This window comes from Salmo salar, chromosome 03 (genome assembly GCF_965601325.2).
Source record: "Salmo salar chromosome 03, fSalSal1, whole genome shotgun sequence".
In the NCBI taxonomy this organism is placed as follows: domain Eukaryota; kingdom Metazoa; phylum Chordata; class Actinopteri; order Salmoniformes; family Salmonidae; genus Salmo; species Salmo salar.
Window position 1 is genome coordinate 50,191,340 of NC_138293.1, and position 72,089 is coordinate 50,263,428.

The 72,089-nt window shown below is 43.0% G+C and overlaps 1 protein-coding gene across 9 annotated transcripts; it reads left to right on the forward strand.

Moving 5' to 3' along the window:
• The first annotated feature begins 932 nt into the window (after positions 1 to 932).
• On the forward strand, positions 933 to 47,545 carry LOC106600628 (zinc fingers and homeoboxes protein 3). Of its 9 annotated transcripts, none has more exons than XR_006769144.2 (9): positions 933 to 1,389; positions 36,305 to 36,339; positions 37,388 to 38,502; positions 38,679 to 38,792; positions 39,014 to 40,666; positions 40,862 to 41,731; positions 45,882 to 46,182; positions 46,350 to 46,553; positions 46,841 to 47,545. XR_006769144.2 is itself a non-coding variant. In XM_014192122.3 (8 exons), exons 3-7 carry the CDS (start codon positions 37,711 to 37,713, stop codon positions 46,131 to 46,133), a joined length of 3,681 nt encoding a protein of 1,226 aa, XP_014047597.2. In that variant the 5' UTR covers positions 933 to 1,389; positions 36,305 to 36,339; positions 37,388 to 37,710; the 3' UTR covers positions 46,134 to 46,182; positions 46,350 to 47,545. The 9 variants fall into 9 exon arrangements, 5 of the variants coding, with proteins under 5 accessions (XP_014047597.2, XP_014047598.2, XP_014047600.2 ...); XR_006769145.2 differs by having other exon boundaries at positions 46,847 to 47,545; XR_001327861.3 differs by having other exon boundaries at positions 46,444 to 46,553.
• The last annotated feature ends 24,544 nt before the right edge of the window (positions 47,546 to 72,089 follow it).

Sequence of the window (72,089 nt, forward strand, 5' to 3'; positions counted from 1 at the left end):
TATCAATGTCCAATGGAACACCAGAGATTTCACCATTTACTGGTGCCCTGCTCCGAAAATCAAAGCTGTTCACTTTATGCGTCGATACTTCCGCGAGCCACAATGCATGCTCCTTTTGCTCTTTAGATACACACGATATCAACACCATACCACTCCCAGTTACTTTGACTGCATCCACTTTTCCCCAACGCCTTCTTCACCATCCTCGTGACTTCAAAAGGGTTTCCCAAATAAACATCCTTATTAAAAAAACGTACTCCAACAAGCAACGACTCATCAGACTCATTTTCCACAACAGTTTTAGCCCTTTTTGTTCCATTCTTGGACTTCACTGTTGTCCAATCATCTTTCTGGACTTCACTGTTGTCCACTCATCTTTCTGGCTAATTGTACTCAACGTGTTTTCAGCTTCAAACAACAGTTATGCTTCCGCCATCTCCCCTTCCATGCACCTCTAGACAGAGCCTGCCATTATCATGACAATCACCCCAACATTTAAAGGAACAGTGACAGGAAATAGGGATTGCGTCTGTGTGCTCCCTCAGGGGCTACATCAGTGTGAATTCCCAAATCTGATATGGGTCACATGCAAAACTGAGTGTGGACAGTCAGAAAAAAAGATTGGGTATAGAAAGAAAACCCGATTTGGGTTCTGAGAGTGGCTGTGTAAATACAGTATCTCTGTGAGTTTACCTCAATCTGATGGTGCTTTCAAAACAACTAATAGGAACTCACAGAGACTTGGAATTCCGAGCTGGATGACTGTTCAAAACGATTTTTACCAGTCAGAGCTTGTTTTATCCCAAGTTCCAAGTCGTACTGAACGCACTGAAATCTGAAGTCGGAGTTTTCAGAATTCAGAGTTCCCAGTTGTTGTGAACGTAGCATGGGGACTTGGTGTAATGACGTTTTGTACCACGCGCCTGTCCCTATCCTGTCCAAAGATGGTGGATCAATGAAGATAATTCACTCCCACTGTTTACCATTGGAAACAAATGGTCAGTTCCTGTCTGCTTAACGGAGTTAATCTCCAATAAACACCAATGCGATAGCAGCTGGGTCTGGTCTACTTAGTTCATTGACTTCAAATGAACCAGAAAAAAACAGTGAGTGGAGTGTCTCGCTTCCTCTTCCGTCTATGCCCTGACTCCGTGTGTTGTATTTTCCTCTCCACTATCCCGGACTCCGGGACGTGAGAGACATTAGGAATAAACATGAGCGACGGGAGCCATTGTGGCCACTAGCCAGTCAAGGAAGAGAGGGGGAGAGAGAGGGGTACCACCACTACCTGAGTTGTTATCAACAAAATACCCACATCTCACAGTTTATTTTCTTATATATGGTTCGGTTTATTGAAGTTGACTTTTTCCTCCATCTGGACTAATTAAGGTGAGTGAGCTTTTTATGAATGTATTTACGTTTTAAAAGTTGTGCGAGCGTTACCTTTGCTGTGCTAGTGTTGGTCAGCTGCATGTCGCTCGCATAAAATGGCGACAGCAAGTGGGTTTCTTTTCCCCCTTTCTGAATTGGTTATAATATTGCAAAGATGTATGTAATCCGCCTGTTAATTTATCGCTCACTCTGCGGAGTAAAAAATGTGAGTAACAACACCCGCCAGTTTTGTTACAATGTATCATTTCGGAAAATTTCATGATGGTCTCATTGACGGGATGTGACTCGCAAGCTTTCCTCTTACAATCACTCTCTCTATTTTAATTAGTCACACTTTTATAGGTTGACTAATGTAGTTATAACGTAATGCAACAGCAAGTAGTTAACGCACTGTAGGCGTTATGGTTTATGTGGAATCTGATTTAATTTGAATCAGTCCATATCGCATCCTCATTGTTTCATGGTTTTGAGGAAGATTGGCTATATTCTATTAAAGTTTAAGATATTCTAAATATCATAAAATCGTTTGTCCATGGACATTTTCCAAATGATCACAATCAGAAATTATTGGAAAATAAGACTAAATAGCCTATTTGTTTCACCCCAGCTGTGACAGAAATGTATTTATCAAACAGTTTATGCGAATGATTGAATGTAATCAGAATATCATAATTTGCACTTTTTTGTCTCTTCATATTTAAATTCATATCTCAATATACACACTGTGTGACTGATAGCCTATATGAATGTATGCAAGCAGCAGTAGTTGTTTTAGGTTACTCCCACAACATGTCAACATTGCCATGCTTTCTGTGTGTGATTTTAGAGATTAGTTCAAAGCTGTACCCCAAAGGCTAATTTGTCTGATGTCCATGTGATAAACAAGCCATAGTGCCCCAGCTCCAATCAAGCTATCTATTCATCAGCCATGTCACAGTTATCACCCCTGACATAAACCAAATGCTATACCTTTGTTGGAAAGAAAAGAGTAGACTAGTCCTTTATAAGTAAATGGAGGAGGAGGTGGGAGTACTACAGTCTGGGGTCTGGTTTAGGAGATCTTATACATTTTGTTCACCAGTGTTGGGTTCTGACCTTTTAAACTTGAAAATATGAAATATCCTTATTCATGTCACCCGAGAGAGGGGAATGTAAAGTGTTTACATTCTACCAGGATATGTTATTGTCAGACATCAAGTGTCCTATGGGAGGAGAAGAGACACAGTCTGGTACAAGTCAACATGGCAGCTGTGAGTTGGGGAGGAGTGAGGAATTAGGGCAGAGGTCAGGTTAGATGAAGTGAGGAAGAACATATATCACTAATCTTCTGGTTAGCAACAGAGGTGTATTGGCTGTTCTTTGTCTGTGCAGCTGTATGACCCAATGGGTGAATAAACTTGGTTTGAGCTTTACTAATTATCTGTGAAATGTTATAATGTTAATTTAGAACCTAACACCAACTAATGTCACTTTTGAAGAATTTATGGAAGAAAAAAATACACACAAAGGCTTCATAATTCATAATGGTCATGTTAACTGATCTCATAGAACAAAACATACATCTCCTAAACCTGTGTCAACCTCAGACCTTATTTTCATAATTTGTTCCAAAACCCTATTCTTTCCCCATTCTTTTTTTTCCCATAGGGATGGCTGAACGAGGTATCTAATTTCCGTGTTTTAGGACTACAAGCTGGCGAGCTCTATTAGGCCTATGAATTCTAGATACTTTTGAAGCACATGTTGTGCTCTGGAAACTCCTATTCAATCCTGTAAAGACGTTTATTACAAAAAGCTAAAACGTTGATACAAAAACCTGTCAAAAAAACATTTTGGACATTGAAATTACAAAGTAATTTGTGGACTATTAGGTTTCTACATTGTGTATAAGCACTACTCATTGAGATGTATTACATAAAAAATGTGACACTTTGTCTTTAGGAGCGTCAAGTTTGTGAGTGAAGATTACTAAAGTTTCTCTTGAAAACGCTCAATATTTAAAGACTGCCTCAAAAATATGATTCAATGGAAATTGAAATGACAATATTGAAAATCGAAGTGACAATATTGAAAATCGAGATGACTATATTGGAAATATAAATACAGTGGGCTATAGGCTACAAAGACCTATATATTTCAATTAGAGGTCGACCGATTATGATTTTTCAATACCGATACCGATTATTGGAGGACCGAAAAAGCCGATACCAATTAATCGGCCGATTTTATAATAAAAAAAATATATAAATAAATAAATAAAAATGTATTATAATAATAATAAATAAATACATATGTATTTATTTGTAATAATGACAATTACAACAATACTGAATGAACACTTATTTTAACTTAATATAATACATCAATAAAATCAATTTAGCCTCAAATAAATAATGAAACATGTTCAATTTGGTTTAAATAATGCAAAAACAAAGTGTTGGAGAAGAAAGTAAAAGTGCATTATGTGCCATGTAAGAAAGCTAACGTTTAAGTTCCTTGCTCAGAACATGAGAACATATGAAAGCTGGTGGTTCCTTTTAACATGAGTCTTCAATATTCCCAGGTAAGAAGTTTTAGGTTGTAGTTATTATAGGAATTATAGGACTATTTCTCTCTCTACGATTTGTATTTCATATACCTTTGACTATTGGATGTTCTTATAGGCACTTTAGTATTGCCAGTGTAACAGGATAGCTTCCGTCCCTCTCCTCACTCCTACCTGGGCTCGAACCAGGAACACATCGACAACAGCCACCCTCGAAGCAGTGTTACCCATGCAGAGCAAGGGGAAAAACTACTCCAAGTCTCAGAGCGAGTGACGTTTGTAACGCTATTAGCGCGCACCCGGCTAACTAGCTAGCCATTTCACATTGGTTACACCAGCCTAATCTTGGGAGTTGACAGGCTTGAAGTCATAAACAGCGCAATGCATTGCAAAGGGCTGCTGGCAAACGCACGAAAGTGCTGTTTGAATGAATGCTTATGAGCCTGCTGCTCCCTACCATCGCTCAGTCAGACTGCTCTATCAAATCATAGACTTAATTATAACATAATAACACACAGAAATACGAGCCTTAGGTCATTAATATGGTCGAATCCGGAAACTATCATCTCAAAAACAAAACGTTTTTCCTGTCGGTGAAATACGGAACCGTTCCGTATTTTATCTAACGGGTGGCATCCCTAAGTCTAAATATCCCTGTTACATTGCACAACCTTCAATGTTATGTCATAATTATGTAAAATTCTGGCAAATTAGTTCACAACGAGCCAGGCGGCCAAAACTGTTGCATATACCCTGACTCTGCGTGCAATGAACGCAAAATGACACAATTTCACCTGGTTAATATTGCCTGCTAACCTGGATTTCTTTTAGCTAAATATGCGGGTTTAAAAATATATACTTCTGTGTATTGATTTTACGAAAGGCATTGATGGTTAGGTACAGTCATGCAACGATTGTGCTTTTTTCGCAAATGCGCTTTTGTTAAATCATCCCCCGTTTGGTGAAGTCGGCTGTCTTTGTTAGGAAGAAATAGTCTTCACACAGTTCGCAACGAGCCAGGCGGCCCAAACTGCTGCATATACCCTGACTCTTGTTTGCAAGAGAAGTGACACATTTTCCCTAGTTAAAAGAAATTCATGTTAGCAGGCCATATTAACTAAATATGCAGGTTTAAAAAATATACTTGTGTATTGATTTTAAGAAAGGCATTGATGTTTATGGTTGGAGCAATGTGTACCTAAGCGATTATATGCAACGCAGGACAGGCTAGATAAACTAGTAATATCATCAACCATGTGTAGTTAACTAGTGATTTATGATTGATTGATTCTTTTTTTATAAGATAAGTTTAATGCTAGCTAGCAACTTACCTTGGCTTCTTACTGCATTCGCGTAACAGGCAGGCTCCTCGTGGAGTGCAATGTAAAGCAGGTGGTTAGAGCGTTGGACTAGTTAACCGTAAGATTGAATCCCCGAGCTGACAAGGAAAAAATCTGTCGTTCTGCCCCTGAACAAGGCAGTTAACCCACCGTTCCTAGGCCGTCATTGAAAATAAGAATGTGTTCTTAACTGACTTGCCTAGTTAAATAAAGGTAAAAAAATAAAAATAAAAATCGGCCAAATCGGCGTCCAAAAATACCGATTTCCGATTGTTATGAAAACTTGAAATCGGCCCTAATTAATCGGCCATTCCGATTAACCGGTCGACCTCTAATGTATATATGCGTCAGCCTACTAAATATATTTCAAAATTAAAATCAAATTCACTAGCCTATACTTGTAACTTTGTAGGTAGCAGGTGCTGCACCAGAATCACATGTTCTGTTCTGCTTTATGGTTTGAATGTTGTGCGTAATTCCAGTCTATTTAATACAGTGTAGTACAGTAATACAGTTATCACACACCTTGGAGACATGAACACTGCATGTGTGAGGCACTGAAATAGGAGCAGGCCAGCGACTCTCCTGTCACCACTCACAGGAGTGCGTGGAAAAAAACAAGCCCACGAGAGCCAGGAATTGTGTGTGTGTGTGTGTGTGTGTGTGTGTGTGTGTGTGTGTGTGTGTGTGTGTGTGTGTGTGAAAAATTAAATTAGGAGGGTGGGAGGGAACGGGATGGGGGGGCGGTTGCCATGGGAGGGAGTGTGTGTGTGTGGAAAAAATGAAATTAGGAGGGTGGGAGGGAATGGATTGGGGGGGCGGTTGCCATGGGGAGAGTAACACACCAGTGGCATTGCCGACCTTTCTCTCTGGGCCAAACTTATTCAAGGGAGAGGGAGGGACGTAAATACATCCATCCATGCATACATGCAGGGGGGCACAGTTGCCCAAATGGAGGGCACTTACTCTCTCGAGGAGGGGTGGAATTTCATTCCCCCCACAGTAACAAAGGCCTGCTCAGCCTCTTAAAACTTCTTTGGGATAGGGGGCGGTATTTTGACGTCCGGATGAAAAGTGTGCCCAAAGTAAACTGCCTGCTACTCAGGCCCAGAAGCTAGGATATGCATATGATTGGTAGATTCGGATAGAAAACACTCTAAAGTTTCTAAAACTGTTACAATAATGCCTGTGAGTATAACAGAACTGAAATGGCAGGCGAAACCCAGAGGACAAACCATTAAAAAAAACACTGATTTCAATGGCTGGCACTTTTATAATAGGACGAAATCGTCCCTGATTGCAGTTCCTAGGGCTTCCACTAGATGTCAACAGTCTTTAGAAAGAGTTTCAGGCTGGTTTTTGGAAAAATGATTTGTAGTTTTTCTAAGTGGCTCCTATTTTGGCTGTAGTGTTTCCAAGCGCGTGGAAGAGAGGGCGTTCTTTGGTATTTTGCTCCGGTAAAGACAATAACGATTCTCCGTCTTAAATTTGATTGTTTATTTGCGTATTAGGGTACCTATTGTTTGATTAGAAATGTTGATTGACTTGTTTGGATAAGTTTATTGGTAACGTTTGGGATTCATTTTGGATGCATTTTGAAGGAAGGAAATTGAGTGAATTATTGATTGAAGCGCGCCAGCTAAACTGAGTTTTTATGAATATAAAGAAGGACTTTATCCAACAAAAGGACCATTTGTAATGTAACTGGGACCTTTTTGGAGTGCCAACAGAAGATCTTCAAAGGTAAGGCATATATTATATCACTATTTCTGACTTTCGTGTCGCAACTCCCTGGTTGAAAATGATTTGTTATGCAATTGTGTGCTGGACGCTGTCCTCAGATAATCGCATGGTTTGCTTTCGCCGTAAAGCCTTTTTGAAATCTGACACGGCGGCTGTATTGACAACAACGGAAGCTTTATTTTGATGTATTGCACTTGTGATTTCATGAAAGTTAAATATTTAGAGTAATTTAATATGAATTTCGCGCACTGCAATTTCACCGGATGTTGGCCAGATGGGACCCTAGCGTCCCAATGATCTGCAAGAAGTTAACCACTCATACACCAGACAAGCGTAGAGGAAGATTATGTTTGGGAGAAATCCGGAGAGTATTTTCAATCAAATCAGCAAGTGTGAGTCTACACTTGCTGATCTGATTGAAAATACTCTCCGGATTACACTTCTATCTCTCCCGCTAATTGGGATACTTTTGCACATTTGTTGTCTGAGTAAGGTGAATGCTGTAAATCGAGAGGAGTTGATGTATTCTGAAAGACGAGATATTAAGGATTATAATAAATACTGCTTTGATGCCATACAATCAAACCACACACCCATGAGTCGAAATGTGCTTCGCATTTCCATATTTAATTTACAGTATCAAAGTTTATGATTGCAATGTTTGATCCACAGTTAATAGGATGACATGCGTTTTACCCAGGGTTGTTCTGAACAGAATGAACCTACAGTACCAGTCAGAAGTTTACACACCTACTCATTCAAGGATTTTTCTTTATTTTGACTATTTTCTACATTGTAGAATAATAGTGAAGACATCAAAACTATGAAATAACACATGGAATCATGTAGTAACCAAAAAAGTTTTAAACGGATCAAAATATATTTCTTATTACAGATTCTCCAAAGTAGCCACCCTTTGCCTTGATGACAGCTTTGTACACTCTTGGCATTCTCTCAACCAGCTTCATGAGAAATGCTTTTCCATCAGTCTTGAAGGAGTTCCCACATGCTGAGCACATGTTGGCTGCTTTTCCTTCACTCTGCGGTCCAACTCATCCCAAACTATTTCAATTGGATTGAGGTTGGGTGATTGTGGAGGCTAGGTCATCTGATGCAGCACTCCATCACTCTCCTTGGTCAAATAGCCCTTGCACAGCCTGGATAGTCACACTAAGCGCAAACCAGATGGGATGGCGTATCACTGCGGAATGGTGTGGGAGCCATGCTTGTTAAGTGTGCCTTGAATTCTAAATAAATCACAGACAGTGTCACCAGCAAAGCACCCCCACACCATCACAGCTCCTCCTCCATACTTCACGGTGGGAACCACACATGCAGAGATCATCCGTTCACCTACTCTGCATCTCACAAAGACACAGTGGATACAATCAAAAATCTCAAATTTGGACTCATCAGACCAAAGGACAGATTTCCACCTGTCTAATGTCCATTGCTCGTGTTTCTTGGCCCAAGCATGTCTCTTCTTATTATTGGTGTCCTTTGGTAGTGGTTTCTTTGCAGCAATACGACCATGAAGGCCTAATTCACGCAGTTTCCTCTGAACAGTTGATGTTGAGATGTGTCTGTTACTTGAACTCTGAAGCATTTATTTGGCCTGCAATTTCTGAGGCTGGTAACTCTAATGAACTTATCCTCTGCAGCAGAGGTAACTCTGGGTCTTCCTTTCCTGTGGCGGTCCTCATGAGAGCCAGTTTCTTCATAGCGCTTGATGGTTTTTGCGACTGCACTTGAAGAAACGTTCAGACTTCTTGACATTTACTGAATTGACTGACCTTCGTGTCTTAAAGTAATGATGGACTGTTGTTTCTCTCTGCTTATTTTAGTTGTTTTTGCCATAATATATGGACATAGTCTTTTACCAAACAGGGCAAGCTTCTGTATACCACCCCTACCTTGTCACAACACAACTGTCATGACTCTCCTGTGACGATCTGAAGGATCAGGTTACAGCTCTACAGCGTGCTCTCTCTCGTAGAGGGGAGAGCGGGAAGTCGGCTGTTTCATGAAGTCATAAATACCGAAACTCCTTTCCCCACTCTGCCAAGATGAACGTTGAGAATACCTTTGTTACCACAGAGAAAGACTTTGCAGTACGGTAACCTCAAGAGATTTTCTAATGTAACAATATTTCTGTTTTCCAACCAGTTGGAAAAGAAGAGTCAAAAGCGCAGGGACGAGGTCCCCACGTTGAAATGGCTAAGAAATCTACAAACTAAAGAACAATTATTCATGCTGCAGCTGTGTAAATACTTTAGTCTGGTAAACGCATCCGATCTAAGAACGTTTCTGAATGGTACTCTGAAGTACCTATAAAACAACTACAACCATGAAAGACCGAGGGACTTCTGGGGATTTCAACCAGAGACTGATGAACTATTATCCAGCAGACGGACTGGCAATACCAGAGAGGGACAACAAAGGCATACACTCGTAAATATGTAAATTACAATTTATTTTTGAATGAGCGGCTGTTAATGTTAAAAGTATTAGCATTTCATGAGTGTAGTTATCAACTGTATTACAGTGAATCCTCTCTGTGTTTCCTGCTCTTGAGCTGTCCCCACCCCCTTTCCTTTGTCTACCAAGTCATATCGGCTTAGCCCACTACGGACTTTTCTATCATGTCAATAACCAATGTATGACCTATTGTGCATGTGTGTGTTTATGTAATTCTGTGAATAAGTTAGCTAGTAAATAAATAATTACGGCAATTTGTATATTGCTGATTCATGATCTATGTTAGGGTTCATGCAGATATTCAAGGGTTTGCAACATTCAGAATATGACTGATGAGGTAGTAATACATTAATAAGTGAATGTAATCGATAAGTTATTGAAAATATTCGAAGAGTTATATTCGGGAAATAAACATTTTCCCGTGGTGCCCCGACTTCCTAGTTCATTAAAGTTACACGATTAGTTTAATTGCATAATTAAATTACAGATTGTTAATTTATAAAATAAATTCTCTGTCTTCACATTTAATGATAGTCAACGCTACAACACAACTGATTGGCTCAAAGGCATTAAGAAGGAAAGAAATTCCACAAATGCACACCATTGAAATTCATTCCAGGTGACTACCTCATGAAGCTGGTTGAGAGAATGCCAAGAGTGTGCAAAGCTGTCCATCAAGGCTAATTTGAAGAATCTCGTAAAATATATTTAACACTTTTTTTCGTAACTACATGATTCCATATGTGTTATTTCATAGTTTTGATGTCTTCATTAATATTCTACAATGTAGAAAATAGTAAAAATAAAGAAACACCCTTGAATGAGTAGGTGTGTCCAAACTTTGGATTGGTACTGTATGTACACAGTACTTTGTTGAAGCACCTTTGGCAGAAATTACGGTATTGAGTCTTCTTCGGTCTGCACACCTGTATTTGGGGAGTTTCTCCCATTCGTCTCTGCAGGTCCTCTCAAACTTTATCAGGTTGCATGGGGAGCATTGCTGCACAGCTATTTTCAAGTCTCTCAAGATATGTTCAAGTCTGGGCTCTGGCTGGGCCACTCAAGGACATTCAGAGACTTGTCCCGAAGCCACTCCTGTTTTGTCTTGGCTGTGTGCTCAGGATCGTTGTCCTGTTGGAAGGTGAGCCTTCACCCCATTCGAAGGTCCTGAGGGCTCTGGAGCAGGTTTTCATCAAAGATCTTTCCCTCGATCCTGACTAGTCTCCCGGTCCCTGCTGCTGAAAAACATCCTCACAGCATGATGCTGCCAGAACCATGATTCACTATAGGGATGGTGCCAGGTTTCCTCCAGACGTGACCCTTGGCATTCAGGCCAAAGAGTTCAATCTTGGTTTCATCAGACCAGAGAATCTTATTTCTCATGGTCTGAGAGTCTTTAGGTGCTTTTTGGCAAACTCTAAACGGGCTGTCATGTACCTTTTTTACTGAGGAGTGGCTTCAGTCTGGCCACTCTACCATAAAGGCCTGATTGGTGGAGTGCTGCAGAGATGGTTGATGTTCTGGAAGGTTCTCCCATCTCCACAGACTAGCTCTAGAGCTCTGTCAGAGTGACCTTCGGGTTCTTAGTCACCTCCCTGACCAAGGCTCTTCTTCCCCGATTGCTCAGTGCAGCCAGCTCTAGGAAGAGTCTTGGTGGTTCCAAACTTCTTCCATTTAAGAATGATGGAAGCCACTGTGTTCTTGGGGACCTTCAATGCTGTAGAAATGTTTTGGTACTCTTCCCCAGATCTGTGCCTCGACACAATCCTGTCTTTAGACCTCATGGATTGGTTTTTGCTCTGACATGCACTGTCAACCGTGAGACCTTTTATATAGACAGGTGTGCGCTTTTCCAATCAATTTGTAGAAAAATCTCAAGGATGATCAATGGAAACAGGACGCACCTGAGCTCAATTTGAGTCTCATAGCAAAGTGTCTGAATACTTATGTAAATAAGGTATTTCTGCTTTAATTTGTAAACCATTTGCACTGTATGTCGTATTGTGAAGAAAATTATCAGCAGAACACACACTTAGAATGGAGTCATGACTGCATTTATGTGCACCAACAAAATCTGTCTGAAGTGCCTTTTGTATGTAAAATCATGTTCGAACTTAACCTCTATGGGCTAGGTGGGACGCTAGCGTGCCACCCGTGGTGCACTCCATCAACAGCAGGTGCATTTCAAGAGCGGCAAATTTGAATCCAAATAAATGTCAAAATTCAAATTTTTCAAACATACAACTATTTTACACCCTTTGAAAGATAAACATCTCCTTAATCTAACCACGTTTTACGATTTCAAAAAGGTTTTACGGCGAAAGCATAAATTTAGAGTATGTTAGGACAGTACATTTACAAGAGTTGTGTGTAATGTTTTGTCAATTCAAAGACAGGGTCACCAAAACCATAAAACCAGCTAAAATGATGCACTAACCTTTTACAATCTCCATCAGATGACACTCCTAGGACATTATGTTAGACAATGCATGCATTTTTAGTTCTATCAAGTTCATATTTATATCCAAAAACAGCGTTTTACTATGGCATTGATGTTGAGGAAATCGTTTCCCTCCAATAACCGGCAGTCAAGTCAGCGTCACAAATTAAATAATTAATATTAGAAAACATTGGTAAAATATTATATTGTCATTTAAAGAATTATAGATTTACATCTCTTGAACGCAATCAACTTGCCAGATTTAAAAATAACCTTACTGGGAAATCACACTTTGCAATAATCTGAGCACTGCTCCCAGAAAAATACGCGTTGCGATACAGACTAGACGTCATGTTGGGGAGATCTAAAATCGAAATTACTATGTAAATAATCCATTACCTTTGATTCTCTTCATCAGATGTCACTTCCAGGTATCACAGGTCCATAACGAATGTAGTTTTGTTCAAAAAAGCTCATCATTTATGTCCAAAAATCTCCGTCTTGTTAGCACATGATCTAAGCCAGCCGGACTTCTCGTCATGAACGAGGGGAAAAAATATATGTACGTTCGTTCAAACATGTCAAACGTTGTATAGCATAAATCATTAGGGCCTTTTTTAACCAGAACATGAATAATATTCAAGGTGGACGAATGCATACTCTTTTATAACGTATTGGAACGAGGGTACCCAACATGAACTCGCGTGCCAGGTGTCTAATGGGCCATCATCGTTCCATGGCTCTTGTTCGGTCAGATCTCCCTCCAGAAGACTCAAAACACTTTGTAAAGGCTGGTGACATCTAGTGGAAGCAATAGGAAGTGCCAAAATATTCCTCAGCCCCTGTGTTTTTCAATGGGATAGGTTTAAAGGTAATACAACACATCAGGTATCCACTTCCTGTCAGAAAATGTCTCAGGGTTTTGCCTGCCAAATGAGTTCTGTTATACTCACAGACACCATTCAAACAGTTTTAGAAAATGTAGGGTGTTTTCTATCCATATGTAATAAGTATATGCATATTCTAGTTACTGGGTAGGAGTGGTAACCAGATTAAATCGGGTATGTTTTTTTATCCAGCCGTGTCAATACTGCCCCCTAGCCCTAACAGGTTAACTAGCCATGTGGCAATATAATAAGCTTTCAAATGATGCCCACCTGATCCATATTTATAATGGAATTCTTTGGGATTGTGTAAACAACAGTAATTGTGTGATGGTGGGGATGCAAAGCTGTGTTCCAAACAGAAAACGGTGTGCTTGCTTCAGTTCCTCAATAGCAAAGTTAAGAGGGCTCAAAAAAGTGCCTTATAGTTGAAGGCTCTTTCCTTGAGTCATAAAAGTTCATTGAAATTACTTAGGAACTTAGGCACAGTTTGGAGAGGTGTGTGTGGCCACTTGAGTGAGACTGAAAGTAGCCATGCTGACTCGCACTAGTTTAGAGAAACTTGTAACGTTAGCTGCTGATAGTGATAGTTCCCATCTTGACTGCATCAGATTGATCTAAAAAGATGGCTAAGCTAGCTAGCTAAGCCAGCCGGTCCGCTAACTGATTGAGACGACAATATGCTGCAGTCCCCGTCCTTGTAAACAGATAACAACACTATGATTCAGATTAAACAACAACCTACCTGTTGGTTGTTTGTTGTAGCTCACTCCTTCTCATTTGCGTACCAAGGTGTTGTTATAGATCAGTATATAATCAAATCCATTTTATGTTCTTCAATCTTAAGCTAACAAGGAGGCCAGCATCCTGGAGTCGCCTCTTCACTGTTGACGTTGAGACTGGTGTTTTGCGGTTACTATTTAATGAAGCTGCCAGTTGAGGACTTGTGAGGTGTCTGTTTCTCAAACTAGACACTCTAATCTACTTGTCCTCTTGCTCAGTTGTGCACCGGGGCCTCCAACTGCTCTTTCTATTCTGGTAAGAGCCAGTTTGCGCTGTAGTACACAGCGTTGTACGAGATCTTCAGTTTCTTGGCAATTTTTCGCATGGGATAGCCTTTATTTCTCAGAACAAGAATAGACTGATGAGTTTCAGAAGACCCTAACCCTAGCCTTTTAAAATGATAAACTTGGATTAGCTAACACAATGTTCCATTGGAACACAGGAGTTGTGGTTGCTGATAATGGGCCGCTGTACGCCTATGTAGATATTCCATAAAAAATCTGCCGTTTCCAGCTACAATAGTCATTTACAACATTAACAATGTCTACACTGTATTTCTGATCAATTTGATGTCATTTTAATGGACAAAAAATTGTCTTTTCTTTCAAAAACAAGGACATTTCTAAGTGACCCCAAACTTTTGAATGGTGGTGTACATCATGGGCAAGAAACATAGTAGTAGCACTCTATCAAAGTTGACCTGGTCCAACCATTTCATCTTCGCTCTCTCCTTCTCAAACTGAACAGAACATAGGCTATTTCGCCCTCAAGATTTTTTGGACTGGGCCTAATCAAAAATTATTTTCGGAAGAAACCTTTGACTCCTCCTGAGCTGCTGCCCAACACAGCACAGCCATTGGTTAAGCAGCACACAATGTTTTTGATCAGCAGAGCAGGCTGGGGCTCAGGGTTGGAATATCCATATTATTATTATAATTTTTTTTGTACCTTTATTTAGCTAGGCAAGTTAGTTAACCTGTTGGGTCTAGGGGGCAGCATTTGCACGTCTGGATAAAAAAAATGTACCCGATTTAATCTGGTTACTAATCCTACCCAGTAACTAGAATATGCATATACTTATTATATATGGATAGAAAACACTCTAAAGTTTCCAAAACTGTTTGAATGGTGTCTGTGAGTATAACAGAACTCATTTGGCAGGCAAAACCCTGAGACATTTTCTGACAGGAAGTGGATACCTGATGTGTTGTATTGACTTTAAACCTATCCCATTGAAAAACACAGGGGTTTAGGAATATTTTGGCACTTCCTATTGCTTCCACTAGATGTCACCAGCCTTTACAAAGTGTTTTGAGTCTTCTGGAGGGAGATCTGACCGAACAAGAGCCATGGAACGGTGATGTCCCATTAGACACCTGGCGCGCTACTTCATGTTGGGTACCCTCGTTCCAATACGTTATAAAAGAGTATGCATTCGTCCACCTTGAATATTATTCATGTTCTGGTTAAAAAAGGCCCTAATGATTTATGCTATACAACGTTTGACATGTTTGAACGAACGGAAATATATTTTTTCCCCTCGTTCATGACGAGAAGTCCGGCTGGCTTACATCATGTGCTAACGAGACGGAGATTTTTGGACATAAATGATGAGCTTTTTTGAACAAAACTACATTCGTTATGGACCTGTGATACCTGGAAGTGACATCTGATGAAGAGAATCAAAGGTAATGGATTATTTACATAGTATTTTCGATTTTAGATCTCCCCAACATGACGTCTAGTCTGTATCGCAACGCGTATTTTTCTGGGCGCAGTGCTCAGATTATTGCAAAGTGTGATTTCCCAGTAAGGTTATTTTTAAATCTGGCAAGTTGATTGCGTTCAAGAGATGTAAATCTATAATTCTTTAAATGACAATATAATATTTTACCAATGTTTTCTAATTTTAATTATTTAATTTGTGACGCTGACTTGACTGCCGGTTATTGGAGGGAAACGATTTCCTCAACATCAATGCCATAGTAAAACGCTGTTTTTGTATATAAATATGAACTTGATAGAACTAAAAATGCATGCATTGTCTAACATAATGTCCTAGGAGTGTCATCTGATGGAGATTGTAAAAGGTTAGTGCATCATTTTAGCTGGTTTTATGGTTTTGGTGACCCTGTCTTTGACTTGACAAAACATTACACACAACTCTTGTAAATGTACTGTCCTAACATACTCTAAATTTATGCTTTCGCCGTAAAACCTTTTTGAAATCGTAAAACGTGGTTAGATTAAGGAGATGTTTATCTTTCAAATGGTGTAACATAGTTGTATTTTTGAAAAATTTGAATTTTGACATTTATTTGGATTCAAATTTGCCGCTCTTGAAATGCACCTGCTGTTGATGGAGTGCACCACGGGTGGCACGCTAGCGTCCCACCTAGCCCCAAGAGGTTAAGAACAAATTCTTATTTTCAATGACGGCCTAGGAACAGTGTGCGGCATCCAGCGAAAAATCATATCGCCATTAGCATAACAAAATTTAATAATTAAAAAATATATATCTTTAATTATATCGTTTTATAGATACACCTCTCCTGAATCGAACCACGTTGTCCGATTTCAAAAAGGCTTTACAGCAAAAGCAAAACATTAGATTATGTTAGAGGAGTATATCGTAAAAGTAGCCACATAGCCATTTTCCGACCAACCACATGCATCACAAATAACCAAAAAACAGCTAAATGCAGCACTAACCTTTGACAATCTTCATCAGATGACACACCTAGGACATCATGTTACACAATACATGCATTCTTTTGTTCGATAAAGTTAATTTTTATATATAAAAACAGCATTTTACATCGGTGCGTAACGTTGACTAACTATTTTCCCTCAAATGCATCCGATGAAACAGAGCTAAAATTTACTAAATTACTATTGTAAAACATTTTTAAAATGTAATATTGTCATTCTAAGATTTATAGATGAATATCTCTTGAAAGCACCTGTAATGCCAGATTTAAAATTAACTTTACTGGGTAATCACACTTTGCGATAAAAGGGGATGCGATACTCAGAACAATAGGCTAGCAATAGCAATAGGCTAGCCATCTTGGAACAATCACATATCACATCTAGTCTTGTATACTATCGTCATTAATCCCTTACCTTACCTGGTTGTCTTCATCAGAAAGCACTTCCAGGAATCCCAGGTCCACAACAAATGTATTTTCGTTCGAAAAAAATACTCCTTTATGTTCCAAGAGCTTGTTCTTGTTAGCGCGTCTGAAGGCTGCTCCAAAACTTCCGTCGGCCACGGGACAGCCATTTCGAGAAAATGCATTTTTTCCCCATTTAGGTTCGTTCAAACATGTCAAACGTTGTATAACATAAATCTTCAGGGCGTTTTTCAACAAGAGAGCCAATAAGATTCGAGGGGACGATTGCATTGTGTTTCAATACGTTTCGAAAGGGGAGGGTAACCAGGGGCGTCGGCGTCATAATGGTGATGGCCCTCTCCGTTTGACCACGTTCCACTGCGTCTCATTCATTCAGTTTTCACAGTAGGAGTCTCAAATCACTTTGTAAAGACTGGGGACATCTAGTGGAAGCAATAGGAAGTGCTCAATGAACCATAGCTCACGGTGTGATTAATAGGCAACGTGATGAAGTTGAGTTCGCAATTCAGAATTCCACTTCCTGTTTCGATCTGTCTCGGGGTTTTGACTGCCATATGAGTTCTGTTATACTCACAGACACCATTCAAACAGTTTTAGAAACTTTAGGGTGTTTTCTATCCACAATTATTAATTATATGCATATCCTAGCTTCTGAGTTTGAGTAGGAGGCCGTTTAAAATGGGCACGTATTTTTTTCAAAAATCGCTTTAGCGTTCCTAGGGGAACGCCAAGAGGTTTACCTGTTAGGGCTAGGGGGCAGTATTGACACAGCCGGATAAAAAACGTACCCGATTTAATCTGGTTACTACTCCTGCCCAGTAACTAGAATATGCATATAATTATTGGCTTTGGATAGAAAACACCCTAAAGTTTCTAAAACTGTTTGAATGGTGTCTGTGAGTATAACAGAACTCATATGGCAGGCCAAAACCTGAGAAGATTCCATGCAGGAAGTGGCCTGTCTGACAAATTGTGTTTCATCTTGGCTCTTTTTATTGAAGACTGAGGATCTTTGCAATAACGTCACACTTCCTACGGCTCCCATAGGCTCTCAGAGCCCGGGAAAAAGCTGAACGATATCGAGGCAGGCTCTGGCTGAAACACATTATCGCTTTTGGCAAGTGGCCGATCAGAGTACTATGGGCTTAGGCGCGTGCCCGAGTCGACCGAATGCTTTATTTTCTTTTGTCTGTTTACCTAAACGCAGATTCCCGGTCGGAATATTATCGCTTTTTTTATGAGAAAAATTGCATAAAAATTGATTTTAAACAGCGGTTGACATGCTTCGATGTACGGTAATGGAATATTTAGAATTTTTTTGTCACGAATTGCGCCATGCTCGTCACCCTTATTTACCCTTTCGGATAGTGTCTTGAACGCACAAACAAAACGCCGCTGTTTGGATATCACTATGGATTATTTTGAACCAAACCAACATTTGTTATTGAAGTAGAAGTCCTGGGAGTGCATTCTGACGAAGACAGCAAAGGTAATAACATTTTTCTTATAGTAAATCTGACTTTGGTGAGTGCTAAACTTGCTGGGTGTCTAAATAGCTAGCCCTGTGATGCCGGGCTATCTACTGAGAATATTGCAAAATGTGCTTTCACCGAAAAGCTATTTTAAAATCGGACATAGCGAGTGCATAGAGGAGTTCTGTATCTATAATTCTTAAAATAATTATGTTTTTTGTGAACGTTTATCGTGAGTAATTTAGTAAATTCACCGGCAGTGTTCGGTGGGAATGCTAGTCACATGCTAATGTAAAAAGCTGGTTTTTGATATAAATATGAACTTGATTCAACAAAACATGCATGTATTGTATAACATAATGTCCTAGGGGTGTCATCTGATGAAGATCATCAAAGGTTAGTGCTGCATTTAGCTGTGGTTTGGGTTTATGTGACATTATATGCTAGCTTGAAAAATGGGTGTCTGATTATTTCTGGCTGGGTACTCTGCTGACATAATCTAATGTTTTGCTTTCGTTGTAAAGCCTTTTTGAAATCGGACAGTGTGGTTAGATTAACGAGAGTCTTGTCTTTAAAATGGTGTAAAATAGTCATATGTTTGAGAAATTGAAGTAATAGCATTTCTAAGGTATTTGAATATCGCGCCACGGGATTATCGGAAACTATCACGTTTATTCTTTCAGTGAAATATGGAACTGTTCCGTATTTTATCTAACGGGTGGCATCCATAAGTCTAAATATTCCTGTTACATTGCACAACCTTCAATGTTATGTCATAATTACGTAAAATTCTGGCAAATTAGTTCGCAACGAGCCAGGCGGCCCAAACTGTTGCATATACCCTGACTCTGCGTGCAATGAACGGAAGAGAAGTGACACAATTTCACCTGGTTAATATTGCCTGCTAACCTGGATTTATTTTAGTTAAATATGTAGGTTTAAAAATATATACTTCTGTGTATTGATTTTAAGAAAGGCATTGATGTTTATGGTTAGGAACAGTCGTGCAATGATTGTGCTTTTTTCGCAAATGAACTTTTGTTAAATCATCCCCCGTTCGGCGAAGTTGGCTGTCTTTGTTAGGAAAAATTGGTCTTCACACAGTTCGCAACGAGCCAGGCGGCCCAAACTGCTGCATATACCCTGACTCTGTTTGCAAGATAAGTGACACATTTTCCCTAGTTAAAAGAAATTAATGTTAGCAGGCAATATTAACTAAATATGCAGGTTTAAAAATATATACTTCTGTGTATTGATTTTAAGAAAGACATTGATGTTTATGGTTAGGTACAAGTTGGAGCAACCTTTTTCGCGAATGCGCACCGCATCGATTATATGCAACGCAGGACAGGCTAGATAAACTAGTAATATCATCAACCATGTGTAGTTAACTAGTGATTATGATTGATTGATTGTTTTTTATAAGATAAGTTTAATGCTAGTTAGCAACTTACCTTGGCTTCTTAATGCATTCGCATAACAGGCAGGCTCCTCGTGGAGTGTAAAGCAGGTGGTTAGAGCATTGGACTAGTTAACCGTAAGGTTGCAGATTGAATCCCCAAGCTGACAAGGTACAAAACTGTCGTTCTGCCCCTGAACAAGGCAGTTAACCCACCGTTCCTAGGCCGTCATTGAAAATAAAAATGTGTTGTTAACTGACTTTCCTAGTTAAAAAATATTGATAAAAAATAAAAATAACTTTTAAAAAATCGGCTAATCGGTGGCCAAAAATACTGATTGTTATGAAAACTTGAAATCGGCCCTAATTAATCGGCCATTCCGATTAATCGGTCGACCTCTAATCAAAAGGATCATGCTGTTTGAATGTGGATGCTATGAAAGTGAACTATGTTTGCATGCGATCAGGGGGGTTTTCATTCTGCCGATTCTATTGAAAAATGTTTCTTAAACGGAAAATCCAAGATGGCGTAGCAGTCAGACGTCTTTGTCCTGTCGTGTCCCTTGTATATATATTTTTTAAATATTTTTGTAAACCTCAACTTCTAAATACTCTCCTGCAACCCGCCTCACTCAATGTGGCGTGGATCTGTTTTTTTCTAAAGTATTTCTATTTACTTCGGATCTGGAATCCCTCAACTGAAGCTAGCCAGCTAACTACCTACCAGCTATCAGTCAGCAAACCACTGCTAGCGGTCATCAGCTAACCTTTAGCTCGGAAAGCTCTCGCCAGTTCGTACAACGTGACTCAAACCAGAGCATAACGGACCTATTTATTCCTACTGCAAACTCTGAACATTTTCATCTGGATCTTCGCAAATAGCTAACTGCAATCCCGTGTGACTACTCCTGGCTAGCGTTTCCATCCCGGAGCAAGCACCAATTAGCCTGAAGCTAGCCCGGCTAGGGCTCCTGGGCTACCACCGAAGCCCACTCCTGGGCAACAATATCCGGACCCCTTCGACTGCCGGTACGGGGCACGGAACCCCGCCGATCTTCTATGACTGGAATACCGACATAATCTGCCTGAGGATTCCAACAGGCCCCTCAGGCGTGACGTCCTTTGAAGGCCCATTCTGCTAACCGCGGCCTGCTAGCTACCTAGAGCTACTTGGAACCCTACTAATCCACGACTGGTCTATCGACGTCACCACACAAAGAGGCAAAAACAGACTTACCTCCATCGCGACGTCCCCCAAAGGCCCTTCTGCTAGCTTGCTAGCCCCGGTCTGCTAGCTTGCTAGCCCCGGTCTGCTAGCTTGCTAGCCCCGGTCTGCTAGCTTGCTTGCCCCGGTCTGCTAGCTTGCTTGCCCCGGTCTGCTAGCTTGCTTGCCCCGGTCTGCTAGCTTGCTTGCCCCGGTCTGCAAACTGCTAGCTTGCTTGCCCCGGTCTGCTAACTGCTAGCTTGTTAGCCCCGTTCTGCTAACTGCTAGCTTGTTAGCCCCGGTCTGCTAACTGCTAGCTTGTTAGCCCCGGTCTGCTAACTGTCTGAATTGCCGTGTCCCCAGCCATCCCAACCACTCACTGGACCCATATGTTCACTTGGCTACGCATGCCTCTCTCTCATATCAATATGCCTCGTCCATTACTGTCCTGGTTAGTGATTACTGTCTTATTTCACTGTAGAGCTTCTAGCCCTGCTCAATATGCCTTAACCAACCATGTGGTTCCACCTCCTACATATGCAATGACATCACCTGGTTTAAATGTCTCTAGAGACAATATCTCTCTCATCATCACTCAATGCCTAGGTTTACCTCCACTGTATTCACATCCTACCATACCTTTGTCTGTACATTAAACCTTGAAGCTATTTTATCGCCCCCAGAAACCTGCTCCTTTTACTCTCTATTCTGGACGTCATAGACGACCAATTCTCATAGCTTTTAGCCGTACCCTTATCCTACTCCTCCTCTGTTCCTCTGGTGATGTAGAGGTGAATCCAGGCCCTGCAGTGCCTAGCTCCACTCCTATTCCCCAGGCGCTCTCTTTTGATGACTTCTGTAACCGTAAAAGCCTTGGTTTCATGCATGTTAACATTAGAAGCCTACTCCCTAAGTATGTTTTACTCACTGCTTTAGCACACTCTGCCGACCCAGATGTCTTAGCCGTGTCTGAATCCTGGCTTAGGAAAACCACCAAAAACCCTGAAATCTCCATCCCTAACTATAACACTTTCCGCCAAGATAGAACTGCCAAAGGGGGCGGTGTTGCAATCTACTGCAGAGAGAGCCTGCAGAGTTCTGTATTACTATCCAAGTCTGTACCCAAACAATTCGAGCTTCTACTTCTAAAAATTCACCTTTCCAGAAACAAGTCTCTCACTGTTGCCACTTGCTATAGACCACCCTCTGCCCCCAGCGGTGCCCTCGACACCATATGTGAATTGATTGCACCCCATCTATCTTCAGAGCTCGTGCTGCTAGGTGACCTAAACTGGGACATGCTTAACACCCCGGCCATCCTACAATCTAAGCTTGATGCCCTCAATCTCACACAAATTATCAATGAACCTACCAGGTACAACCCCTAATCCGGAAACACGGGCACCCTCATAGATATCATCCTAACTAACTCGCCCTCCAAATACACCTCTGCTGTTTTCAATCAAGATCTCAGCGATCACTGCCTCATTGCCTGCATCCGTAATGGGTCGGTGACCAAACGACCACCCCTCATCACTGTCAAATGCTGCCTAAAACACTTCTGCGAGCAGGCCTTTCTAATCGACCTGACCGGGGTATCCTGGAATGACATTGACCTAATTTCATCAGTAGGGGATGCCTGGTTATTCTTTAAAAGTGCCTTCCTCACCATCTTAAATAAGCATGCCCCATTCAAAAAATGTAGAACTAGGAATAGATATAGTCCTTGGTTCACTCCAGACCTGTCTGCCCTTGACCAGCACAAAAACATCCTGTGGCGTTCTGCATTAGCATCGAATAGCCCCCGTGATATGCAACTTTTCAGGGAAGTTAGGAACAAATATGCTAAGGCTAGCTTTTTAAAACAGAAATTTGCATCCTGTAGTACAAATTCAAAGTTCTGGGAGAGTGAAGTCCATGGAGAATAAGAGCACCTCCTCCCAGCTGCCCACTGCTCTGAGGCTAGGAAACACTGTTACCACAGATAAATCCACTATAATTGAGAATTTCAAAAAGCATTTCTCTATGGCTGGCCATGCTTTCCACCTGGCTACCCCTACCCCGATCAACTGCCCGGCACCCTCTACAGCAACCTGCCAAATCCCCCACCATTTCTCCTTCACCCAAATCCAGATAGCTGGTGTTCTGAAAGAGCTGCAAAATCTGGACCTCTACAAATCAGCCGGGCTAGACAATCTGGACCCTCTCTTTCTAAAATTATCTGCCGAAATTGTTGCAACGCCTGTTCAACCTCTCTTTCGTATTGTCTGAGATTCCCAAAGATTGGAAAGCTGCCGCAGTCATCCCCCTCTTCAAAGGGGGTGACACTCTAGACCCTAACTGCTACAGACCTATATCTATCCTACCCTGTCTTTCTAAGGTCTTCAAAAGCCAAGTTAACAAACAGATTACCGACCATTTCGAATCCCACCGTACCTTCTCCGCTATGCAATCTAGTTTCAGAGCTGGTCATGGGTGCACCTCAGCCACGCTCAAGGTCCTAAACAACATCAGAACCGCCATCGATAAGAGACATTACTGTGCAGCCGTATTCATCGACCTGGCCAAGGCTTTCGCCTCTGTCAATCACCACATTCTTATTGGCAGCCTCGACAGCCTTTGGTTTCTCAAATGATTGCCTCGCCTGGTTTACCATCTACTTCTCTGATAGAGTTCAATGTGTCAAATTGGAGGGCCTGTTGTCCGGACCTCTGGCAGTCTCTATGGGTGTGCCACAGGGTTCAATTCTCGGGCCGATTCTCTTCTTTGTATACATCAATGATGTCGCTCTTGCTGCTGGTGATTCTCTACGCAGATGACACCATTCTGTATACTTCTGGCCCCTCTTTGGACACTGTGTTAACTAACCTCCCTCTGAGCTTCAATGACATACAACTCTCCTTCCGTGGCCTCCAACTGCTCTTAAACGCAAGTAAAACTAAATGCATGCTCTTCAATCGATCACTGCCCACACCTGCCCGCCCGTCCAGCATCACTACTCTGGATGGCTCTGACTTAGAATACGTGGAAAACTACAAAGACCTGGGTGTCTGGTTAGACTGTAAACTCTCCTTCCAGACTCACGTTAAGCATCTCCAATCCAAAATTAAATCTAGAATTGGCTTCCTATACTGCAACAAAGCCTCCTTTCATGCTGCCAAACATACCCTTGTAAAACTGACGATCCTACCGATCCTCGACTTTGGCGATGTCATCTATAAAATAGCCTCCAACACTCTACTCAACAAATTGGACGCAGTCTATCACAGTGCCATCCGTTTTGTCACCAAAGCCCCATTCACTGCCCACCACTGCGACCTGTACGCTCTCATTGGTTGGCCCTCGCTTCATACTCGTCGCCAAACCCACTGGCTACAGGTTATCTACAAGTCTCTGCTAGGTAAAGCCCCGCCTTATCTCAGCTCACTGGTCACCATAGCAACACCCACTCGTAGCACGCGCTCCAGCAGGTTTACCTCACTGGTCACCCCCAAAGCCAATTCCTCCTTTGATCGCCTTTCCTTCCAGTTCTCTGCTGCCAATGACTGGAACAAACTGCAAAAATCACTGAAGCTGGAGACTCATATCTCCCTCACTAGCTTTAAGCACCAGCTGTCAGAGCAGCTCACAGATCACTGCACCTGTACATAGCTCATCTGTAAACAGCCCATCTATCTACGTCATCCCCATACTGTATTTATGTATTTATCTTGCTCCCCAGTATCTCTACTTGCACATCTACCATTCCAATGTTTAATTGCTATATTGTAATTACTTCGCCACCATGGCCTATTTATTGCCTTAACTCCCTTATCTTACCTCATTTGCACTTACTGTATATAGACTTTTTGTTTTCTTTTTTTCTACTGTATTATTGACTGTATGTTTTGTTTATTCCATGTTTAACTCTGTGTAGTTGTATGTGTCGAATTGCTATGCTTTATCTTGGCCAGGTCGTGTTAGCAAATGGAACTAAATACCTGAATTTGTCCAATAGAAACTCTCTGTTGCAACTGTTGGACTAATGATTACACCCCAGGTCAGCTACAGTTGAAGTCGGAAGTTTACATACACTTAGGTTGGAGTCATTAAAACTCGTTTTTTTACCACTCCACAAATTTCTTGTTAAAACCTGTCTGGGCCAGTGGGATGCTTGCGTCCCACCCTAATCAACAGCCAGTGGAATCGCGTCGCGCTAAATGCAAAACCTCATAAATGCTATAACTTCAATTTCTCAAACATATGACTATTTTACACCGTTTTATAGATACACCTCTCCTGAATCGAACCACGTTGTCCGATTTCAAAAAGGCTTTACAGCAAAAGCAAAACATTAGATTATGTCAGCAGAGTACCCAGCCAGAAATAATCACACAGCCATTTTCAAAGCAACTAGCATGCATCACAAATACCCAAAACACAGCTAAATGCAGCACTAACCTTTGACAACCTTCATCAGATGACACTCCTAGGACATCATGTTACACAACACATGCATTTTTTGTTCGATAAAGTTCATATTTATATATAAAAACAGCATTTTACATCGGCGCATGACGTTCAGAAAAAACTTTTCCCTCAAATGCTTCCGATGATCAGCGCTACAATTTACAAAATTACTATTCGAAAACATTGTTAAAATGTAATATTGTCATTCAAAGACTTATAGATTAACATGTCTTGAATGCCATCTCTTTGCCAGATTTAAAAATAACTTTACTGGGAAATCACACTTTGCAATAAACGACGTGGTATGCCCAGAAAAAAAGTCTAGGCTGTAAATGTTGGAGCCATCTTGGAACGATCAACCATCAAAAATACTATTGTAAATAATCCCTTACCTTTGATTATCTTTATCAGAAGGCACTTCTAGGAATTCCAGGTCCATAACAAATGTAGTTTTGTTCAAAAAAGTTAATAATTTATGTCCCAATAGTGTTAGCGCGCTCCGAAGGCTAGTGAAAATGTACCGTGTGCGTCTGACTTGTCGTCAGGAATGAGCAAAAAATATATATTTAAGTTCGTTCAAACATGTCAAATGTTGTATAACATAAATCTTTAGGGGCTTTTTCAACCAGGGCTTCAATAATATTCCATTGGGACGGTTGCATTGTCTTTCAAAACGTTTCGAAAAGGGAGAGTATCCATGGGCGCCGACATCACATTGGTAATGGCCCATCCCCTGTGACAAAGGTAAACATCCTCTCTTTCAGTCAATTTTGATGGTAGGAGGCTCAAACCACTTTGTAAAGACTGGGGACATCTAGTGGAAGCTTTAGGAAGTGCGAAATGTATCCCAAGCCCCTGTGTGTTTCAATGACAAATGTTTGAAGTGATATCCACACATCAGATTTCAGTTTCCTGTCAGGATTTGTCTCAGGGTTTTGACTGCCATATGAGTTCTGTTATACTCACAGATACCATTCAAACAGTTTTAGAAACTTTAGGGTGTTTTCTATCCAAATCAAACAATTATATGCATATTCTAGTTACTGGGCAGGAGTAGTAACCAGATTAAATCAGGTACGTTTTTTTATCCGGACGTGCAAATACTGCTCCCTAGCCCTAACAGGTTAATAAACTATAGTTTTGGAAAGTTGGTTAGGATGCATGACACAAGTAATTTTTCCAACAATTGTTTACAGACAGATTATTTCACTTATAATTCACTGTATCACAATTCCAGTGGGTCAGAAGTTTACATACTTGACTGTGCCTTTAAACAGCTTGGAAAATTCCCGAAAATGATGCATTGGCTTTAGAAGCTTCTGATAGGCTAATTGACATAATTTGAGTCAATTGGAGGTGTACCTGTGGATGTATTTCAAGGCAAACTCAGTGCCTCTTTGCATTGACATCATGGGAAAATCAAAAGAAATCAGCCAAGAAAAAGTGTAGACCTCCACAAGTCAGGTTCATCCTTGGGAGCAATTTCCAGATGCCTGAAGGTACCATGTTCATCTGTACAAACAAACAGACAGTACGCAAGTATAAACACCATGAGACCACGCAGCCGTCATACCGCTCAGGAAGGAGACACATTCTGTCTCCTAGAGATGAACGTACTTTGGTGCAAAAAGTGCAAATCAATCCCAGAACAACAGCAAAGGACCTTGTGAAGATGCTGGATTAAACAGGTACAAAGTATCTATATCCACAGTAAAACGAGTCCTATATCAACATAACCTGAAAGGCCGCTCAGCAAGGAAGAAGCCACTGCTCTAAAACTGCCATAAAAAAAAACAGACTATGGTTTGCAACTGCACATGGGGACAAAGGTCGTACTTTTTGTAGAAATGTCCTCTGGTCTGATGACACAAAAATAGAACTGTTTGGTCATAATGACCATCATTATGTTTGGAGGAAAAAGGGGAAGGCTTGCAAGCTGTAGAACACCATCCCAACTGTGAAGCATGGGGGTGGCAGCATCATGTTGTGGGGGTGCTTTGCCGCAGGAGGGACTGGTGCACTTCACAAAATAGATGGCATCATGTGGAAGGAAAATTACGTGGATATATTGAAGCAACATATGGTCACAAATGGGTCTTCCAAATGGACAATGACCCCAAGCATACTTCCAAAGTTGTGGCAAAATGGCTTAAGTACAACAAAGTCAAGGTATTGAAGTGGCCATCACAAAGCTCTGACCTCAATCCTATAGAAAATGTGTGGGCAGGACTGAAGAAGTGTGTGTGAGCAAGGAGGCCTACAAAACTGACCCAGTTACACCAGCTCTGTCAGGAGAAATGGGCCAAAATTCACCCAACTTATTGTGTGAAGCTTGTGGAAGGCTACCTGAAACGTTTTACCCAAGTTAAACAATGTAAAGGCAATGCTACCAAATACTAATTTAGTGTATGCAAACTTCTGACCCACTGGGAATGTGATGAAAGAAATAAAAGCTGAAATAAATCATTCTCTCTACTATTATTCTGACATTTCACATTCTTAAAATAAAGTGGTGATCCTAACTGACCTAAGACAGGGAATCTTTACTTAGATTAAATGTCAGGAATAGTGAAGAACTGAGTTTAAATGTAGTTGGCTAAGGTGTATGTAAACTTCCGACTTCAACTGTATATGCTGAAAAATGTGTGCAAAGCGGTTTTGAATGTGTCAATGTCCGTCACCTTGATGATTAAAATTTCTCTCGACCTGTGCACCTACGTTGTAAACATTTATTCATAGGCTTAGCTGTAGCAACCTCATGATGGGCGTAGGGAAAATGTGATTATTATGCGCTGACCTATAGTGCACAGTGGACACGTCTGCACAGGGTTGGGGGATTCATTGTGCTGATGGAAGTTACTCTGGCATTGGGCTGAAGGACTGCGTGTGTGTGGGTGCTGTCAGGTTTGTGCTGTTGGGAGTAATTTCCCTAGAGCTGTCCTCCAGTACTGCACCAATGCCTCTTGGGGAGAGGGGAAGGAAAGGAGTGGGGGGGGTGTAGTTGTTACGTAGAGGTTTGGATATTATAGAGAGGAGATTGAGTCTGTCTGTGAATGTGTGCGCCATCCGCATGCCTAATGCGAATATCACCTTTCCAAAATGAAGGCTCCCAAAATCCTGTAGAGTGAAGGTCCTGCTACAGATCTGAAAATGTTCACAAAGCTTTTGTGCTGTGAATTGTTTGGCGAGCCTATAAGTGTGGAACTGTGTCATGCAGTGTTTTAAAATTGTCCAGAGTGCAGTGTGTATGAAGGAGGGGAAGTGAAAGGAGGACAGTGAGCGGTGGGGGAAGGGAGAGGAGAGGGGATGGCATGGGATAGGAGCTCTCTTTACAGAAGATTGAGAGACTGGAAGGGGAGCGAGGAAAGACTGGGGTTCACTATATTGTAGGGCTGTCCCCGTCAAAAAAATCTTAGTCGACCAATCTTAGTCTGTTCTTTCGTCGTGTTTTTTTTCATATATTGATACATCCTATGTGTTTTAATCATCAAATCAACTATATTCACTGAGCTTGTCTGATGCTTTAAGCACAATGTTTGATTAAATATTTAAGACACACACATGACTAGAGGAGAACCGTCCAGCAATTAATTTGATAAAAAAAAGACAGCGAGTGACTATCCCCCGTTGTCTCTCTCTCCTCCCTGCTGCAGCGACCACCACAGAACATCAAACTGTTTATCGCACCTTCTGTGTTGCTAAAGCTGCAGCAAAATTACAGCCATTTCTGACTGAAAAATTCTGTTATTGAAATCCGTCATTTGTTTAGAAAAAACATTCCCTTTACCATTGCTCTCTTTACGTGACACATGTATGCTTTGCATGCACGTGACCAAAGACCTATTTGCACGGGACCAGTATTACTGGAGAACGTTGGTTATGTAATTATTACTCCAGAATGTCCGTTATTCCAGAGGACTATTCGGAGGGGTTCGTTTTTTTTCCAAACTGCCCCCTGTAATAAAAATAAAAATGTCTTAATAAATTGACTGTTATGACGGAAGCCTGGAGGTTTCTATTCTATGCGTGAAGATGCAGTATTTCAACATGTCCAGGTGATAGGGCCACATTGATAACTCCAGCTTGGTTCCCAAGTTTCTAAACCATACCAAACCATCTTTCGTATAGTGTCTCCATAATAATTGAATTGTGGAAGTGTGATCATAATCATTAGGATATTTTAGCAATCCGCAGTATGTCCTAAATGCCCCCCAGCCTTCAGATTTGCGCTAAACAGTGCAATTGCAGTTTAGATGCAGGGGCGAAAATCTGATATCCACTTTGGAGGGGACATTTTCTCAAGAGCAATTCCTGAGGGGGACACCAAAAGTAGTGCTGTAACACATAGCCTACATTGTAATATGGTAAATGTATATTGAGGAACCAAAGAAATAAGGTGTTTGCCGTACTCCTAACTACCGGTACCCAAAACTACACAACTAATCACAACAGCAATACATTTACATTTACATTTAAGTCATTTAGCAGACGCTCTTATCCAGAGCGACTTACAAATTGGTGCATTCACCTTATAATATCCAGTGGAACAACCACTTTACAATAGTGCATCTAAATCTTTTAAGGGGGGGGTTAGAAGGATTACTTTATCCTATCCCAGGTATTCCTTGAAGAGGTGGGGTTTCAGGTGTCTCCGGAAGGTGGTGATTGACTCCGCTGTCCTGGCGTCGTGAGGGAGCTTGTTCCACCATTGGGGTGCCAGAGCAGCGAACAGTTTTGACTGGGCTGAGCGGGAACTGTGCTTCCTCAGAGGTAGGGAGGCGAGCAGGCCAGAGGTGGATGAACGGAGTGCCCTTGTTTGGGTGTAGGGCCTGATCAGAGCCTGAAGGTACGGAGGTGCCGTTCCCCTCACAGCTCCGTAGGCAAGCACCATGGTCTTGTAGCGGATGCGAGCTTCGACTGGAAGCCAGTGGAGAGAGCGGAGGAGCGGGGTGACGTGAGAGAACTTGGGAAGGTTGAACACCAGACGGGCTGCGGCGTTCTGGATGAGTTGTAGGGGTTTAATGGCACAGGCAGGGAGCCCAGCCAACAGCGAGTTGCAATAATCCAGACGGGAGATGACAAGTGCCTGGATTAGGACCTGCGCCGCTTCCTGTGTGAGGCAGGGTCGTACTCTGCGAATGTTGTAGAGCATGAACCTACAGGATCGGGTCACCGCCTTGATGTTGGTGGAGAACGACAGGGTGTTGTCCAGGGTCACGCAAAGGCTCTTAGCACTCTGGGAGGAGGACACAAGGGAGTTGTCAACCGTGATGGCGAGATCATGGAACGGCAGTCCTTCCCCGGGAGGAAGAGCAGCTCCGTCTTGCCGAGGTTCAGCTTGAGGTGGTGATCCGTCATCCACACTGATATGTCTGCCAGACATGCAGAGATGCGATTCGCCACCTGGTTGTCAGAAGGGGGAAAGGAGAAGATTAATTGTGTGTCATCTGCATAGCAATGATATGAGAGACCATGTGAGGATATGACAGAGCCAAGTGACTTGGTGTATAGCGAGAATAGGAGTGGGCCAAGAACAGAGCCCTGGGGGACACCAGTGGTGAGAGCACGTGGTGCGGAGACAGATTCTCGCCACGCCACCTGGTAGGAGCGACCTGTCAGGTAGGACGCAATCCAATCTAAAAGGTAGCTAGCAAATGTGAAACGGATTAAAATGACAAGAGTTGACAGCTGTATGAGTTCACCATTTACACAACATATGCTGCAACCTTTTGTAATTTTAATAGTTTGTTTCATATTGGCTGGCTTCCAACAATAGCTGAATTTGCAAAGCTAGCGAGCACCAATTCAGTTTCAGTGGTGTTTGCTATAATCTTTGCTACCCGGGTTAAATAAAGGTGAAATTAAATAAATAAAAGTTCCCTTGCGACAATTTAGCTTTTGCAACGAGACCATTAAATATATTTAAGACAATGGTAGATGAGAGTGTAGTTCTGTTCAGTTTGGACTTCAGTTTATCGCTAACCTTATCACAGGGACTTTGAAGCACTAACTTACATCATCTGCATGCTGATTCCATCTTTGACGACGCCACATAAATGGAATAGGTACTAGCTAGCTTAATAGTTAATATTTGCGCGCTAGCTCTGCATATTCAGCTAGTGTGTGTGTGCGCGATTGACTGGATGAAACTCACGGCAGTTACGTAGCAAGCTAAGGAACTGGCAGTGGATCAAACCATTGTGAGGCAAAGGGTGGGGGGGTCGTAATCTTTTGAAACTTAAAAACGCGCTATTAAGTGTCTATAATCAGCACAATTGCTTTCATTGCCTATTATTAATATTTAAATTACATAGTTATGTTTCAGTGATATATTGGGGGGGTCGTATTTTTCCCAGGATGGGGGGGTCGTGTCCCCCCCCCGGGATTTCCGCCCCTGTTTAGATGCATTTTAAGGCTATTGATGAGAAAGTTAATTTATCATTTTCAAACGTTTAGGTCATTTGTATGCTGCGTTGTGATCTATTAACAGCAAGGGTTGTATTAAATATGCTCAATACTGATGCATTTTGCAATATTCAATTCATATGCACAAAACCTGTATGAACAAAAGCATTCACTATGAAACTTGATAGGCTACATTTAGGTCATGCATATAGCTTATGTGCAGCACTTAGTTCAATTTATCGAATAAGTTATTGTTTTCATGCTAAAACCGCGAGCAACACCTGTCAAACTCGGATCTTCTCTCAAAACACAGGGATGTCGATTAGCACGGGACTTAGTATTATCAGAGGACATTGGAGTTCGCCAAAAAAACGTAGGTTATTCTAGCTAGAATGTAGGGCTGGGCGGTGTACCGTATTTTACTATATACCGGTAGTGATGCACGGACCGGTTTGGGTTTTTCCTTTACCTTCTATAACGGTATTTGAATGTTTGGTTTGATAAATATGATACGCCGTGTGTAACGTCCATCTTTATAGTTTACTCCGCTACTCGAGTCTCTCCTGTCTCTCTCTCCACGCCGCTTTCCACACAGACCTAGTCGCACCCCCTGTCAATCAAGAGTGCATTTGTTGCTTGACCACGAGATACTTTTGTTCAGTCTGCATGGTCAATGCAGCACATGCAACAATGTTGTTTCCAATTTGATCTTAATATAAATCCACAAGTGTTCAATAATTACAATATTAATTTGTGTTTCTTACATTTGCAAACTGCCAGTTTGTAATTTCTTAGCAAGTAAAGCTACATCGTGTTAGCCACTAATGCTAGTTAGCTGGCTAGAAAACGAACTAATAAAAGTACTGAGTCAGAGCAAACGTAGCGAGCTAATACAGCCTGATACCAGTGCTGGTGGAGGCCTAAATCAGCATGTTGTTTGTGCAACAGTATCTTCTATATCAAGGAGGAATAGGCAAAGCTTGAATTTGTTGGCTATATGAATAAAGATTTAATGTAGCCAAAGGTTATAGGGTCCCCTAGGAAACACTGAACATCACTTTGGTTCCTACCCTGTCACAATAACTTGTCCATGGCATTTTCATTCATTGTCATATCAAACAACACTGTATTCAAAGTGCCCACTATTATCTATATTCTAACTATAATAAACGTTATATTTCCATGATTCCAAAAGTTCACCCATGTGTTTTGATCTATATCGCAATTGCAACATTTAGTTAAAATAAGGCCTAGTATTTTTGCTCACATCGTGGAAATGATCTCAAATGAGTGCAGGAAATGCAGAAATTGATAAAAATGCAGGAAATTATTTTAGGTTGAATTGAACAGTATAAAACAATCAGAATGGAGAAAGACCCATTTGAAATAATTTACAATATATGTGTTGCCACCCAATGGTCACACACAACTCATAAAGCAAATTTAGAACTTTTATTAATCAAAAACATAAAATAGCGTCATACCGTCCAAAATTTGAAAAATACCATATGATATGATATTTTGGCCATATCGCCCAGCCCTACTGTAATTGTTACTCTCCTGCCATGTAAAAATGACTGACATGGCAGATTCGGACGGGACAAAAATGACAGATGTGGTGTTTAGTGCTTGTGCACAGAATTACATTTCCTGACCTCTCCCAGTAAAACTAATCCTGTCCAAATAGGGCACAATGGGACCTGACCTATAGCATATCATAATCACATCAATGACTTGTTTATAACAAATTCTAAACACCGTAACACGTGACAGCAAAATGGATGCAGAGGACGTGACAAATAAGGTTTACTGGTTGCTCAGGAGGTAAAGGGAAAATCAGATGTGTGGAATAAATTTGACTAGTTGTGGAAAATACTGGAAATCAAGAAAATGTTAAGGAGCAAGCGCTGTGTGCCAAACAGGTGCTGTATAGATTACAATATATTTTTTCTGACCTTTTGGAACAAAGTAAACAATATTTGAATTAATTATAAGCATACCAGGGAGTCTGTAAAGTTTTCTTGCTAAGCCTTTGTTGCAGCAAAGACTAAAAAAATCTAACTAATTCAGTCGTGAATGCAATTTCCGAAATGGAGAAGTTTATTGTTTAAGCTAATTATTCAAGGCTCACTTTATTTTAAAACTGAAATGTTTAATAGCATTTAAAATCATGAATGACTCGTGATGACATGAACGAATGATTGATTGATTGATACAGTAGCCTATACAGTGCCTTCAGAAAGTATTCAGGCCCCTTGACTTTTTCCACATTTTGTTATGTTACACTCTTATTCTAAAATGTATTAAATAAATACAAATCCTCAGAAATCTATACACAATACCCCATAATGACAAAGTGAAAACAGGTTTTTAGAAATTTTAGCAAAGGTATTACAACTTTAAAACAGAAATACCTTATTTACAAAAGTATTCAGACCCTTTGCTTGAGCTCAGGTGCATCCTGTTTCCATTGATCATTTTTTAGATGTCTCTTGATTGGAGTCTACCTGTGGTAAATTCAGTTGATTGGACATGATTTGGAAAAGCGCAAACCTGTCTATATAAAAGGTCTCACAGTTGACCGTGCATGTCAGAGCAAAAACCAAGGTCAAAATAATTGTCCGTAGAGCTCCGAAACAGGATTGTGTCAAGGCACAGATCTGGGGAAGGGTACCAAAAATGTCTGCAGCATTGAGGGTCCCCAAGAATACAGTGGCTTCCATCATTCTTAAATGGAAGAAGTTTGGAACCACCAAGACTCTTCCCAGAGCTGGCCGCCCATCCAAACTGAGCAATCTAGGGAGAAGGGCCTGGGTCAGGGAGGTTAATAAGAACCCGGTGGTCACTCTGACAGAGCTCGGGAGTTTATTTTGAGGAGATGGGAGAACCTTCCAGAAGGACAACCATCTCTGCAGCACTCCACCAATCAGGCCTCTATGGTAGAGTGGCTAGACAGAAGCCACTCCTCAGTAAAAGGCACATGACAGTCCGCTTGGAGTTTGCCAAAAGGCACCTAAAGGACTTTCAGACCATGAGAAACAAGATTCTCTGGTCTGATGAAACCAAGATTGAACTCTTCGGCCTGAATGCCAAGGGTCACGTCTGGAGGAAACCTGGCACAATCCCTATGGTGAATTATGGTGGTGGCAGCGCATTTGTTATAAAATATAATTTTTATTAGTGTTGCACCATTGTTCTTATGTAATATAACCATATTTAATTTTCAGTAGCAAATGTCTTAGACTGATGGACTGTGCAATCCCCACTGCCTCCACAATGGCAAAGCATTGTATTTGGAACAAATCATTCACTAAACCTCAACTAAATCTTGTAATAAATATTGTGGAAATTGAGCAAGTTGAGGAGACTAAACTGCTTGGAGTAAACCTAGATTGTAAACTGTCATGGTCATAACATATTGATGCAACAGTAGCTAAGATTGGGAGAAGTCTGTCCATAATAAAGCGCTACTCTACCATGATATGATCTGGTAGAGCAGCACTAACAACAAGGCAGGTCCTATAGGCCCTACTTTTGTCGCACCTTGACTACTGTTCAGTCGTGTGGTCAGGTGCCACAAAAAAAGGACTTAGGAAAATTGCAATTGACTCAGAACAGGGCAGCATGGCTGGCCCTTGGATGTACACAGAGAGCTAACATGTCAAAGTGGAGGAGAGATTGACTTTATCACTACTTATATTTATGAGAGGTATTGACATGTTGAATACACCGAGCTGTCTGTTTGAACTACTGGTGCACAGCTCGTACACCCATGCATACCCCATAAGACATGCCACAAGAGGTCTCTTCACAGTCCCCAAGTGAAAAACAGACTGTGGGAGGCGCACAGTACTACATAGAGCCATAACTTCATGGAACTATTCCACATCAAGTAACTGATGCAAGCAGTAACATTTGATTTTAAAATACACTTTATGGAACAGCGGGGACTGTGAAGCAACACAAACATAGGCACAGACACATGCATGCACACACGATAACATAAGCACTATACACACACGTACACGTGGACTTTGTATTGTAGATATGTGGTAGTGGTGGAGTTGGGGCCTGAGGGCACACTGTGTTGTGAAATCTGTGAATGTATTGTAATGTTTTTAAAATTGTGTAACTGCCTTAATTTTGCTGGACCCCAGGAAGAGTAGCTGCTGCCTTGGCAGCCACTAATGGGGATCCATAATAAATACAAATACAAATGGATCATCCACTCAGACAGATGTCTTGTACACCATGCTACTTTTTTTTTGCTACTAAAGAAATCACTGTTGACCAACAGCTTGTCGACTAAATGGAGTCAGCCCTAATACTGTACATTGGCCTATAGCCCTATAAAAACATTGTTACTTGGCTTGTGAGTTGAATTTTAAAAGCAGCACACTATATTGACAAACAAGAATACCAAAACATGAAGGCATCAAATATGTTTGTTTATATTATACAGTAGATAATGGTACCACCATTTAAGACATCTCCAAACCAGATAATATTAAATGACTTGGAGGAATTTCATTGTGTAGTGTAAAATGTGTTTCTGGGCACATTTTTATGAATGCATTTCCTCACTGATTTCTCTGTGTACTCTTTCTCTCTCTCTCCACATTGTCTTATACAGTATCAATCAAAAGTTTGGACACATACTCATTCAAGGTAATTTTTAAAAATTGTTTTACTACTTTCTACATTGTAGAATAATAGTGAACTATGAAATAACACATATGGGATCATGTAGTAACCAAAAAAGTGTTAAACAAATTAAAATATATTTTAGCTTCTTCAAAGTACCCACCCTTTGCCTTGATGACAGCTTTGCACACTCTTGGCACTCTCTCAACCAGCTTCACCTGTAATGCTTTTCCAGCAGTCTTGAAGGAGTTCCCACATATGCTGAGCACTTGTTGGCTGCTTTTCCTTCACTCTGAGGTCCAACTCATCCCAAACCGTCTCACTTGGATTCAGGTCGGGTGATTGTGGAGGACAGGTCATCTGATGCAGCACTCCTTCACCCTAAAATAGCCCTTACACAGCCTGGAGGTGTATTGGGTCATTGTCCTGTTGAAAAACAAATGATAGTCCTACTAAGCACAAACCAGATGGGATGGCGTATCGCTGCAGAATGCTCTGGTCGCCATGTTGGTTAAGTGTGCCTTGAATTCTAAATAAATCACAGACAGTATCACTAGCAAAGCACCCCCACACCATCACACCTCCTCTATGCTTCATGGTGGGAACCACACATGCGGAGTTCATTCGCTCACCTACTCTGTGTCTCACAGAGACACGGCGGTTGGAAACAAAAATCTAATTTGGACAGAATTCCACCGGTCTAATGTCCATAGCTCGTGTTTCTTGGCCCAAGCAAGTCTCTTCTTATTATTGGTGTCGTTTAGTTGTGGTTTCTTTGGTTAGAGTGTTGGGCCAGTAACCGGAAGGTTGCTGGATCGAATCCCAGAGCTGACAAGGTAAAAATCTGCCGTTCTGCCCCTTGTTTAATACTTTTTGGGTTACTACATGATTCCATATGTGTTAATTCATAGTGTTGATGTCTTCACTATTATTCTACAATATAGAAAAAAATTAAGAAAATCCCTTTGAGTAGGTCTCCAAACTTTTGACTTAGCACATAGTTTAATTAATCATACATGATGTATGATTAATTAAACTTGTAATTTTTTTTTTCTCTTCATCTTATTTGCAGGTTCTTCTCTGGCTCCCTGAAAGGAACACACATACATGCATGCATACATACATACATACATGCATACATGCATGCATGCATGCATACATACATACATACATACATACATACACGCATACACACACACACACACACACACACACACACACACACACACACACACGCACACTGTGACGTGAGAAAACAACTCATGGTCATGTTCTCCCACGCTCCCCTCCCAATGGCTTGTCTATAATCAGGACCCCAACCCCAACTGAACCACAACCCGACCCCCGTACTCCTCGGTCGGCTACCACAACCAACTCCCACCCTCTTCTCCAACCATGGCCAGCAAGAGGAAGTCCACCACCCCCTGTATCATCCCCAATAAGACCATTCACCTCCGTGAGGAGCTGGAGCAGGACTCGTGGCTGTCAGACCCTCCTTTCCTCCTCAGACAAGCCCAGGCCTGGGACCAAGGCTACCCCGTGGGCGGTAACAGGCAGATCCCGATGGAGCGATCCCCAGTTGAGTCCTCCAGGCTTGAGGGGGGCGACATTGTCAAAGACTGGGGCGGCACCTACACATGCAGGCATTGTAACTTTGAGAGCCAGGACCTCAACCTGTTCCTGGACCACGTCTACAGTGGCCACCCGGACTTCAGAGCTGACCCCAGCTTCCAGTGCATGGACTGTGGGGTGTCGGCAGCCAAGTTCGAGGGCCTGGCCCTGCACAACGCTCGGGTCCATCTCAGCACTGTGAGCACCACCCTACAGCTGAGGAAGAGGGACATGAGGTTGGTGGTGGAGCAGAGTCTGGTCACAGGGACAGAGACAATGAGGGACACAGAGATCTCCATCACCAAGACCCCCATCATGAGGATGCTGAAGGGCAAGTCAGAGTCCAAGAGGATTGTGGTGTCCCATTCTTCCCCTGATGAACCCTCCTCAGACCCCCCACCCCTCTCCATCTCTGCCTCCAAAGAGACCGAGAGAAAAGAGACCCCCAAAGTGACGGTTACTCACGTCCCTACCATAGTGCACAATGGGACGGTCACCAAGGTCACGCTGCCCTCAGCTATTCAGATAGTGAACGACTCGGGGGCTCTGCCCATGCTCAAGACCGCCATCACACAGGTACTTAGTACATACATTTTTGCTGCGTTTCGGGTACTGGTAAGTTCATTACTGCAAATGAGAATTATTGAACTTATTTGGTTCAATGTTTTATTTAATTACTTTGCCAGAATGTGTACATCTTCCCTCAGGGAGTTGAATGCAATTCAAAGTTTTTTTTCTATTCTCTGAACCAGGTTGTGTCCGTGATCCAGAACAGGAACTTTCACCATCAGACAGCTCCCATCACTGTCTCCTCAGCTTTCTCCTCCACCTCCTCTTACTCCACCTCCTCCAAGAACATGCCCAAGGTACAATTCCCCCTTTGATTAAATTGTGTTGGTCCCACTTTATATGAAGACTTTATAGGCAGTGTAGGTACACATTATTACAAATACATGTTTTTTAGTGTCTTTTGAGCTGAGTGTAAATCTTCTCCTGTTTCATATGAAATAGTTCCATGAAGTAGTGTAAATTCTGTAATTACGATTTTGGTACTACATAAAATATGTTTCTACCTTCTGTGGTCCAGGTGATGATCCCTCTGAGCAGTATCCCAACCTACAATGCCTCCATGGACTCGTCCTCCTTCCTCAAGACATCCTTCAGTAAGTTCCCCTACCCCACCAAGGCAGAGCTCTGCTACCTCACCGTGGTTACCAAGTTCCCAGAGGAGCAGATCAAAATCTGGTTCACCGCCCAGAGACTCAAGCAGGGCATTAGCTGGTCTCCAGAAGAGATTGAGGAGGCCAGGAGGAAGATGTTCAACACCATCATACAGACTGCGCCACCTAGCACCCAGCACCAGACACTACACCGTGGCCAGACCCAGGCCCAGCATACCATCACGGTCCTGCCTGCCTCTCTGGGTCCTACGGGGATCCCTCACATCCTCCAGAGCTCTCTGGTGGGCCAGGGAGGGGTGATTGTCACCCAGCCCATGATGGCCAATAGCATCCAGGTCAGCAGTGCCCCCATGGCCCTGGCGGTCACACCCAAGCATCAAGCTGCGGCCCGGCCTATGGTGCAGGCCCGGCCTGCCGCCGCCCTGGTGGCGGATAAGGGGATCAGCATGGCAGGGGGGACAGTGGGGAGCAGTAGCAGTGGAAGCAACATCAGTAGTAGTAGTAGTAATGGTGGAGGGAGTACTAGTAGTATCAGCAGTGGTAGTAGTAGTTTCAGTAGCCATGCTAGTGTTATTAACTTTAGCCTTGGCAACAACCGAGGGAACAACATTCATAGCAATCCCAATGGCAAAGCCATCAACACCAATGGTAAAATCAATCTTGCTATTGCTATTCTCAATGGTAAAAGCAACAGCAATGCTATCAGTATGGTTAAAAGCATCAGCACTGACAGTAGGCGCAATGTCGGCAGCAAAAGCCACAACAGTACTATTGATAAAATGATCAGTGAGAGTAGAGTCATCGCTGATATCAAAAGCACCATTGACAACAAACCCAATAGCAGCAAAGATACTAACAGCAGCAGCTTGAGCAACAACAAATCAACCACCACCCTGACCTGTGGTCCCACAGTCACAGCTACTCCTCCCCCTACAACCTCCACAAACACCACCAGTAACCCCACCACCACCAAAACAGAGGTGGCTTCTTCCCCCTCCACCAAACATTCTTCCCTGGCACCAAGTGGGAGCACGGTTGCCAGTGGAACCCCAAGTTCCCGAACGCTCCCCAACACCTTCCTGGACCCTAGCTTCTACAAGAACAAGAAGTCAGTGGAGCAACTGTGGGCACTCAAAAAGAGCTTCACTAACAACCAGTTCCCCAACCAGGAGGAGGTGGACCGTCTCATCTCCTTCACCGGCCTGACCATGCGCGAGGTCCGCAAGTGGTTCAGCGACCGCCGCTATCACTTCCGCAACCTCAAGGGGGGGCGTTCAAGTACGGGCGTTCAGGGTGGTGGTAGCACTCCAACCACACCCGGGTCGGCTAGTGCAACCACCCGATCTGGGACCCCCAGTGGTAACAGTGGTACCCCCATGGACCTGTTGGACACTGCCACTCCCAATGAACCCCCCCCAAAAAAACAGCAGGGGTTGGCAGCCCTCAGCTCCCCTCCCTCACAGATGCCCACTTCCCCAACCACCCCGTCCAGACGGCCCCCCAGACCCCCCTCCCCAGACTTCACAGCCATCCGCTACAAAGAGAGGGACCCTCAGCAGGTGAGTGGTGGTGTGACTGTGATGATTATGACTTAGTTTATCTACACATAGCTTAGTGTTCCATAAGATTTTTTAAAATCTCATATCGGTTAAGTATCCCTTTAATGTGTATTTACTGCCAATCAAATTTGCTCACTGTGACATGAGAAACTTACGCTCATCTACCCTACAGTAATCTCCTCTCTACCCCACCAGGTGAGGGCGCTGGAGGCCAGTTTCAGCCAGGACCCTGACCCCTCCGGAGAGGAGGTGGACCACCTCCGGTCTGAAACCAAGATGACCCGCAGAGAGATCCACAGCTGGTTTGCTGAACGCAGGAAGAGAGTCGCTGCTGAGAAGAAGAAAGAGGAGTTAGAGAGGGAGGAAGAGGAGGAGGAGGAGATGGATGTAGGGGAGGTGGGAGGTAAGAGTAATGATGATGCCGGGGTGAAGAATGAGGAGGATGCGGAGGAGAGGCAGAAGGAGGATGGTTCAGGCTCAGAGCTGAAGGTGAACCCCATTAAGATCAACCTGAAGATGCTCAAAGTGACTGAGTCCAATGGCAAAATGGAGACTGAGGCAGGGCAGGCAGACAGCCCTACGATGCCTACCCTATTTCCCCGAACCCTTACCCCAGAACCCTCCCCAGCCCCAACCCTCACCCCTGTTCCAGCCACAATTCCATCTCTAACCCCAAATCCAACCACATCACCCAAACCCTCTGCCTCTACAACCCCAAAACCAGCAGCACAATCTTCCACCCCTGCCCTCAAGCCCTCCACATCCCCCAAACACTCCCCTATCCGGGGCAAGAAGACGTTAGGGCAGCTCCACCTCCTGAAGCAGGTGTTTTCCCGGACCCAGTGGCCCAGTGCGGTCCAATATGACGAGCTGATTTCTTCCACGGGGCTGCCCAGGCCCGAGGTGGTGCGCTGGTTTGGTGACTGTCGCTACGTGCAGAAGAACGGCCAGCTGAAGTGGCTAGAGGCCTACCAGACCATGGTCCTGGAAGAGGACTTCCAGAGGGGAGACACTCAGATTCTAAAGGCCCATCTGGAGGCTCATGGGAGTCTGGAGGAGGAACAGGTACGACTCTCCCATTATCTCGGATCAAGATTTTTTATATTACAGAGTGGCTGCTGTTCTGGATTTTCTAGAACCCGACTTGCCGTGGCTAATGATACGGATATTTCTGCACATGCGCAGGATTTTCTTTTTACATAGTTATTTATTCCGCTGCCAACGTAGCTTCTGCTCAGTGCTCCGCTGCCGCTTCCCCCTACTACAATAAATACAAAATTAAATCAATGCTAAAGACATGGTCAACATGTCTATCTGCATGTAGCCTTACACCCCTTTTTTTCCAGGAGGGGTGTAAGGCTACATGCAGATATCATGTTGTACACAATCGACATGCAAGGAATAATAGTGAGCCTAAAACGTTCGGCTGCCCAGAGCTGTTCCACCAGCTAGGTAGCCTACTCGTGCGGTATTTGCATGATTATTGAGAAGTGAAATAGCAGTTAGTAGGGCAGCGTTTTCCAAACTCGGTCCTCGAGACCCCAAGGGTATGTTTTAGTTTTTGCCCTAACACTACACAGTTGATCAAATTATCAAAGCTTGATGATGAGTTTTTTATTTAAATCAGCTGTATAGTGCTAGGGCAAAAAACTAAATGTGCACCTCTTGGGGTTCAGAGTACCGAGATTGGGAAACCCTGTAGTAAATCCTGTGTGTGGTTAAAACTCACATAGTTTTTTGCCCAAATGCAAAACTCAAGTGGGGAGTTACAGTTGAAGTCGGAAGTTTACATACACTTAGGTTGGAGTCATTAAAACTTGTTTTTCAACCACTCCACAAATTTCTTGTTAACAAACTATAGTTTTGGCAAGTCAGTTAGTACATCTACTTTGTGCATGACACAAGTCATTTTTCCAACAATTGTTTAGAGGCAGATTATTTTGCTTGTAATACACTGTATCCCAATTCCAGGGGGTCAGAAGTTTACATCCACTAAGTTGACTGTGCCTTAAAACAGCTTGGAAAATTCCAAAAAATTATGGCTTTAGAAGCTTCTGATAGGTTAATTGACCTAATTTGAGTCAATTGGAGGTGGACCTGTGGATGTATTTCAAGGACTACCTTCAAACTCAATGCCTCTTTGCTTGACATCATGGGAAAATCTAAATAAATCAGCCAAGACCTCAGAAAAGAAATTGTAGACCTCAACAAGTCTGGTTGTCCTTGGGAGCAATTTCCAAATGCCTGAAGGTACCATGTTCATCTGTACTAACAATAGTACCCAAGTATAAACACCATGGGACCACGCAGCCATCATACCACTCAGAAAGGAGACGCGTTCTGTCTCCTAGAGATGAACGTACTTTGGTGCGAAAGTGCAAATCAATCCCAGAACAACAGCAAAGGACCTTGTGAAGATGCTGGAGGAAACAGTTACAAAAGTATCTATATCCACAGTAAAACGAGTCCAATATCGACATAGCCTGAAAGGCCGCTCAGCAAGGAAGAAGCCACTGCTTCAAATCTGCCATAAAAAAGCCAGACTACAGTTTGCAACTGCACATGGGGGCAAAGATCGTACTTTTGGGAGAAATGTCCTCTGGTCTGATGAAACAAAATTGGAACTGTTTGGCCATAATGACCATTGTTATGTTTGGAGGAAAAAGGTGGAGGCTTGCAAGCTGAAAAACACCATCCCAACCGTGAAGCACGGGGGTGGCAGCATCATGTTGTGGGGGTGCTTTGCTGCAGGAGGGACTGGTGCACTTCACAAAATAGATTGCATCATGAGGTAGGAAAATGATGTGGATATATTTAAGCAACATCTCAAGACATCAGTCAGGAAGTTAAAGCTTGGTTGCAAATGGGTCTTCCAAATGGAAAATGACCCCAAGCATACTTCCAAAATTGTGGCAAAATGGCTTAAGTACAATGAAGTCAAGGTATTGGAGTGGCCATCACAAAGCCCCGACCTCATTCCCATAGAAAATTTGTGGGCAGATCTGAAAAAGTGTGTGCGAGCAAGGAGGCCTACAAACCTGACTCAGTTACACCAGCTCTGTCAGGAGGAATGGGCCAAAATTCACCCAACTTATTGTGGGAAGCTCATGGAAGGCTTCCCGAAATGTTTGACCCAAGTTAAACAATTTAAAGGCAATGCTACCAAATACTAATTGAGTGTATGTAAACTTCTAACTCTCTGGGAATGTGATGAAAGAAATAAAAGCTGAAATAAATCATTTTCTCTACTATTATTCTGACATTTCACATTTTTTAAATAAAGTGGTGATCCTAACTGACCTACGACAGGAAATTTTTACTAGGATTAAATATCAGGAATTGTTTAAATGTATTTGGCTAAGGTGTATGTAAACTTCCGACTTCAACTGTACATACAGCTATGTAGGCAGCATATCAAACACAAGACTTTGACACACAGTCTAATTAGCTATTTACACTGCGTTACTATGTAGTTTTATTTATTTTATTTCACCTTTATTTCACCAGGTGGCCAGTTGAGAACAAGTTCTCATTTACAACTGCGACCTGGCCAAGATAAAGCAAAGCAGTTCGACACATACAACAACAAATGTAATAACCTGGTATTTGTGCACCTGAATGTAAAGTGTGACTAGAGCTGTTGCGGTGACCATATTACCGCTACACCAGCGATCAAGAGTTAAAGACAGTCAAATTCCATATGACTGTTTAGTCACAGTAATTAGGCTTCTCCAAGCTCTGATGCTGCTGATGGTCATTAGTAACCTACCAAACTAGCTAACTGCCTGGTACTCAGCACACTATTGTCCCTCTAATCACTCTGACGTCAATGCAAATGTGTCAAGAATAGTCTGATGGGTGACAATATTAGCCTATCACTTGTGAATTATATATTATCACCTGAATGATGTAACAAACTGACTTTTTGTTGTTGACTTTTCCTAATCATTGTAGCACAGCTCTTGTAGCCTGCCCATTGGCCTATATGTTATGATAAGGTTTGTATGACGAATAAAGTGGCCAATAACTTCTTAAAATTGAGTCTATTATTCCGCTTTACAAATCAAATCAAATTTATTTATATAGCCCTTCTTACATCAGCTGATATCTCAAAGTGCTGTACAGAAACCCAGCCTAAAACCCCAAACAGCAAGCAATGCAGGTGTAGAAGCACGGTGGCTAGGAAAAACTCCCTAGAAAAGCCAAAACCTAGGAAGAAACCTGGAGAGGAACCAGGCTATGAGGGGTGGCCAGTCCTCTTCTGGCTGTGCCGGGTGGAGATTAACAGAACATGGCCAAGATGTTCAAATGTTCATAAATGACCAGCATGGTCAAATAATAATAATCACAGTAGTTGTCGAGGGTGCAACAAGTCAGCACCTCCAGAGTAAATGTCATTTGGCTTTTCATAGCCGATCATTGAGAGTATCTCTACCGCTCCTGCTGTCTCTAGAGAGTTGAAAACAGCAGGTCTGGGACAGGTAGCATGTCCGGTTAACAGGTCAGGGTTCCATAGCCGCAGGCAGAACAGTTGAAACTGGAGCAGCAGCACGGCCAGGGGGACTGGGGACAGCAAGGATTCATCATGCCAGGTAGTCCTGAGGCATGGTCCTAGGGCTCAGGTCCTCCGAGAGAGAGAAAGAAAGAAAGAGAGCATTAGAGAGAGCATACTTAAATTCACACAGGACACCGGATAAGACAGGAGAAATACTCCAGATATAACAGACTGACCCTAGCCCCCCCGACACATAAAGTGCAGAGCCTAACTGGTATACATAAGCAGCACATGAGTTTCAAGTTTGGGGAAGATCATTTTCACAATATGCTGTTCTTTGCTTCTGAACTAGACTAAATTTTCTTCATATCATGCTTCTTTCGACCTGTCTAATAATAATAATGGATGTGTTGTGAAGGTGTAGGGTATATTACATGGATGTATTATACTTTTTTAAATGTAGATGTTCCAAAGGTCTGCATCAGTAGTTTGTGTGGAAGCCAGGAGATGCTAAATGTGTTTATGTTAATTAACGGTCAATTACCATGAGACCTACAGTTATTTGCGTGACAATCACCTGCTGACGAAATTTCCTGACCACCTCAGCCCTACGTGTGACTAGCAATTGTCAATACTCACATGTTGCCTGTGTGTCTATATTTTGAGTAGCATAATTCATGTCACTGGTAATATGTAACAGACTGTGTCTGTCCTCTACAGGTGTTGGAGCTGGCACAGGCTAGTGGGCTAACAGAGGAGCTGGTACGACGCTGGTTTACTACCCAGGTTCCTCTACTTCTGCAGGGGAAGGATAGGGGGGAAGCAGGGGAGACACCCGGGGTGGGGGGAGTAACTGTAACAGCCAGCCCAGCAACCACGGCACCCATGGAGGGAGGAGTGGCGGAGCCGGTCCAAGGAGAGGGGGTGGTGAAAGAGGAGAAGATGGAGCAGTCGGTGTGTGGAGGAACGTAAGGGGGATGAGGAGAGGAGTGCGGGAAAACAAGACTGAATCCTGTAAAAGGTAGTTGGTTTCCCACCAATTTTTATTTGATATGTAGTCTGCATTATTTTCTTGGTATATGTATGTTTTGAATATTGACATATTACACTTATCATTGACATTCACTGAGTTTACAAAACATTAGGAACACCTTTCTAATATTGAGTTGCACCCCCTTTTGCCCTCAGAACAGCCTCAATTCATCGGGGTATGGACTCTACAAGGTGTCAAAAGCGTTCCACAGGAATGCTGGCCAATGTTGACTCCCAATGTTTCCCACAGTTGTCAAGTTGGCTGGATGTCCTTTGGGTGGTGGACCATTCTTGATACACACGGAAAACTGTTGAGTGTGGAACAACCCAGCAGCATTGCAGATCTTCACACTAAAACCGGTGTGTCGTTCAAAGGCATTTAAATATTTTGTATTGCCCATTCACCCTCTGAATGGCACACATGTCTCAAGGCTTAAAAATCCTTCTTTAACCTGTCACCTCCCCTTCATCTACACTGATTTGGAAGTGGATTTAACAGGTGACATCAATAAGGGATCATAGCTTTCACCTGGTCAGTCTGTCATGGAAAGAGCAGATGTTCTTTATGTTTTGTACAGTCAGGGTATAAAGTGGCACCACACTAATTACCCATGTAAGGTTTATTTTAATTTGATTTTTTGTCGCAGGGACAGACTGAGGATCTTAGTCTGAGCAGGGAAGAGGAGTGAGTGAGTGATGGAGGGATGGAGAGAGGTGCCCCCCAACTCCCATATTTCTCTCCAACACTCCGCTATGCTGAAGATGGCACTTGAAACCACCACATCCTCCAATCCACCATTTTCTCCTTCAAACGACAAGTTCCAGTTGAGACTCTAAATGCAGGATTCACAGAGGAAGGGGTGGGAGTAGAGGATATGTTTCTCTCTCTCCGTCCTCCTCTCTGCTGCCGGCCCTGCTGCAGTTGGAGGGAGAAGTGGATGGATTTGGAGCAGAAAAGTAGGGGAGAGATGTGGTTGGGATTTGGACTCCAGCAGACATAGGGAGGGCGTGGGGTTAAAATCCTGACTGGACAGATATCGACCCAGCCGATCCTCTAGTGTGAGGATCCCTGGTGTGTGAAGAGCGAGAGAGACTGACTGTAGGCCTATCCAATAGGTTTTTGGTACTGGGGTACAAGATGAGAACTGCACAGAATGGTTTTTAATGAAACTTGAGTTTAGAGGTATCCTTGTTTTAGCATCAAGTGCTTCTGTTCTGGACATCTATTTCTGTTTTCGTGTATCTTTCTTAAACTGTAACAAACCTTGACTGACTAAAAGAAGTTCCAACATACTTAGGCCTGTTGTATAATTTTTTGATATTATTTGCAGAATAAACAAAATTTAACATTGGTTATTTATTACTTATTTTCAAAGTAACAATAGTCACCATAGGCAATTTTTTTTTTTTTAAATACCGCACAAAAAACTGGTGTTAATAATCTGTGAGATAAGAATTAAGACATTACACATTTATTACATCTTCACCATTTCATCAGGCGACAACCTTTATGCTCATCATGATCCTAGCAAACTAGGTGGGATTTCTATAATTTTGCTTATACTTCTTATCAACCTATCAATTCCTCTACACAAGTGGCTAGTGGGTAGAGGTTTCAATGTGGATCAGATAAACAAGTTCATCATCAATTAAAGAAATTGTGTACTTCATTGATCCATGATTAATCATCACTTCCAAGTGTTTACCTTCTCAGTTAACTGTGTAGTTTCACATTGAAATGGATGTTTATTCATGGAGAATGTTCATATTAAATAGTCAAACAAGCACATAAGATGAGGCCAATAGTTGAATAAGTACTTTATTTAATTCTCAAGCTTGAATATGTTTCACATGAAAGGCTAAATTAAAATGAATACTTTTCTCCATAGCTCAGGCACATTACAAAAAGGATTAGTTTATAAATGATACCATCGGTAACAAAATGATGATGCGTCAAGATCAAAATAAAAACAATGACAAACCAACCAAGGGATTTCTGAATGTGCAATGTAGCTATGTACTCTTACCCTACGTATTTGTTTGGACAAGTCAAATGTTTTATGAGGCGACAGTACAGAATGTCAACTCATTTGAGGGTATTTTCATGCATATCGGTTTTACTGTTTAATGCTTTAATTTCTATGTATCTAGTCCCCCCCCCCCCCATTTGAAGGTGTCAAATTACATTTACATTTACATTTAAGTCATTTAGCAGACGCTCTTATCCAGAGCGACTTACAAATTGGTGCATTCACCTTATAATATCCAGTGGAACAACCACTTTACAATAGTGCATCTAAATCTTTTAAGGGGGGGGTTAGGCCAGAGGTGGATGAACGGAGTGCCCTTGTTTGGGTGTAGGGCCTGATCAGAGCCTGAAGGTACGGAGGTGCCGTTCCCCTCACAGCTCCGTAGGCAAGCACCATGGTCTTGTAGCGGATGCGAGCTTCGACTGGAAGCCAGTGGAGAGAGCGGAGGAGCGGGGTGACGTGAGAGAACTTGGGAAGGTTGAACACCAGACGGGCTGCGGCGTTCTGGATGAGTTGTAGGGGTTTAATGGCACAGGCAGGGAGCCCAGCCAACAGCGAGTTGCAATAATCCAGACGGGAGATGACAAGTGCCTGGATTAGGACCTGCGCCGCTTCCTGTGTGAGGCAGGGTCGTACTCTGCGAATGTTGTAGAGCATGAACCTACAGGATCGGGTCACCGCCTTGATGTTGGTGGAGAACGACAGGGTGTTGTCCAGGGTCACGCCAAGGCTCTTAGCACTCTGGGAGGAGGACACAAGGGAGTTGTCAACCGTGATGGCGAGATCATGGAACGGGCAGTCCTTCCCCGGGAGGAAGAGCAGCTCCGTCTTGCCGAGGTTCAGCTTGAGGTGGTGATCCGTCATCCACACTGATATGTCTGCCAGACATGCAGAGATGCGATTCGCCACCTGGTTGTCAGAAGGGGGAAAGGAGAAGATTAATTGTGTGTCATCTGCATAGCAATGATATGAGAGACCATGTGAGGATATGACAGAGCCAAGTGACTTGGTGTATAGCGAGAATAGGAGTGGGCCAAGAACAGAGCCCTGGGGGACACCAGTGGTGAGAGCACGTGGTGCGGAGACAGATTCTCGCCACGCCACCTGGTAGGAGCGACCTGTCAGGTAGGACGCAATCCAAGCGTGGGCGGCGCCGGAGATGCCCAGCTCGGAGAGGGTGGAGAGGAGGATCTGATGGTTCACGGTATCAAAGGCAGCAGATAGGTCTAGAAGGATGAGAGCAGAGGAGAGAGAGTTAGCTTTAGCAGTGCGGAGAGCCTCCGTGACACAGAGAAGAGCAGTCTCAGTTGAATGCCCAGTCTTGAAACCTGACTGATTAGGATCAAGAAGGTCATTCTGAGAGAGATAGCAAGAGAGCTGGCCAAGGACGGCGCGTTCAAGAGTTTTGGAGAGAAAGGAAAGAAGGGATACTGGTCTGTAGTTGTTGACATCGGAGGGATCGAGTGTAGGTTTTTTCAGAAGGGGTGCAACTCTCGCTCTCTTGAAGACGGAAGGGACGTAGCCATCGGTCAAGGATGAGTTGATGAGCGAGGTGAGGTAGGGGAGAAGGTCTCCGGAAATGGTCTGGAGAAGAGAGGAGGGGATAGGGTCAAGTGGGCAGGTTGTTGGGTGGCCGGCCGTCACAAGACGCGAGATTTCATCTGGAGAGAGAGGGGAGAAAGAGGTCAAAGCACAGGGTAGGGCAGTGTGAGCAGGACCAGCAGTGTCGTTTGACTTAGCAAACGAGGATCGGATGTCGTCAACCTTCTTTTCAAAATGGTTGACGAAGTCATCCGCAGAGAGGGAGGAGAGGGGGGGAGGGGGAGGAGGATTCAGGAGGGAGGAGAAGGTAGCAAAGAGCTTCCTACGGTTAGAGGCAGATGCTTGGAGTTTAGAGTGGTAGAAAGTGGCTTTAGCAGCAGAGACAGAAGAGGAAAATGTAGAGAGGAGGGAGTGAAAGGATGCCAGGTCCGCAGGGAGGCGAGTTTTCCTCCATTTCCGCTCGGCTGCCCGGAGCCCTGTTCTGTGAGCTCGCAGTGAGTCGTCGAGCCACGGAGCAGGAGGGGATGACCGAGCCGGCCTGGAGGATAGGGGACAGAGGAAATCAAAGGATGCAGAGAGGGAGGAGAGGAGGGTTGAGGAGGCAGAATCAGGAGATAGGTTGGAGAAGGTTTGAGCAGAGGGAAGAGATGATAGGATGGAAGAGGAGAGAGTAGCGGGAGAGAGAGAGCGAAGGTTGGGACGGCGCAATACCATCCGAGTAGGGGCAGAGTGAGAAGTGTTGGATGAGAGCGAGAGGGAAAAGGATACAAGGTAGTGGTCGGAGACTTGGAGGGGAGTTGCAATGAGATTAGTGGAAGAACAGCATCTAGTAAAGATGAGGTCAAGCATATTGCCTGCCTTGTGAGTAGGGGGGGAAGGTGAGAGGGTGAGGTCGAAAGAGGAGAGGAGTGGAAAGAAGGAGGCAGAGAGGAATGAGTCGAAGGTAGACGTGGGGAGGTTAAAGTCACCCAGAACTGTGAGAGGTGAGCCATCCTCAGGAAAGGAACTTATCAAGGCGTCAAGCTCATTGATGAACTCTCCAAGGGAACCTGGAGGGCGATAAATGATAAGGATGTTAAGCTTGAAAGGGCTGGTAACTGTGACAGCATGGAATTCAAATGAGGAGATAGACAGATGGGTCAGGGGAGAAAGAGAGAATGTCCACTTGGGAGAGATGAGGATTCCAGTGCCACCACCCCGCTGGCTCGATGCTCTAGGGGTATGCGAGAACACGTAGTCAGACGAGGAGAGAGCAGTAGGAGTAGCAGTGTTATCTGTGGTAATCCATGTTTCCGTCAGCGCCACGAAGTCTAGGGACTGGAGGGTAGCATAGGCTGAGATGAACTCAGCCTTGTTGGCCGCAGACCGGCAGTTCCAGAGGCTGCCGGAGACCTGGAACTCCACGTGGGTCGTGCGCGCTGGGACCACCAGGTTAGAGTGGCAGCGGCCACGCGGTGTGGAGCGTTTGTATGGCCTGTGCAGAGGAGAGAGAACAGGGATAGACAGACACATAGTAGACAAGCTACAGAAGAGGCTACGCTAATGCAAAGGAGATTGGAATGACAAGTGGACTACACGTCTCGAATGTTCAGGAAGTTAAGCTTATGTTGCAAAAATCTTATTGACTAAAATGATACAGTACTGCTGGCTGGTGGAGTAGGCTAGCTAGCAGTGGCTGCGTTGTTGACTTTGAACGTGTAGCCTGCTAGGTAACCTCGGTAGTTTCAGTACTACACCTTGTCATGATACAAAGCAACTTTGTAGCTAGCTAGCTAACATAACACTAATCAAGACGTTCCTTGTAGTGTATTTAGTTTCAACAATGCTGCTCGTCGGTAATAGTTGGCTGGGTTAGGAAAAATGGCGTCGCGGGGGACGGAAATAGCTGGCTAGCTAACCTCGATGGCTGGCTAGCTAACAATTATCAAGCTATGACAAAGACAACTAAGTAGCTAGCTAGGTAACACTGCACTAGTCAAATCGTTCCGTTGTAAAGTATTAGTATCTACAGCGCTGCTAGTCGGTAACGGTTGGCTAGCTGGCAGTGGGTTAATGATGAAATTAATTTAAAGTATGTGTATTAAAGTTGTCAAATTTAGTATTTTGGACACATATTCCTAGGATGCAAAGACTACATCAAGGTTGTGACTCTACAAACTTGTTGGATGCATTTGCTGTTTGTTTTGGTTGTGTTTCGGATTATGTTGTGCCCAATAGAAAGAATAGTAAATAATGAATTCTCATTGTTGTCACTTTTATTGTAAATAATAGAATATGATTCTTAACACTTCTACATTAACGCTACCATGATTGTGGATAATCATGTATGAATCGTGATTGGTAATGGTGAGAGGTTAGCATGTTTTGGGGTATGATCTTTGTTCCTCTAACTTTCACTCATTATTCATGATTATCCGTAATCATGGTAGAATCCAAATCAATGTAGAAGTGTTCAGAAACATTATATTCTTAGCTCCCGAGTGGCGCTGTGGTTTAAGACACTACATCCCAGTGCAAGAGGCGTCACGGCAGTACCTGGTTCGAATCCAGGCTGCATCACATCCGGCCGTGATTGGGAGTCCCATAGGACGGCGCGCAATTGGCCCAGCGTTGTCCGGGTTTGGCCGGGGTAGGCCGTCATTGTAAATAAGAATTTGTTCTTAAAACCTCACTAGGATACGTGGGAAGCTACCGTCACACCTGACCAACATCCAGTGAAAGTGCAGGGCACCAAATTCAAACATCAAATCTCATAATTAAAATTCCTCAAATATACAAGTATTATACACCATTTTAAAGATAAACTTCTTGTTAATCCAACCACAGTGTCCGATTTCAAAAAGGCGAAAGCACACCATGCGATTATGTTAGGTCAGCACCTAGTCACAAAAAACATACAGCCATTTTCCAGCCAAAGCGAGGAGTCACAAAAAGCAGAAAGAGAAAATTCATCACTAACCTTTGATGATCTTCATCAGATGGCACTCATAGGACTTCATGTTACACAATACATGTATGTTTTGTTCGATAAAGTTCATATTTATATCCAAAAATCTCAGTTTACATTGGCGCGTTATGTTCAGTAATGTTTTGCCTCCAAAACTTCCGGTGATTTTGCAGGGAGCCACATCAATTTACAGAAATACTCATCATAAACGTTGATGAAAGATACAAGTGTTATACATAGGATTAAAGATAAACTTCTCCTTAATGCAACCGCTGTGTCAGATTTCAAAAAAGCTTTACGGCGAATGCATACCATGCGATAATCTGAGTACAGCAGTCAGCCACCAAAACAAGCCATACAGATACCTGCCATGTTGTGGAGTCAACAAAAGTCAGAAATAGCATTATAAATATTCACTTACCTTTGATCTTCATCGGAATGCACTCCCAGGAATCCCAGTTCCACAATAAATGTTCGATAAAGTCCATCTTTATGTCCAAATACCTCCTTTTTGTTTGCGCGTTTAGTTCACTAATCCAAATGCACAAAGCGCGGGCACTAAGTCCAGACGAAAGTCAAAAAAGTTCCATTACAGTTCGTAGAAACATGTCAAACGATGTATATAATCAATCTTTAGGATGTTTTTATCATAAATCTTCAATAACATTCCAACCGGACAATTCCGTTGTCATTAGAAAGGAAAGGGAACGGAGTTCGCACTCACGGCCGCGCGCGATAAACAACTAAAGGCTTTCAGCTGAGCCACTTACTGTGAGTGGTCTTATTCTCTCCCATTTTACAATAGAAGCCTGAAACAACTTTCTAAAGACTGTTGACATCTAGTGGAATCCTTAGGAAGTGCAATCTGACCCCATTTACACTGGATATTGGATAGGCAATCACTTGAAAAACTACAAACCTAGGATATGCATATTATTAGTAGATTTGGATATAAAACACTCTGAAGTTTCTAAAACTGTTTGAATGATGTCTGTGAGTATAACAGAACTCATATGGCAAGCAAAAACCTGAGAGAAATCCTACCAGGAAGTGGAAATCTGGATGCATGGGCTCTCTTCAAGTCGTTTCCTATTGAACACACAGTGACGTAGTAATAATTGTGCACTTCCTAAGGCTTCCACTAGATGTCAACAGTCTTTGCAAAGTTGTTTGAGGCGTCTACAATGAACAGAGACCGAATGAGAAGGAGGGGAAGTTGGTGAGGCAGGGAATGACATCACTTCTTGGGGTGCGTTCACGAGGGTGGATCCTCCGTTCCAAAACGTTTTTCAAGACACAGGAACCGTCCGGTTGAAATATTACAACGTTTGACATGTTTGAACGAACGTAAATACAACTTTTTTTACTTTTCGTCGTGACATTGTCCGCGCATTTGGAGTAGCTGAGCTGAACGCGCGAACAACAAGGAGTTATTTCGACATAAATTATGGACTTTATCGAACAAAACAACATTTATTGTGGACCTGGGATTCCTGGAAGTGCCTTCTGATGAAGATCATCAAAGGTAAGGGAATATTTCTAATGCAATTTATGATTTTAGATGACTCAAAGATGGCGGCTATCTGTATAGCCTAGTGTATTTTTCTGAGCTCAGTACTCAGATTATTGCAAAGAGTGCTTTCCTCGTGAAGCTTTTTTGAAATCTTTCACAGCGTTAGCATAAAGGAGATGTTCATCTATAATTCTTTGAATGACAGTTTAATATTTTATCAACGTTTTTGACAAGTATTTTTGTAAATTGTGGCGCTGTTTCACCGGCAGTATTTGAGGGAAAATATTTTCTGAACGTCACGCACCAATGTAAAATGCTGTTTTTATATATAAATATGAACTTTATCGAACAAAAAAATGCATGTATTATGTAACATGATGTCCTAGGAGTGTCATCTGATGAAGATCGTCAAAGGTTAGTGCCGCATTTAGCTGTGTTTTGGGTATTTGTGATGCATGCTAGTTGCTTGGAAAATTGCTGTGTCGTTATTTGTGTCGATGTACTCTCCTAACATAATCTAATGTTTTGCTTTGCTGTAAAGCCTTTTTGAAATCGGACAACGTGGTTCGATTCAGGAGAAGTGTATCTATAAAATGGTGTAAAATAGTCCTATGTTTGAGAAATAGAAATGATTAGATTTGTGGTTTTGAATATGGCGCTCTGATTTTTCACTGGCTATTGTCAAACTCAATCCCGCTAACGGGATTGGCGTCGTAAGAGGTTTTTAAGTTGGGGGTACAGAGAGAGCGAGAGAAAGGGTGTGTGTGTGTGTGTGTGTGTGTGTGTGTGTGTGTGTGTGTGTGTGTGTGTGTGTGTGTGTGTGTGTGTGTGTGTGTGTGTGTGTAATGGAGTCTTTCTATGAAAGGTTGACAATGGAGACAAAACATTTTACTAAAGTTGCAATGACCAAAAAGTGGCAAGATTCCAACCTTAGGCATTCAGTTCCAAACCCCATTTTCCACTTAATGTCCTCCAGTGATTTTTTTTTTTACTTTGTTGAAAAGCGATATCCCAAGTACTATACTAGTAATATAAAAATATACATTTTGAGCTGTGTTTTTTAGACAACTGCAATCTTCAAGGAGTAGGGAATCGGTGATGTCATCTGCCTCTCCCTTTGCTTAAGAAGCACCTCCCTACTTTAAATCAGCTGTTAAAGTAGGTGAAAAGAAGACTGGAGTGCCACTTTAACTTAATCCATATGGCTTCAAAAAGAGTTTCCCTTCATGGCGCAACAAACTATTTTCCAGGGAGAAAATCTGCTCAAGGGGGGCATTGCAGAGACTGACACACACACACACACACACACACACACACACACACACACACACACACACACACACACACACACATACTCACACACACACACTTTAAAACAGCTCTCTTCCCCCAGTCCCTGATCTCAGTGAGGGAATCATGTGATCAGACAGGGTAGTCACCTCCGGGTCCCTGTTTCCTTAGCAATCAGTAAAAACACTTTCCAGTGCAAGCTATGAAACAACATCAACAACATCTCTGCCTGGACTGAAATGTTGGCTTGCATGTGCTTTCATCAAAACAACAACAAAATTTGCATATTCACTGTTCATAGCGTCCGCTACTCCCGGCCTAAACCATTATGGGGGTAAAAGTTAAAGGGAGTGACCTTAGATTGGTTTCAGAGGGCAACTTCCATTAAAACACAGACTGAGTGAATATGCCAGACTAGCGTGTCAGTCAGGAATAATCAATAAGATTGATTAAATTTGCTTTCAGGAACAACACATATACATTCAGTTTAAGATCTGCTTTGTAGATGTATGAATAAATTCAAATATTTCTCGCTCCTCTCAATTGATTCACATTCAAATGTGATGTTATGACCTCTGCAGGCCGAGTCATGTCACTACCGACCACAGTGATTTAACCCCTATATGTCTCTGCAGGGTAATATAGAAGTGATGATATGACCTCTGCAGGCCGAGTTATGTCACTACAAACCACAGTGATTTAACCCCTATATGTCTCTGCAGGGTAATATAGAAGTTTGGGACATGCCAATCATCTTCAGCTCCACAGCAAACTGCGCATAAATTATCTTCAGACATTTTTGGGAGCATCTGGAATGCAGCAATGAAATGCAAAACAAAGAAAAACATCCCCTCAGCTGAATAATACACAAAAGTACCACTAACCTACAAGCAAACATTTAGGAACAGCCTTTCAATCCATACAGTCTATAGGATTTCAGTTCTTCAGTTCTTCTTGGCCAGCAATCTCACAACCAGTTAAGACGGTAATGAAAGCGGAATGACAGTCTACAATTAAGACAACTTTAACACATAGCTGAACATAAAGACCAAACTGTTATGTTTGACCTCCATGACCTCCATTACATTTCCATTTGGATTTAAATGCAAGTCCAGAGACTGTAGACACAGGAAAACATTTTTAAAAGGCCACTATGCATCCAGTGGCACCCTGCCTTTCCTCCCTCCTTATCCTCCTCCATAGATCTACATTGAAACAATTAAGGATGTGACTTCATCACTGGCATTCGAACTTACAGCATTGCTTACTGACACGGATAGCCTAGCCCTGGTCCGGCACTTTCAAAAGCAATATGGCATCCTAAAGGGTAAATCAATGAGACCCTAATCTCCAAATAGGGTAGTACTTTGACAAGGTTACAGTGCATTCAGAAAGTATTCAGACCCGTTCCCATTTTCCACATTTTGTTACGTTACAACCTTATTCTGAAATTGATTCAATTAAAAAAAATTCCTGAGTGGCACAGCGGCCTAAGAGACTACATCTCAGTGCAAGAGGCGTCACTACAGTCCCTGGTTTGAATCCAGGCTGTATCACATCTGGCCGTGATTGGGAGTCCCATATGGCGTCGCCCAATTGGCCCAGCGTCGTCCAGGTTTGGCCAGGGTAGGTCGTCATTGTAAATAAGAATTTGTTCTTAACTGACTTGCCTAGTTAAATAAAGGTTAAATAAAATAAAAAATCAATCTACACACAATACCTCAATTTCTGCAAATGTATTAAAAATTAACTGAACTGTCTTATTTATGTAAGTATTCAGACCCTTTGTATGAGACTCGAAACTAAGCTCAGGTGCATCCTGTTTCCATTGATCATCCTTTAGATGGTTCTACAACTTCATTGGAGTCCACCTGTGGTAAATTCAGTTGATTGGACATGATTTGGAAAGGCACACACCTGTCTATATAAAGTCCCACAGTTGACAGTGCATGTCAGAGCAAAAACCAAGCCATGAGGTCAAAGCAATTGTCCGTAGAGCTCCGAGACAGGATTGTGTCGAGGCACAAATCTGGGGAAGGGTACCAAAACATTTCTGCAGCATTGAAGGTCCCCAAGAACTTAGTGACCTCCATCATTCTTAAACTGAAAAAGTTTAGAACCACCAAGACTATTCCTAGAGCAGGACGTCTAGCCAAGCTGAGAAATCGGGGAAGAAGGGCCTTGGTCAGGGAGGTGACCAAGAACCCGATGGTCACTGACAGAGCTCCAGTGATCCTCTGTGGAGATGAGAGAACCTTCCATTAGGACAACCATCTCTGCAGCACTCCATCAACCAGGCCTTTATGGTAGAGTGGCCATAAAGGCCTGGTTGCCACTCCTCAGTAAAAGGCACATTACATTCTTCTCTGCAGATCCTCTCAAGCTCTGTCTGGTGGATGGGGAGCATCGCCGCACATTTTCAGGTCTCTCCAGAGATGTTCCATCGGGTTCAAGTCCGGGCTCTGGCTGGGCCACTCAAGCAGAGGCGGTTCTGGGGGGGGGCAGTGCCCCTGTGACAACAATTTTGGACCCCCTTGTGGCCCCCCTAAATGTGGAGTATGAAATAATTTTTACATACATTTTTGCTATCGTTCTTTTTTTACATCCGTTATTAGACAGTGGCAACAATGATGATTATGAACATGGTATTTTGCCTGCTAATGCCTGCAATGCAGTGAAGAAAACGATATGACAACAATAACGTCTAATGTAACTGGCCCCTCTAACAGTACAACTGGCCCCAGCTTGGCCCCCCCAGTTGAAATTGTCTAGAACCGCCACTGCATTCAAGGACATTCAGAGACTTGTTCCGATGCCACTCCTGACGTGTCTTGACTGTGTGCTTGCGGTCGTTGTCCCATTGGAAGGTGAACCGTTTCCCCAGTCTGAGGTCCTGAGCGCTCTGGAGCAGGTTTTCATCCAAGATCTCTCTGTACTTTGCTTCATTGATCTTTCCCTTGATCCTGACTAGTCTCCCAGTCCCTGCTGCTGAAAAATATCCCCGCAGCATGATGCTGCCACCACCATGCTTCACCATAGGAATGGTGCCAGGTTTCCTCCAGATGTGACGCTTGGTATTCAGGCCAAAGAGTTCCATCTTGGTTTCATCAGACCAGAGAATCTTGTTTTTCATGGTCAGAGTCCTTTAGGTGCCTTTTAACTACAAGCAGGCTGCCATGTGCCTTTCACTGAGGAGTGGCTTCCGTCTGGCCTCTCCACCATAAAGGCCTGATTGATGGAGTGCTGCATGGATGGTTGTCCTTCTGGAAGGTTCTACCATCTCCACAGAGGAACTCTGGAGCTCTCACAGAGTGACCATCAGGTTCTTGGTCACCTCCCTGACCAAGGCACTTCTCCCCTGGTTTCTCAGTTTGGCTGGACAGCCAACTCTAGGAAGAGCCTTGGTGGTTAAACATTTCTTCCATTTAATTTCTTAAACCTGTTTTTGCTCTGTCATTATGGGGTATTGTGTGTAGATTTGAGGGAAACAAATGTATTTAATACATTTTCGAATAAGGCTGTAACGTAACAAAATGTGGAAAAAGGGAAGGGGTCTGAATACTTTCAAATGCACTGTATGTAGGGGATGTGGGTGTCATTTGGGACGTAGGGTATAGGGGGTAAGAGTGTTTATACTGTACAGTTGAAGTCGGAAGTTCACATATACCTTAGCCAAATACATTTAAACTTCGTTTTTCACAATTCCTGACATTTAATCCTAGTAAAAAGTCCTTGTCTTAGGTCAGTTAGGATCACCACTTTATTTTAAGAATGTGAAATGTCAGAATAATAGTAGAGAGAATGATTTATTTCAGCTTTTATTTCTTTCATCACATTCCCAGAGGGTTTGAAGTTTACATACACTCAATTAGTATTTGGTAGCACTGTCTTTAAATTGTTTAACTTGCGTCAAACGTTTCGGGTAGCCTTCCACGAGCTTCACACAATAAGTTGGGCCCATTCCTCCTGACAGAGCTGGTGTAACTGAGTCAAGTTCCTAGGCCTACTTGCTCACACACGCTTTTTCAGTTTTGCCCACAGATTTTCTATAGGATTGAGGTCAGGGCTTTGTGATGGCCACTCCAATACCTTGACTTTGTTGTCCTTAAGCCATTTTGCTACAACTTTGGAAGTATGCTTGGGGTCATTGTCCATTTGGAAGACCCATTTGCGACCAAGCTTTAACTTCCTGACTGATGTCTTGAGATGTTGCTTAAATATATCCACATCATTTTCCTTCTCATGATGCCATCTATTTTGTGAAGTGCACCAGTCCCTCCTGCAGCAAAGCACCCCCACATGATGCTGCCACCCCTGTGCTGCACGGTTGGGATGGTGTTCTTCAGCTTGCAAGCCTCACCCTTTCTTCCTCCAAACATAATGATGGTCATTATGGCCAAACAGTTCCAATTTTGTTTCATCAGACCAGAGGACATTTCTCCCAAAAGTACGATCTTTGTCCCCATGTGCAGTTGCAACCCGTAGTCTGGGTTTTTTTTATGGCGGTTTTGGAGCAGTGGCTTCTTCCTTGCTGAGCGGCCTTTCAGGTTATGTTGATATAGGACTCGTTTTACTGTGGATATAGATACTTTTGTACTTGTTTCTTCCAGCATCTTCACAAGGTCCTTTGCTGTTGATCTGGGATGGATTTGCACTTTTCGCACCAAAGTACGTTAATCTCTAGGTGACAGAATGCGTCTTCTTCCTGAGCGGTATGACGGCTGTGTGGTCCCATGGTTTTTATACTTGCGTTCTATTGTTTGTTCAGATGAACGTGGTACCTTCAGGTGTTTGGAAATTGCTCCCAAGGATGAACCAGACGTGTGGAGGTCTACAAATATTTTTCTGAGGTCTTGGCTGATTTCTTTTGATTTTCCCATGATGTCAAGGAAAGAGGCACGGAGTTGGAAGGTAGGCCTTGAAATACATCCACAGGTACACCTCTAACTGCCTCAAATTATGTCAGTTAGCCTATCAGAAGCTTCTAAAGCCATAACATAATTTTCTGGAATTTTCCAAGCTGTTTAAAGGCACAGTCAACTTCATGTAAACTTCTGACCCACTGGAATTGTGATACAGTGAATTATAAGTGAAATAATCTGTCTGTAAACAATTGTTGGAAACATTACTTGTGTCATGCACAAGGTAGATGTCCTAACCGACTTGCCAAAACTATAGTTTGTTAACAAGAAATTTGTGGAGTGGTTGAAAAAACTAGTTTTAATGACTCCAACCTAAGTGTATGTAAACTTCCGACTTCAACTGTATGTTACTTCTAGGGAGACTAAAGTGCAGCTGCTTTTACACCACAAAACAGGCAATGGAATGACATTTTTCAGAATGCAAGTTTGGCAAAGAAAGAAAAGCCTGTGTGTGTGTCTGTGTGTATGTAAAGGCTTGAGTTGCTCCATTGATAAACGTGGAGGAAAGACACGTTTAAAATAGCCTCAGTGTTTTACACATACTTTTTTTTAAATCACATTAGGAATGTTTAAAAGTAAAAAAAACATGGTGACAGAAGCTCTGCTGCCATTGTCTGACCAACAGCACAACAGGAATAAATATATTTACTCACAGTACAGATAAGAGAATAATCATAACTCAACCTGGAAAACAGTTTCAAACTGTTATCTTTTCCTCTCGCTCACTCGCTCACTCTACCTCATCTCTTCCCTCCCTCTCATCCTCCTCTCTCCTTTCCCTTACAAACTTTTGGGCTCGAGTAGACCACAACAAAAAATTCCCCATCTCCTGACATCTTAGCCGAGGGCTGAAACTTCTTAGCATTTTTTTGTTTCTTGTGTTGTTTTTGTCTTTTCTCTTTCCTGTCTGTGACTGACAGCTTCTCTTCCACCACCCACGTACTACATAGAGGGGGGAGGGACACGCAGAGGAGATGGAGAGCAGAGAGAGAGAGAGCTGCCTGAAATGTAGGCCAAAGCGGTGGTGGGCATTTCCAAAGAAACAGTGTTCACAGCAGTCAGTGACATCATCAGTATAGGGAGGGACTGGGCCTTGGAATACGCCCTGCTTGGTCCGGCCTAAACACGATTCTCTCTGCCCACTCTGGCCCTGCACACCATCCTGAGCGTGGGAGAGAGAGGACACTCTAGAATCTCACACAAAACAGAACACCTAAATGCTCAAACACAGACAGATAGAAACACATGTTTATACATAGAAGTACGCACCCTTACACATACCTCCTGTTCTGAGGGTCCAGGTCCAGCAGAGCCTCCTGTGATGAAGTCATTCAGGGGTGTCTGGTAGCGGGCCTTGAAGGAGCCCTTGCTGCCTCTGTTGGTCTGAGCTGCTGGGGACTGGGGCAGAGAGGACATGGAGGAGGCTGAAGACGTGGAGCCTGTATCCCCAGACGCTTATGCCCTGTCTGCGTGACCACTGCCACAGATGCACCTCCTACGGGCAGGAACAAGCTCAGCACCTCCCCATTCTCATCCTAGCAAAGGGAGAGAAAATAAGTTGAAGGAGAGGAGTGAGAAGGGGTGAATAACTGTCTCTCCCAGTAAATTTGTGATGGGCACTTTGACAGGGGTCGTGGAGTCCAGTGAGTGTACGCACCCTGCCCAAGTGATGTCCATGTACACCAACAGAGGCCAGCTCCAGATCCTCATTATTACTGTTCTTCAGAGGGACCGACCAGTAACCTGAGATAACACAGACAAAGCCATAGGTCTAGTAATGCAAACAGAATGATAATCTGAAATGTTTTGACGCCATTAGTTGTCCATGTCCAGGTCAATCTATCCTGCTAGTCAGAGAGCCAGTCAGGGTGTGTCATACTTGTCTTAGCCAATCCGAGTGGGTGTTGTTGGCGTGCATACCTGTCTTGAGGCTGTTGATAGGGAACATGTTGATCTCGTACACCACGAAGCGCAGAAAGGCAAATGCAGAGTTACATACCATGAACTGGAAGGGCTTCCGAGGCCACGTGGGGTTCAAACCGTTATCCGCTGGAGAAAAGATGAAAAGGGATCGATAAGAAAAGATTAGCTATCTAAATTGACCATTGTCATATATTATGCTTCATCATCATAACTCCATATACTGAATTACTATGTGTGTAGGTGAGTGTATTTGTGAACACTATGGGATGTTTTCCCAATCAGGTTCCCACACAGTCCTAAGCTGTTTGTACAACTTCCTGTTTTTCCTTAGGGAAAAGGGATGGATACCTTTGTCCTCCTCTTGTCGTGTCCTGTGTGTGTGTGTATATATATATATATATATGTATGTATGTATGTATGTAATGTATGTATGTATGTATGTATGTATGTATGTATGTATGTATGTATGTATGTATGTATGTATGTATGTATGTATGTATGTATGTATGTATGTGTATATATATATATATATATATGTATGTATGTATGTATGTATGTATGTGTATATATATATATATATGTATATATATATGTATATATATATATATATATAAGTGTGTGTGTGTGTATATATGAATGTATATATGTGTGTGTATATATGTATATATGTGTGTATGTATATATATATATATGTTTTCTTCCCATATCTTTTCATATCTTTTTTTCTAAAAACTCAACCTCAAAATACTCTCCTGCAACCCACCTCACCAATTTAAAAAAAAGTATACTGCTCAAAAAAAATAAAGGGAACACTTAAACAACACATCCTAGATCTGAATGAAAGAAATAATCTTATTAAATACTTTTTTCTTTACATAGTTGAATGTGCTGACAACAAAATCACACAAAAATAATCAATGGAAATCCAATTTATCAACCCATGGAGGTCTGGATTTGGAGTCACACTCAAAATTAAAGTGGAAAACCACACTACAGGCTGATGCAACTTTGATGTAATGTCCTTGAAACAAGTCAAAATGAGGCTCAGTAGTGTGTGTGGCCTCCACGTGCCTGTATGACCTCCCTACAACGCCTGGGCATGCTCCTGATGAGGTGGCGGATGGTCTTCTGAGGGATCTCCTCCCAGACCTGGACTAAAGCATCCGCCAACTCCTGGACAGTCTGTGGTGCAACGTGGCGTTGGTGGATGGAGCGAGACATGATGTCCCAGATGTGCTCAATTGGATTCAGGTCTGGGGAACGGGTGGGCCAGTCCATAGCATCAATGCCTTCCTCTTGCAGGAACTGCTGACACACTCCAGTCACATGAGGTCTAGCATTGTCTAAATTCGGAGGAACCCAGGGCCAACTGCACCAGCATATGGTCTCACAAGGGGTCTGAGGATCTCATCTCGGTACCTAATGGCAGTCAGGCTACCTCTGGCTAGCACATGGAGGGCTGTGCGGCCCCCCAAAGAAATGCCACCCCACACCATGACTGACCCACCGCCAAACCGGTCATGCTGGAGGATGTTGCAGGCAGCAGAACGTTCTCCACGGCGTCTCCAGACTCTGTCACGTCTGTCACGTGCTCAGTGTGAACCTACTTTCATCTGTGAAGAGCACAGGGTACCAGTGGTGAATTTGCCAATCTTGGTGTTCTCTGGCAAATGCCAAACGTTCTGCACGGTGTTGGGCTGTAAGCACAACCCCCACCTGTGGACGTCGGGCCCTCATACCACCCTCATGGAGTCTGTTTCTGACCGTTTGAGCAGACACATGCACATTTGTGGCCTGCTGGAGGTCATTTTGCAGGGCTCTGGCAGTGCTTCTCCTGCTCCTCCTTGCACAAAGGCGGAGGTAGCGGTCCTGCTGCTGGGTTGTTGCCCTCCTACGGCCTCCTCCACGTCTCCTGATGTACTGGCCTGTCTCCTGGTAGCGCCTCCATGCTCTGGACACTACGCTGACAGACACAGCAAACCTTCTTGCCACAGCTCTCATTGATGTGCCATCCTGGATGAGCTGCACTACCTGAGCCACTTGTGTGGGTTGTAGACTCCGTCTCATGCTACCACTAGAGTGAAAGCACCGCCAGCATTCAAAAGTGACCAAAACATCAGCCAGGAAGCATAGGAACTGAGAAGTGGTCTGTGGTCCCCACCTGCAGAATCACTCCTTTATTGGGGGTGTCTTGCTAATTGCCTATAATTTCCACCTGTTGTCTATTCCATTTGCACAACACCATGTGAAATTTATTGTCAATCAGTATTGCTTCCTAAGTGGACAGTTTGATTTCACAGAAGTGTGATTGACCTGGAGTTACATTGTGTTGTTTAAGTGTTCCCTTTATTTTTTTGAGCAGTGTATTATTTACCTCAAATCTGAAATCCACAACAGAAGCTAGCCAGAGGTTGGGCAGTTCACTGGCTAACGTTGGAGTTCAGCTAGCCATGGTTGGCGGTCATCAGCTATCCCTTAGCTTTTCGAGCTATCACCAGTTTTGTACAGCGCAACTCAGACCAGAGCATACCGGACCTATTTTCTCTCCATATCCCCGGATTTCTACCGCAGGCTCTGGACATTTACACCTGGATCTTGCAGCTAGCTAGCTGCTACCCGAGTGACTATTGGATAACATCGATTCAGGAGCAAACACCAATTATCCCGGAGCTAGCCAGCTGAAGAGTTCCATCATCCACTCCTGGGCTACAATCACCTATCCGGACCGGTTTTACTGCCGATGCGGAGCCCCATCAGGCCTTCATGACTGGACTACCGACGTTATCTGCCCGAGGGAGTTATCCAACTGGCCCCTCTGTCGCGACGTAACCTGAACGCCCATCTGCGGCCCGCTAATCGTTAGCTGTCTAATCGGCTGCTATCTGAATCGGACTATCGGACAATTTTCTTGGGCCACTATAACTATAACTATTTTGCCTATTGGACTGGTCTCCCTACCACACGGAACCCCACTAATCTACAGACAGAAACGCACGAGGTGGCTAAAAACAGACCTCCCTCCATCTTCAGCCAGCTTGCTACCTATGCCCCGGCTAGCTGTCTGAATCTCACGGGACCCTTATGATCACTGCTGTTCTGGTTAGTGTTTATTGGCTTATTTCACTGTAGAGCTTCTAGCCCTGCTCATTATACCTTATCCAACCTTTCAGTTCCACCACCCACACATGCTATGACATCTTCTGGTTTCAATTAAGTTTCTAGAGACAATATCTCTCTCATCATCACTCAATGCCTAGGTTTACCTCCACTGTATTCACATCCTACCATACCTTTGTCTGTACATTAAACCTTGAAGCTATTTTATCGCCCCCAGAAACCTGCTCCTTTTACTCTCTATTCTGGACATCATAGACGACCAATTCTCATAGCTTTTAGCCGTACCCTTATCCTACTCCTCCTCTGTTCCTCTGGTGATGTAGAGGTGAATCCAGGCCCTGCAGTGCCTAGCTCCACTCCTATTCCCCAGGTGCTCTCTTTTGATGACTTCTGTAACCGTAAAAGCCTTGGTTTCATGCATGTTAACATTAGAAGCCTTCTCCCTAAGTTTGTTTTATTCACTGCTTTAGCACACTCTGCCAACCCGGATGTCCTAGCCGTGTCTGAATCCTGGCTTAGGAAGTCCACCAAAAACTCTGAAATCTTCATCCCTAACTACAACATTTTCAGACAAGATAGAATGGCCAAAGGGGGTGGTGTTGCAATCTACTGGAGAGAGAGCCTAAACAGTTCTGTCCTACTATCCAGGTCTGTACCCAAACAATTTCAACTTCTACTTCTAAAAATCCATCTCTCTAAAAACAGCTGTGCTCTGGACACCATATGTGAACTGATTGCCCCCCATCTATCTTCAGAGCTTGTGCTGCTAGGTGACCGAAACTGGGACATGCTTAACACCCCAGCCATCCTACAATCTAAGCTTGATGCCCTCAATCTCACACAAATTATCAATTAACCTACCAGGTACCACCCCAAAGCCGTAAACACGGGCACCCTCATAGATATCATCCTAACCAACTTGCCCTCTAAATACACCTCTGCTGTTTTCAACCAAGATCTCAGCGATCACTGCCTCATTGCCTGCATCCGTAATGGGTCAGCGGTCAAACGACCTCCACTCATCACTGTCAAACGCTCCCTGAAACATTTCAGCGAGCAGGCCTTTCTAATCGACCTGGCCCGGGTATCCTGGAAGGATATTGACCTCATCCCGTCAGTAGAGGATGCCTGGTTATTTTTTTTAAATGCCTTCCTCACCATCTTAAATAAGCATGCCCCATTCAAGAAATTTAGAACCAGGAACAGATATAGCTCTTGGTTCTCTCCAGACCTGACTGCCCTTAACCAACACAAAACATCCTGTGGCGTTCTGCATTAGCATCGAACAGCCCCCGTGATATGCAACTTTTCAGGGAAGTTAGAAACCAATATACACAGGCCGTTAGAAAAGCCAAGGCTAGCTTTTTCAAGCAGAAATTTGCTTCCTGCAACACAAACTCAAAAAAGTTCTGGGACATTGTAAAGTCCATGGAGAATAAGAACACCTCCTCCCAGCTGCCCACTGCACTGAGGATAGGAAACTCTGTCACCTCCGATAAATCCACTATGATTTGAGAATTTCAATAAGCATTTTTCTATGGCTGGCCATGCTTTCCACCTGGCTACCCCTACCGCAGTCAACTGCACTGCACCCCCCACAGCTACTCGCCCAAGCCTTCCCCATTTCTCCTTCTCCCAAATCCAGTCAGCTGATGTTCTGAAAGTCTGGACACCTACAAATCAGCCGGGCTAGACAATCTGGACCCTTTCTTTCTAAAATTATCTGCCGAAATTGTTGCAACCCCTATTACTAGCCTGTTCAACCTCTCTTTCGTGTCGTCTGAGATTCCAAAAGATTGGAAAGCAGCTGCTGTCATCCCCCCTTCAAAGGAGGGGACACTCTTGACCCAAACTGCTACAGACCTATATCTATCCTACCCTGCCTTTCTAAGGTCTTGGAAAGCAAGTCAACAAACAGATTACCGACCATTTCGAATCCCACCGCACCTTCTCCGCTATGCAATCTGGTTTCAGAGCTGGTCATGTGTGCACCTCAGCCACACTCAAGGTCCTAAACGATATCGTAACCGCCATCGATAAGAAACAATACTGTGCTGCCGTATTCATTGACCTGGCCAAGGCTTTCGACTCTGTCAATCACCACATCCTCATCGGCAGACTCAATAGCCTTGGTTTCTCAAATGATTGCCTTGCCTGGTTCACCAACTACTTCTCTCATAGAGTTCAATGTGTCAAATCGGATTGCCTGTTGTCCAGGCCTCTGGTAGTCTCTATGGAGGTGACACAGGGTTCAATTCTTGGGCCAACTCTTTTCTCTGTATACATCAGTGATGTCGCTCTTGCTGCTGGTGAGTCTCTGATCCACCTCTACGCAGACAATACCATTCTGTATACTTCTGGCCCCTCTTTGGACACTGTGTTAACAACCCTCCAGACGAGCTTCAATGCCATACAACTCTCCTTCCATGGCCTCCAACTGCTCTTAAATACAAGTAAAACTAAATTCATGCTCTTCAACCGATCGATGCCCGCACCTGCCCGCCCGTCCAGCATCACTACTCTGGACGGTTCTGACTTAGAATATGTGGACAACTACAAATACCTAGGTGTCTGGTTAGACTGTAAGCTCTCCTTCCAGACTCACATCAAACATCTCCAATCCAAAGTTAAATCTAGAATTGGCCTCCTATTTCGCAACAAAGCATCCTTCACTCATGCTGCCAAACATACCCTCGTAAAACTGACCATCCTACCGATCCTCGACTTCAGCGATGTCATTTACAACATAGCTTCCAATACCCTACTCAATAAACTGGATGCAGTCTATCACAGTGCCATCCGTTTTGTCACCAAAGCCCCATATACTACCCACCACTGCGACCTGTACGCTCTCGTTGGCTGGCCCTCGCTTCATACCAGTCGCCAAACCCACTGGCTCCAGGTCATCTACAAGATCCTGCTAGGTATCGTCCCCCCTTATCTCCGCTCACTGGTCACCATAGCAGCCCCCCCTGAAGCACGCGCTCCAGCAGGTATATCTCTCTGGTCACCCCCAAAGCCAATTCCTCCTTCGGCCGCCTCTCCTTCCAGTTCTCTGCTGCCAATGACTGGAACGAACTACAAAAATCTCTGAAATTGGAAACACTTATCTCCCTCACTAGCTTTAAGCACCAGCTGTCAGAGCAGCTCACAGATCACTGCACCTCTACATAGCCCATCTATAATTTAGCCCAAACAACTACCTCTTCCCCTACTGTATTTATTTATTTATTTATTTTGCTCCTTTGCACCCCATTATTTCTATTTCTACTTTGCACTTTCTTCCACTGCAAATCTACCATTCCACTGTTTTACTTGCTGTATTGTATTTACTTCGCCACCATGGCCTTTTTTGCCTTTACCTCCTTTATCTCACCTCATTTGCTCACTTTGTATATAGACTTATTTTTCTACTATATTATTGACTGTATGTTTGTTTTACTCCATGTGTAACTCTGTGTTGTTGTATGTGTCAAACTGCTTGCTTTATCTTGGCCAGGTCGCAATTGTAAATGAGAACTTGTTCTCAACTTGCCTACCTGGTTAAATAAAGGTTAAATAAAAAATAAAAACATTTAAAAACTGAATTATTTACATACACCAAGTGATAACTGAGCAATAGACTTCAACCAATGGAAGTTTAAAAGATAATTAACAAAATGCAAATAATTAAAACAAAAACTATATCGAACACAGTTCAGAACTATTGCCTTTTTGAACTTTGGAGATGTGGAAGAAAGTCCTTTGTCCAAAGATTGTTGTATGCATGTAATAAAACAAGGAAACACAAAACAAACAAAACTAGGAGCCTGAAAACAATTACCATTTTTTTGCCATCTTATAAAAAGTAGAAATTGAGTTCTACCTAATATGCTAATTTATATAATTTTTCCAAAATGAATTCGTTACACAAAAAAATGCTGGGTTAAAAATAACAAAATTTTGGCATTGACAATGCAGCATTGGGGAAACATTGAACAAACACAGCATTGGATTAATTCAACCCAGTGGGGTTGGATTGTGCTTCTAACCCAGCACCTTGGGGTGAGCGCTTGACCTAGCAGCTTGGTAAATTAGACTATATTGCTGGGTTAAAACAACCCAGTGTGTTGGGTTGTGACATAAACCCAGCACATTGGGTTGGGGGATTGACCCAGCAGCTGGGTAATGTTTTATGTAGTCCTTGGGTTATTTTCAGTGTAATCCTAATTTCAATGTTGCTTATATATTTTTGCATTCCCTACCATCCCACCCAATCCTTTTCCTACACACAATCAAGAACAATGTTGAATTTCAAATAATTAATTTGAATTGCCTGCATTTCAGAACATAATCAAGTCAGACCACAGGGCTTTGTTTCAATGTGGCCTTAAAATGTGTTATATATTCTTGTACATTGTGGACAATTCTCTATGTTGTTTCAATAGATAATAGATAATAATCAATCCTATCTTATGAAATCTTAAAATGTATTTATATTATTTTGTGAACCAAACAGTCCAAACATCAGACAAAGGCCTCAAATCAAATCAAAGTTTATTTGTCATGTGCGCCGAATACAACAGGTGTAGACCTTACAGTGAAATTCTTACTTACAGACTCTAACCAATAGTGCAAAAAGGTATTAGGTGATCAATAGGTAAGTAAAGAAATAAAAACAACAGTAAAAAGACAGTGAAAAATAACAGTAGCGAGGCTATATACAGTAGCGAGGCTATAAAAGTAGCGAGGCTACATACAGACACCGGTTAGTCAGGCTGATTGAGGTAGTATGTACATGTAGATATGGTTAAAGTGACTATGCATATATGATGGACAGAGAGTAGCAGTAGTGTAAAAGAGGGGTTGGTGGGTGGCGGGACACAATGCAGATAGCCTGGTTAGCCAATGTGCGGGAGCACTGGTTGGTCGGCCCAATTGAGGTAGTATATACATGAATGTATAGTAAAGTGACTATGCATATATATACGGCTCAAAAAAATAAAGGGAACACTTAAACAACACATCCTAGATCTGAATGAAATAAATAATCTTATTAAATTATTTTTTCTTTACATAGTTGAATGTGCTGACAACAAAATCACACAAAAATAATCAATGGAAATCCAATTTATCAACCCATGGAGGTCTGGATTTGGAGTCACACTCAAAATTAAAGTGGAAAACCACACTACAGGCTGATCCAACTTTGATGTAATGTCCTTAAAAAAAGTCAAAATGAGGCTCAGTAGTGTGTGTGGCCTCCACGTGCCTGTATGACCTCCCTACAATGCCTGGGAATGCTCCTGATGAGGTGGTGGATGGTCTCCTGAGGGATCTCCTCCCAGACCTGGACTAAAGCATCCGCCAACTCCTGGACAGTCTATGGTGCAACGTGGCGTTGGTGGATGGAGCGAGACATGATGTCCCAGATGTGCTCAATTGGATTCAGGTCTGGGGAACGGGCGAGCCAGTCCATAGCATCAATGCCTTCCTCTTGCAGGAACTGCTGACACACTCCAGCCACATGAGGTCTAGCATTGTCTTGCATTAGGAGGAACCCAGGGCCAACCGCACCAGCATATGGTCTCACAAGGGGTCTGAGGATCTCATCTCAGTACCTAATGGCAGTCAGGCTACCTCTGGCGAGCACATGGAGGGCTGTGCGGCCCCCCAAAGAAATGCCACCCCACACCATGACTGACCCACCGCCAAACCGGTCATGCTGGAGGATGTTGCAGGCAGCAGAACGTTCTCCACAGCGTCTCCAGACTCTGTCACGTCTGTCACGTGCTCAGTGTGAACCTGCTTTCATCTGTGAAGAGCACAGGGCGCCAGTGGCGAATTTGCCAATCTTGGTGTTCTCTGGCAAATGCCAAACGTCCTGCACGGTGTTGGGCTGTAAGCACAACCCCCACCTGTGGACGTCGGGCCCTCATACCACCCTCATGGAGTCTGTTTCTGACCGTTTGAGCAGACACATGCACATTTGTGGCCTGCTGGAGGTCATTTTGCAGGGCTCTGGCAGTGCTTCTCCTGCTCCTCCTTGCACAAAGGCGGAGGTAGCGGTCCTGCTGCTGGGTTTTTGCCCTCCTACGGCCTCCTCCACGTCCCCTGATGTACTGGCCTGTCTCCTGGTAGCGCCTCCATGCTCTGGACACTACGCTGACAGACACAGCAAACCTTCTTGCCACAGCTCGTATTGATGTGCCATCCTCAATGACCTGCACTACCTGAGCCACTTGTGTGGGGTGTAGACTCCGTCTCATGCTACCACTAGAGTGAAAGCACCGCCAGCATTCAAAAGTGACCAAAACATCAGCCAGGAAGCATAGGAACTGAGAAGTGGTCTGTGGTCCCCACCTGCAGAATCACTCCTTTATTGGGGGTGTCTTGCTAATTGCCTATAATTTCCACCTGTTGTCTATTCCATTTGCACAACAGCATGTGAAATTTATTGTCAATCAGTGTTGCTTCCTAAGTGGACAGTTTGATTTCACAGAAGTGTGATTGACTTGGAGTTACATTGTGTTGTTTAAGTGTTCCCTTTATTTTTTTGAGCAGTGTATATATATATATATATTCACCTTTATTTAACTAGGCAAGTCAATTAAGAACAAATTCTTATTTACA

What these genes read in the sequence shown, in the direction of transcription:
- LOC106600628 (XM_014192122.3), top strand. Translation starts at nt 37,711, where the DNA reads ATGGCCAGCAAGAGGAAGTCCACCACCCCCTGTATCATCCCCAATAAG. An exon ending in AAGAGAGGGACCCTCAGCAG is followed by an intron (nt 40,667 to 40,861) that starts GTGAGTGGTGGT and finishes CTACCCCACCAG; the next exon opens with GTGAGGGCGCTGGAGGCCAG. An exon ending in GGAGTCTGGAGGAGGAACAG is followed by an intron (nt 41,732 to 45,881) that starts GTACGACTCTCC and finishes TGTCCTCTACAG; the next exon opens with GTGTTGGAGCTGGCACAGGC.